The 60948-nt window shown below is 35.5% G+C and overlaps 1 protein-coding gene across 3 annotated transcripts; it reads right to left on the bottom strand.

Annotated features, from left to right (window-relative positions):
* Window positions 1–19488: 19488 nt before the first annotated feature.
* On the bottom strand, window positions 19489–49289 carry LOC150106805 (sialin-like). 3 transcript variants are annotated; one of them, XM_090392717.1, is made up of 10 exons: window positions 48974–49289; window positions 42209–42405; window positions 37596–37826; window positions 37247–37430; window positions 32655–32788; window positions 27825–27974; window positions 27590–27722; window positions 27242–27397; window positions 25662–25747; window positions 19489–20312 (listed from the first exon to the last, which is right to left on the bottom strand). In XM_090392717.1, exons 1-10 carry the CDS (start codon window positions 49032–49034, stop codon window positions 20124–20126), a joined length of 1521 nt encoding a protein of 506 aa, XP_090248843.1. In that variant the 5' UTR covers window positions 49035–49289; the 3' UTR covers window positions 19489–20123. The 3 variants fall into 3 exon arrangements, with proteins under 3 accessions (XP_090248843.1, XP_090248842.1, XP_090248844.1); XM_090392716.1 differs by lacking the exon at window positions 48974–49289 and adding an exon at window positions 47652–47725; XM_090392718.1 differs by lacking the exon at window positions 48974–49289 and adding an exon at window positions 44536–44645.
* Between the last annotated feature and the right edge of the window lie 11659 nt (window positions 49290–60948).

Here is a 60948-nt window from a genome sequence, read left to right as displayed (position 1 = left end):
TTGAACAGGATAAAATTGAATTTCATATCGAGAAGAATAACATGTAAGAAAGTTTTAAAGCTAATAAAAGTTGAGTAGCTCTCAGATGTGAACTATGGACTGAAATACAAAGATTATTGAAGAAAAAATGAAAGAGGTTGAGAACAGCAACCAAACCTTGGAGATTCAGTGGCAAACTTTGAAGAAAACCCCCCTGATTGATTTAGCCAGAGAGGAATGTGGTGAGATTGTCTGCAAGGATAGAAAAATTAGAACTCCATGGTGGATACAGGAAGTTAAAGAGACAGTGAAGAAAAATAAGAAAGCATATCAAAAGTTCCTGTCAAATAAGTCAGCTTGTGCTCTTAGAGAATACAGAGACAAACGTAAGAAAGCTAAACACTGTAAAATTAGCTAAACAAAAGTCATAGGAGGACTTTGGCAAGAACATAGAAACTAAATATCAAGAAGGTGGCAACATATTCTGGAGGTTGTTGAAGAAGCTCAGCAATGGAAGAAAGAGTGCTGTAAAAGGAATTAGAGATGATAAAGGTGACATGAAAACAGGAGAAAAATAAATATATCCTTGAAGTATGGAGTAATTACTTCGAAAAATTACTAAATGAAACAAGCAGTGATAGCACATTGGTAAAAAACACTCAACAGGCAAACAGTCAGGAATACATATCCATACTTGAAGTAGAAAAAGCCATCAAAGGCTTGAAATGTGGAAAGGCAGCAGGAATAGATGATATTCGACCAGAAATGCTGAAGTACGTGGTATAAAAGTCTTACAGTGGCTGCACTATATAGTTCAGAATGCGTGGACAGAGGGACGAATTTCCGATGATTGGAGTAGAGCTCTAATAGTACCATATATAAAAATGGTAATAAAACTTAATGCAAGAATTACAGAGGTATTTCTCTACTGAGTGTTCCTGATAAGATTTATCTAGTATACTTGGGAAACGGTTGAGAAGAATTGTGGAAGAAAAGCTTGGTGAAGAACAAGCTGGATTCAGGTCAAATAGAGGCTGTCAGGATCATATCTTCACTTTACGACAAATAGTGGAGAAATCATGGGAATATAACAAAGATCTGCATTTAAGTTTTATCGATCTGGAAAAGACATATGACAAGGTTCCAAGAGAGAAGCTATTCAATACGCTGCAGTTATATGGTGTCAATGGGGGATTATATCAAGCAATATTTAGTCTTTATTTGAGTTGAAAGTCGGCAGTTAGAATTGAAGGAAGTACAGGAAGATGGTTTAATGTTAAATCTAGTGTCAGACAAGGATGTACATTATCCCCTCTGTTATTCATTATCTATATGGATCACATTATGAAAGAATGTGGTATTAAACCTGATATCAAAATTGGAGATGTTAATGTCAGCTCTTTGCTTTATGCAGATGATGTTATCCTTCTAAATAAATCTGCTACAAGTCTGCAAGATTCCCTGACTAAATTGAATAACTGTTATAATAAATATGGTATGAAGGTCAGCAATAACAAGACAAAAACAATGAAAATAGGCAGAATCGTTGAAAATGTCAACTGCGTTGTGAATGGAGAACCTGTGGAATAAGTAAACAATTTCAGCTACTTGGGCAAGATTTTTAGTGAAGATGGTAAATTAAATATGGAAATAGACAATAGAATGAACAAAGCTGGTATGGTAGGAAGTCAGTTGAATAAATTCGTATGGAATAAGAGAGAAATTAGTCAGAACACTAAATTAGCTGTATACAAGACAGTGTTCAAACCAGTTTTAACGTATAGATGTGAGAGCTGGTAAGAAGTAAAACACTTGACTAAAGACTAGAGACTGCAGATATGAGAGTCCTGAGAAAGATTATAGGCATGAACAGATGGCATCAATGGCAATATCATATTAAAAACGATGATATTAGGAAAGAAACTTGACATTGTCAGCATCCAGGAATGCGTTAGCAGAGCTAATCTCAGGTGGTATGGTCACTTAAACAGAATGGGCGAGGAAAGATTAGCAAAACAAGTGTTCTCTTCCAGGTTGGCAGGAAAACGACCGAGAGGAAGACCAAGACATAAATGGATTGATACAGTACAAAGTGCCTTAGACGATAGAAATATAAGATCTGATAATGTTGGAGTCTTGACAAGTTACAGACTAATTTTGAGCAAAATTATAGATAGGAAGTTAATAATGAGGTAAATTTTTCATGTAGTACTGTCATATCCTGTACACCCCCTTTAGGCTACATGGCAGGAATTTGATGATGGTGATGATGATAATAATATAGACTCCCGAAGGTCTAGCCGGTCTCGAGATGCACATGATCGTTTGAAGTTTCCAGATATTTAATAAGAGCTATAACTATATGATCCTCCTTCCATCTTTTCAAAAGATGTGCGCTTTTGTCAATAATAATTTAAAGAGAGAAATACATGTAAACGGATCATTTCTTTTCAGATTTTTTCCACATGTGTCAGAGTACCCAAGGCGTTGTGCTTTTGTCCAAGATCTTTCTCTTACACTTAAATGCTCTTCTCTTGCTAACTGAAATCCTATTCATAGTGCCATTCTTTTCTCTTTCATTTGATAAATTGTAGAATTCAAATGCTCCAGATTTCAAGACAAGTTTTTTTCATAACCTAATTTAAATCTGCTTAATCCGATCTCTTTGCCACTATGAAATGGAATGACAAACTATTTAACTTCACTTCTTCACAAACACTTCCGTCTTATTTGTAGTGAGAAAGATCTCACTTCACATCTACTTACCTCTGATAATACTCAGGTCTCCAAGCAAAATCACATTTCTCTCTTTTTGCTAACTTACACAAACCTCTGTCCTTTCCCTGGCACAAACGCATCAAGAAACTATTTCTCGAGAAACGAATAAATCGTAATGCTGCATAAATTCAAATTCTCCAAATCATAGAATACTGTTCCCGCATCTAGAACGGAGTGTACCAAAAATTTCCTTAAAAACTGCCTCTCTCTCTCTCTCTCTCTCTCTCTCTCTCTGTCTCTCTCATGGAATCCCTCCATCCTGTCTCACATTGTAAGTGTTCTGCTCTATGCCCTACTTCAGTTACACACTTACCGAACCAATTTCTCATTCTTCTTTTTTATTCCTGTGTGTACACCGCAGCAACTTACGATTGCATCTAGGTTCAACACATTTCGCAGTTACATATTAATAATAACATATCTTGTGAAAAAGGATTCTCATACTTCAATTATTTAAATTAATAGCTAAATATATGATCCCTATGTAACCTTGTGGAAAATAATTTTTATTTAAATTTTTTATTATCTTCATGCCACAGATTTTATGAAATTTATTTATTTTTCATATATATCTTTGTCTTTTAGGTATGTTGTTGTGCAACCTAAATAATTAAACTGTGTCGCCTGATTATTTTATATTCTATGACTATATTTGATTTATTATGATCTCTTCCTTTAAATGCATGATATTTTGTTTTCTTTTGTGAAATCTTCAGATTGTATTGTGGGTTTATTTTATTTAATTCATGAACTGATTTTTTAAATCACCTTTATTAGTATTAGTATGGCATTGTAATAGCAACTAGTTCTGGATACCTTGTTTTATTGTTATTTCTATAATTTTTAATCTAATCACTACGTGTGTGAGTGCGTGCGTGCGTGCGTGTGTGTGTGTGTGTGTAACTTTAACGTGAGGAATCTTTATTTGGTCTCTTTCGATTAAACGTGAGTTAGCCGGCCTCAGAATATATATATATATATATATATATATATATATATATATATATATATACTTAATCCCTCATCAGGAGAGCTCAGCCCGCTACCCTCAAAGGGATGCTGGGGAAAAAAAAGGGGAGGAACCCTATACGAATATTATTATTATGTTTAGAATGCCGGCTATCTCTATCTCTAATCTTGGTTTAAAATCTAGGGTTTGTGAAAGGGAAAAACTCTGTGTCAAAGATGGATGAACTCCAAAGAAGTTAGTCGGCTGGAGAAACTCTCTCCACAGGCTTAAAGTTCCTCCAGTTGATACGAATTAATCTGATTCGAATTAAACCAATAATGATATTTTATTTATAAATGAATAAAACGAATGAATAAAACTGAATAAATGAATGAAAATAATTGAAAGCAAAACGTTATTTCATCTAGTCATGAAGTTATTACTGACACTTTTCAGGCACCTTAATTTTGAACTGTTCAATTCAACCGTAAAATCTAAAATTGCAATAACTTAAACCTCGTTGCTAAAACCCATCTTGTTGATACTTAACACTTGCTAACTTAATAATAATAATACTCTCTGTTCGCAGTGTCAAGATTTAATTCCCTTAATTTTTTTAAATGACGAATAGCTTTGCCATACATTGACAAAACCATATAACAAAAGTGCTATGTTTGTTTCATCTATTGTATGATTTTTGCTGCAAAGGTTTGCCTATTATTTAAATCATAGGTGGCCAAAAGCAGGCCCGCTGGCCGCATGCGGCCCATAACGTGATTTTGTGCGGCCCGCTACAGGATAAAAACGTCACAAAGAAGACGACTGACTGATAGCCACCTTCAAGATTTGTTACGAATGTCGTCAATGTTTCAAAGTTGAAAATCAACTTTGATGACCTTGTTGCCGTACATGAACGCTCACAGTGTTCTCATTAAGTTGTTACATGTATAAAAAAACCAGAAATATGTAATTAAGTTTAATTTAACAACTTATATTTAAATCAATCAAGTATTTTATATTGTTCTCCCAGTAGTAAAATGATTTAATAAATATAGTAATTCAATATTCATTTTATAAATTATGGATTTTACAACCGTGTTATAAATAACTTTATTATCTCGAAGTTTCGATCTTCATATCAAGATCATCATCTGGAGCATACACAATTATAGCTGCGTTGCATTACAAACTGTGAGCTCGAGAAACAAAGATTTGATCACATGTTATTCTACTAAAAGAAAGGATAGTAATTCAATACATATAACTATTGCCTTGAAAAACTGCAGAGTTTATTTTTATTTAAGTTCTGTCTAAAAGTGTGCGGCCCGTGACGCTACCACTCATAATGTATTTGCCCTCGTATAGAATGAAGTTGGCCACGCCTGATTTAAATTACTGCTTCTTTGTCAATGTACACCAAGTGATATTCAATCCCAACAGCAGCTGGCGAAAAACAAAATATAATAAAATTTAATATGCTCAATCGAATCAATGAACAGAAAAGATATATAGCGAAATATTTTGGTCACATGATCAACTGCTATTGCATTATTCGTTTATTAATCCCCCCCCACCCTTTCAAGTGGGGTCTTAGGATACACGTTCCTTATGCCATATTTGTTTGGTGTAATAAATCCGTTAGCTCCCAGTCTTTTATGTTTGGGTTCATTGCGTTTATTTATAAACGCCTTGTCATCTTTATTGCCTCCCTATAACGTTTCTTCATTATGGGATACTGAAGCAGTTGATGCGAAATCAAACGGGAAATCCACAGCTTCTGTGTACAATTGTGTCGACTCATCGTGAAGATACTTCAGGCTTGAACTTTGTTTGCTTTCGCTCAGGTAAAAGATTAGAAGACGAATATAATTTCTTGTTTAAAATTTATATCAGGATTAAAATAAAGCAAAAGATCTTACGATAGGTCCAGAATTTTGCCCATTGCAAAATAATAAATGAAAGCCAAAAAAATTTAATTGCATTGTTTAGTCTACGATAATACTCTCCAATCCAACAAGTTCCGTAATGCAGATTTCAATCCGGGATTCGAATCATATTTATGTTTTTCAACTGAAGATTCATTAGCCTATCAATCGCTATGAGGGACGTAGTAAATCATAGTTCGCTGACGATTTAAAAAAAAAGCAGGGTTTTAGACCAGCTTAAAACTGGTAGTTTTATTCTCTACCCTTTGATCTCCTCAAATCTGCAACTTGTTACTCTCTTCCATCACTTTCAGGATTTTCCTTCTTCCTTTTCCTTATTTTTTCTTCCCCCCCCCCACCCTCCTTTTGACGCTGAAAACGACAAACTTTCCGGAGAACACACAGAATTAACAGACACAATATATATTGACTTCATGCTATATATATATTGTGACCAATAAAAGACCAATAAAAGATCGACTGAAGTTATGCTTATTACGAACAAGAAATAACATAACAGTCGATCGCTAGAACATTCTGCGCACTTTTGAATAGGAACACTTGACGCATAGTAAACAAATTTTCGAGATATATTTCTGTTATGCTTATCCAAATACTAGCTATGGCTGTGGAAAACACATTTAGTGAATTCAAATCATTGCGTTTTGCGTTAATTTATATACCTTCTGTCTTTCTTTCTTAATTCTCCTCTTTTACCTTTTAAGTGTCGAGATTTGTTTTATGCTTGCAACCGTCTCGAGGATAAGGTGGGTGGCCCTATGCATCCTGGTGCATCCTATGTCTCTAGATACGTGTGTTCATGGGGTCGATTTGCCTGTTCTGGGAACGAAAAACCTGAGTTTCCGGGTGAAAAAAAACAACCCTACCTTCGTAGGAGACCGACTGACTTATCTTTCGTCGAAAGAAACCATATAAAGGTTCCTCAAGTCACTGACGGGAATTGAACCTAAGTTCTTTCCGACCAAAGGGCTTCGTCTATAACGACTGAGCTATGAACCGAAGGCCCCTTAATTGCTATTTAAAACAAAAATCGTAGGTCTTGTGACAAGTAAAATAGTCCCTTTTAACAGCTTTTTATTATATCGTTCGGCTTTGGGGAATGCCCTTACATTATCTTGACTTGTAAGCGAAAAGATTAAGATATTTAACCAGTTCCTGCAAGATAAACGTAGCTATTAACCTTAATTGTTTGTTAAACTGTCATAGAACTCCAAGAACAGTTTCGTACTAACATCCTCCTGTCTCTAAGTATATATATATTTCTATGTCAATGTCATAAGGAACAATGACAAACTTTGTTTAGCGCTATAAAATGACTTACAGTTAATACGAGGCGTGACACTTAAGATGCTGGATTTAAGTAATGCAATTTATCGCCATGATACACTTCGAAATTTGAATCTAATGACGTCATTAAGAGCACGTGAACAACAAATGCGAATTCGTTTTTAACTCAACCATGAGCTCTAAATTAACGACACGTGATCAAAGACCGGATTATGAAACCAATTTATAGTTTAGGGTGACTGTTCTGGACGGCGTTGTGGTATCTGATTTAAGCTTTTGGCAAACATTAGCAGCATTTTTTTCTCCAGAAACTACTAATCTCGGAGAGTTGCTAGGCGAAGTTTTTATTTTTACAGAATATTCTTCCACGGTAGCATTTGTGCTTGGACATCACCAGTTTTCTCATGAGAAAATTAGCAATCTGCAAATTAAATATTTAAATAAATGGGTGGAGGTTAATGTTTTGTTTTGATTTTCATGAGAAGCAATAATAATTAGCAATAATGCCCAACAGTAATCAGCGTTAAGTGGGTTATTAAGAAAATACTACAATGAAATATGAAGTTATTATTTGAAGGATGCCAAACTATTTTCCCTTGCCTTTGTATTTAGAAATTTGCAAGTAAGTTTTTGCTTGCAAATGTCTAAATTCTGCAAGCAAAAACATTAAAATATTCTGCAAGCAGGAGAAAGGTTCTCCTGCTTGCAGAATATTATGTAACATTTTTTTAAAAACTGTAACATTAAGTTATCTATATATATATACAGGGTGTTCGGGATAAATTTGACAGTTTCGTAAGGAAAAAGAAAATCTTCTTTGTATCTATTAAATTTAATGAATTGACAAAAAAACATTACAGGCAGAGTTAATTACAATACTATCAACAAGATTTACTCAAAAATAACCACCATTAGCATCGATCACAGCTTCAATTCTGCTTCGGAACCTCGAACAAGCTGATGCTACAGTCTCCCTGGGAAGGGCCGCAAAAACTGTTTTAATTTTATCCATTAACTGGGCTTTTGTATTACTGGAAGTGCGATTGGTGTCTTTTTCAACTGCGCCCCATACAAAATAATCCATGGGGTTAAGGTCTGGGGAGTTTGGAGGCCAAACATTTGGACTGGTGAAGTCGTAGAAATTTTCAGACAACCATTTTTGACTTTTCCCAGAGGTGTGGCAAGGGGGCGAATCCTGCTGCCATACATACGGCCTACCATTGCCTACCCTTGTTATCCAGGGCTTGACTACAGTTAGCAACTCCACGAACAAAGCCCGAATTCCAATGCCAGGGTTCTTCAACACCTGTTCCTGCAGATTTGCGAGGAATTCTACTGTACGAACGCAATCAGATCGTCTGCTAGGGATCTTTCTTCTTGCTACATCCTCGTAGTCACCATTGCAAGTCTCTAGTTCATGCCTGATTGTTTTTACTGTATTCAGGGAGCATTGGGCAGCAGTCGTAATATCCTTATTTTGATGGCGGGCACGAATCATCATGATACAAGTTATTCTCTTCCATGATTCAGGTGGGTTCCAGCTATCCATCCTTTCTGACATCTTGTATGTGAATGAAGAAGGGTCCAAACTTTTAAATGAAGAGAAGTGTGTGTTAATACATGTAACTTACGGAAAAATATAATTAATTATAAATATGTCAAATTTATCCCGAACACCCTGTATATACACGGTGTCCCAAAATTCACGCAAGATTTAAATTTAGCGCCATTTGTGCAATAAAGTGTTGCCAACGAGAAAAAAAAAGACAGCGTGACGGCTGACAGTTCAGGGCTATTAAAAATGGAGCGCTACACGAAAGAACAACGCATTTTCATTGTTGAGCAATATTTTAAAAATAATGAAGGTTTGGCAGCTACAGTTCGCAATTTTCGTACAAAATATGGTCGGAATAGTGATTTAACTTCATCAACTGTGAAAAGATTAATTAAAAAATTCAAGGAAACTGGATCAATTAGTGATCTTATACACTCTGGCCGTCCTTCAACAAGTCGTTCAACAGAAAACATCGAAGCAGTTCGTGAGAGTGTTGCTGAGAGTCCAGGAACATCAATTCGGCACCGTGGTCTTCGATTGGGCATTTCGAGAAGCTCTTTACAGCGTATTCTCACGAAAGATTTGCATCTTTATGCTTACAAAGTTCAATTGACTCAAGAACTGAAGCCTACTGACCACACACAGCGAAGAGAGTTCGTTGAATGGATTATGGAACAACAACAAATGGATGCTTATTTTTCGAACAAAATCATCTTCAGCGATGAGGCTCATTTTCATCTTGATGGCTTCGTTAATCGACAAAATTGTCGTATTTGGGGTTCAGAAAATCCACGAGTGATTGTTGAGAAACAAATGCATCCACAACAATGTGTCACTGTTTTGGTGCGGATTTTGGGCTGGAGGCATCATCGATCCATTCTTCTTCGAAAATGCGGCTGGTAAGGCAATAATAGTTAATGGTGCTCGCTATCGCGACATGATAATCCAGTTTTTTGTGCCTAAATTGCAAGATATGGATGTGGACGACATGTGGTGTCAACAAGACGGTGCCACATCCCATACAGCCCGAGAAACAATTCAATTACTGCATGAGTCATTTCCTGGTAGTGTAATTTCCCGTTTTGGTGATCAGAATTGGCCGCCCAGATCATGTGACTTAACACCATTGGACTTTTTTCGTTGGGTTTTTTTGAAGTTTAAGGTTCATGCCAACAAGCCCACGACCACCCACGCCTTGAAGGAGGAAATTGAGCGCTGTATCAACGAAATTCAGCCACATTTATGCAAAACGGTAATGGAAAATTTCGACAAAAGAGTGCGTATGTGACAGCAAAGCTGTGGAGGCCATTTACCCGACATGCTCTTCCATGCATAACCCTATAGTGTATACTTTATGAATCAATAAGAAATTACAATTTTTAATTAAAAACGTGTTTTCTATCCAAATTACTTCTTGCGTGAATTTTGGGACACCCTGTATATATATATATAAATAAATTTAAAAAAATATATATATATTTCCTGGAGAAAAAACCCGCTTGCACGGGCAAGATGGTTTTTTCTCCCGGAAACTCGGGTTTTTCGTCCCATAAACTCAAGAAAATCGACCGTAGAACCCACATTATTTCAGAAATTAAATACGAGTGTTAGGGTTAGGGACCACGAGATGGCGGCACTTGTTGAGCCGTCTCTCTTCACTGCGTGCCGCTCAATTAGTGATAGCCTTCGACCAGCTATCTCTGATTGGGTACCAGTGGAGATTGACCTGCCCACTCAGTCTCCAAAAGTTAGATAGGGCTTAAAACGGCCTCGCATACTCCCTATATACGGGAATAAAAAGGCGTTAGCTGATTTATATATATATATATATATATTATTGTAATAATAATAATACTACCATATTTTGAAATCATGGATAAATCAATAACTTGGTTCTCTTTAAAAAAACTGATCAGTTAATTGTGATATTGATTTTTTATTTTTATTTTTCTTGCACTATGCGTGAAATATTCTGACTGGTTGCACGGACGACAACAAACTACACGCTTATATATATAATGACATCCAGTTCTTAGTTCTCATAAACAATCCTCCTCCTCCTCCACCAACCCCTCTTCCTTTCCACTGCAGATTAGCAACTTCATAGAATATTATTTGTAGACGACTTCATCCCAAATTTCTTATTTTGAAGATAATTATTATTTTTGAAATGAAATATAAGTAAATTTATCAATGGCTAAAATATCAGAAATATATAAAGGAATAGTGGCTGAGACATCTAATTTCTGTAGGCAGAAACAGTGTTTGAAAAAATCGCGATGAGCAGTCTAGATGAAACTAAAATTCGTCTGAATTCCATGTACACGGAAATGCTACTTTGTGTAACATTTGGTAGGGTTATTCGCTAGCACCTTTTATTTTCTACAGGAAGTAGGCGAGGCGGTTTTAGCACTATCTAACTTTTGGAGACAGAGAGAGATCATTCGCCATGTGTAAGCAATGAGAAATAGCTGGCCCAAACCGTCAATGAAATTAAGCTGCATCCGGTGTCGAAAAGTACTGCAGTTAATTATCGTCATCTGTTGGTCACTAACCCTAACGATGTATACTATTATTTGAAATAATGTGTCCTACGGTCGATTTTCTTGAGTTCACGGGTTGTAAAAATAGGAATTTCAGGATAAAAACCTTCTGACCATACAAAGGATCGACTAAATCGGGAAAATGATTCAGTTCAGATGGAAATCGGGAATACATCTGTGATCTCAGGAATGACGTCATTATTGACGAAAGGGTAGAAAAAAGATACTGCCAGATGAATTTTATTTTTTATACATTGGATTGGAGAGCGGTGTAGAGACAAACACGTGAAGTTTTCATGTCGGGTGTCACGGAAGAGATTTTTCAGGATCTCAATAATCCTGCTTAGAAATGAGTCTGGAAATTAAGGATTAAATTTCCGAATACGGAGGGTCCGTATTCGGAAATATAATTCCCTCAGTCAGTATAGACCAAACGCTTTGGTAGGAAAGACCTGGGTTCGATTCCCATCAGTGAGGAACATTTATCTGATCTCTTTCGACTAAAGGTGAGTTAACGGGTCTCATACGAGGGTGGAAGATTTTCTATCCCGGTAAGTGGAGGGATGTTACCGGTAACATTTCTCAAAACAGGCCCGTGAACACACACGGCTACAGTCATAAAATATATTACGGCAAGAAAGACAACGGGAAACCACCTTGTTCATAGTCATCTGCCTAGTATGGTAGCATACTAGGCAGATGACTATCCTATCCTAGTATGCTAGGATAGGATAGGATTTCCGAATATGTAAACATATAGTGTTTTGTATCTGATCTGATCTGATCCTGTGTCTTCCTCTCTATGAGAGGATTGCAGCTGATTACTAGGGAGATAATGAGGCAATGTGGTTTCCCGTTGCCTTCCTTGCCGTATTTCTATGAGTGTAGCCTGTGTGTGTGTTCACGGGTCCGGTTTGCCTGCTTGCGGGATGAAAAACCCCAGATTAAAATTTAACTAGAACCCGAGAAAGTATAACAAAACCCTTTAATAAATCACGACTAGTTTCATCGGTATTCCGACTTCTTCAGGTGAGTAAGAAATAACATAAGACTTATAAAAATAACAAGGTAAAAAACATGGCCTTTCTAGCTTAATAAAAAGAAACAGAATAGTAACAGTCATATTTGAATAGGTGACCGCGTGCTACTGTTGGCATGAATAGAATGTGTGTGACAGTTAATTTTAGAGCGCCAATATTGGATTATTGCGCTATGGGAATCCGGCAAATTGTAGCTTAGATTGTTGTTCAAATGTGAAGGGTCCAGAACTGTTTCTTGCGATTCTATAATACGTCTTTCAAATTCATCCTTACATATATATAAATTAGTTGTGTGGTCCCAATCAACTTAGTGTTGCCGTTCTTCGAGGTTAGAGTTTGCGGAGAAGAGCACATGACTGGAAAGGGTGCTCGTTCGTGTTCTACTGTAGGAGATGTCACGTCTATGTTCCTGAAGACGAAGTGAAACAGATTTATCTGTCTGGCCAAAATAAGACTTTAAAATTGCAATAGTAGGTACAATTGCAAAATAAATACCGTGCAAGTGCTCCATCGAAGTAATACATCTATCAGCAGTTTAAGAAATGTGAAAGTAAAATCTATTATCTTTCCTGCGTACTGTCCGACCACAGATGAGACCCACGGCTGGCAATGTGCCAAGAAGAGTTAATTCATGTTGAAGAGGAGAAAGGAATAAGGCGATGTACGAATTCGTTACTAACACGCCAAATCACGTGTTTATACATAAATTTTCCAACATTGTACAAGCAAAATAGTTACCACTTTAAAAACTAGAATTTTCATAAAATAAAAGCTAATTTTCTGACGTATAAGAATAAACACTCATCCCACGAACTGCACTGATTACCCTATTATCCAAATAGATTTGCCTTCTGACATGTGCAGAAGTGTCGAAGAGTCTCGCATCTGTGGGCGCACAGTACATTCTTTCTTCCAGATTTTAACTCAACTGAAAAAAAAAAAATGAAAAAAAAAGTGAGATGTATTACCTACAAGTTCATCAAGTCCTGTCAACTCACTGCACTTTTTTTTTTTTAGACTTGTCTGCCGAGTTATGTTCAATTGTTATTACGAAATACGAAAGAACTATGCACATAACAGATTACTGCGAAGAAGAATTAAAAACTAGTAAAAGTAACACGGATTCCGATTTCTTCGTGTAGATAGGTTCACTTATTCACGTGTTACTTGTATAATTAGTGGTTGTTAATATTATGAAATAAGTGGGTAAAGAACATTTTATCTTTTGTAAGATAAAAAAGAAGATATTAATCTTTCATCTGGTGCTCAGTTGTTTTTTTTTTTTTTTTTCATTATTCGAAGAATCGAACAAGGACGGAAGTTTGTAACTAACTTGAATCTGGTGGATCTTTGAAAAACTTACTTCTAAGACATTAATCTAAACTACTGATGCTACAGTTCATCTCTTAATTCATTTTGCATAACAGAGATGTTGAACCGAATTAGAAACCACTGAATTAGAAATTTTTATTTCATACTGTGTTGGACCTCCTTTAGCGATTTCCAATACCGATCGTCTTCAATTCCTTGCACATAGCTCGGTGAGATATGGGCCAGCAACAGCCTTCAATAAATCCTTCGATCAACTGCTGCACACAGAAAGTTCTATTTGCTCGTGCAACTTGAAGACTTGTATGGTACAAGTCTTCTCAGCTGATGGCGATCTCGTTCCTGGCAGACTGTCTTCGGATAACAGTTATGCCTCTTAGACAATGTGGATTATTTTTCCACTGATTAAACACCCAGAATATCTTACCTTTTGAGAAACAAGTCGGCTCTACTGTTTTCAAAATCATGGTTCCAGCTAGACGGGCACCCCACTGTGATCAACACTATTGACGATTACTGACCATCAGCATTCTTAAATACTTGCCTAAAACACGCGGTGATGCAACTTGATCAAGTATTTTGTATATGTGCTGGTCAGTATCAGTAAATATCAACATCAGTAAACGTAAGTAACGTTTAGGTACTTCTGCATCAAGGTTTCTAATTCAGTAGCCGGTATGTGTACAAACGCACTGTATTATTTAGGACACCATTATGATGAACATTTCGAATTCCCAAGGAATTAGTGCAAACAGAGGTACTTCGTGATAATTATTTTACAGCAAGCTGCATGATTTTTATCCTCTGAATATTTCACGAATATGTTTATGCGCGTGTGTATGTGTACGTACACCAACTCACGAAATCATAATACACTCACAGAAGTTTCTTAGGTGTTTGAATAAGTCTGATACGAATGTTTGCATTAAACACTTTTTTTCCCCCTATTTTTTTTATTGTAAGCTTCATATTCCGGTAGAAAATGTTGACAATCATATATGAACCTAAGAGCAACAGCTCATCCAGGTTACGATATGCATAAAGTTACAAAAAGTTATGTAATGCATTATCATTATATAAACGTATGTACATCCATATAGTACACATATTATACATATTTTTATAATACAATAACATAATAAAATCACAAGAGACATGCTAATATGTACAGAAAAAGTTGTATACAATTAATTAAGAACAAAATAAAACAAAGTAGTTAAATAGTATTTAATTTTTTTACATTTCACACCTGAAACTGGATCTTTTTAATATCAATTATGTAAAAACCAATCATTTATATTATTATTTTGAACGGAGCTTCCTCATTTCTGTGTGAAAATAAATATATTCTTTTATTCTAAGCGACTTTCCAAGGCCACGAGCCGATGTCTTCGAAAATTTTCAGGATTGTCCGAGATGGCAAATTAGCGAGATCCCACACGGCGCATTAACATGAAATCGCTTAAAATCTCATTTCAAGTATTTCCATTAATTCTCTTATCACTCTAACCACCGACTGAAGCAAAAAAAAAGTAATCTCCCTATTTTCCTGTTAGTTGCACAGTATACTTTTCACTCTTTTAGAATGCATTTTATAGTCTTCGTACAATTCGCCACTTTAATTCTTGTACTTTCTTATATATCGTGTCTTTCTTTGCAATTCTTAATTTCCCTGTTCATTCATTTGATTTTACTTTTAGAACAAGATATATACAGTTCGTTGTTGCCATCAGATATTTAACTCTCTTCAATTCACTATTAATCTTTCCCTCCAATAACCTCTTTTCAAACCATTCGAAACCATTTTTCAAAATCTTTCATGTACCGCAGTTAAGCGCTTATATCCTCTTATCCCTGAACATCTGCATCCTGTGTCACTCAGGTCTGGATTATCATTCTCACTAACCAGTAAGAAAGTTGGTATATCCTCTTTTCTGTTGGAGAGCTATTTAAATACCTGTTTACCTATTTTTTTTTCTTCTTTTAAGTATGGTGGTAAATTATCGTCAACCAAAATGCCAATATGAAATTATAAGTCTTACCAAGAACTATCTCTTGTTATAACATAACATACATTATCTGTCTGATTTAATGGATGCATTGGTTCTCGAATTAAGTGTTTTCTCTTACTTTCATCCACTAAGACACCAGTTGTAAATAAGGGACATGAACCTCTAGATTCATGTCCCTTATTTACAATTATGTCCCTAATGAAATATAAGAGCCACTAAATATCGATTTTTTTTTTTTTCACGTCTTTAACACTTTCATTGCCAAGCTGAAAATTGGAATTTCGTGTGGTGGCCAAAATTTTTTTTATTTAGCTAGCGACGCCCACGCGATAACGCGTGATCGGCCGTTTGGTGAAAATAGATTTTATTCTATTCTCACTCGCATCGCGCGATAGCGCGTGATTGGTAATGAACGTGTTAATCTTTTTTTTTTTTTTTTTTTTTTTTTTTTTTGTATATATGAGCCTCTTAAGAATATCGGAAATTCTTTCTTTACTTACCTAATTCCATTTTTTCCTTGCGACTTATATTTTCATTGTTATGATGACAGTCTTTGTAATGGCATGTGTAAACATTACCCTCAATTCCGAAGACTGAAATAATTCAAATAAATCTTTATCTAATAATCCACTTCACGCTAGACTTTCAAAATTGCTCATGGTCATCCCCTCAGGTTCTTTTTTCCCATCCGATTTATATTCTCCCTTTTACTATGTGACACTCTAATGCTCAGTATTCCTCCGCCCATTGATGTATTCTGGAGAGGGGGGGGGGAGAGGAAACTGTGATGACCATGCTGTTTGAGGAAGGGTGAGAGAAGCATCCTTTTCCCCCAAGAAACCATAGTGAAATGTGAATTTTCAATTAAATAATAAGAAGCATGGTATCCTAGATACTCATCGTTGAAGGCTATTCCATTTTTCGACAAGACAATAAGTCCGATTTGTTAATTAGTTTCCAACAAAAATAAAAAAAAATTCCATCTCCATATGAGATCCTTCTAACTCTTTTTTCAGTTTGAAAAAAGCCCGTATGGAGATTCTTTCTTTCAAAAGGGTGGCGACGGAGCTACAGGGGCCAAAAATAATAATAAAATCTATTTTAAAAAATGAGTAAAAGTTTTATTGAAATTACACTGATAAAACAAAGTATGTATAATGAATGACCTGATAAACGTTTTTCAATCTTGTTTCGGAACTAAAGTCTGGACTCAGTTTATATGAAACAAATTCGTGGTATTTTACCAACATTGTAACGCTGAATGTTCCAATTTTCTTTTCAAAATGAAACATTTATAGTGCGAGGAATCGGAATGATGGACTATCTACCTTATAAGTATTTCTTCTCTATACATCCCGTTATATATATACATACATACACACATCCCGTTATTATTATTATTTGACACCTACAGGGAGTCCTAAGACTCATCGAGGGAGGCACCTACTCTACAACTCTCCGTCTCCACCACTCAACCTCATCCACAAACCGTCTCATCTACACCAACGCAGTAAACAACTATACCGCCATCCTCAAAACAACACAGAACAATCCCAAGGGTTATATCTCTTTACCGTACATCAGCTCACTCTCCCAGAAACTAAGAAGAATTTTGAAAAAATTTAATATAAAAATGTGCTTTTCCACTCTTCCTAAACTCAGATCATTTCTAAGTCAATCAAAACAGGCTCACAACCATCTTCAGTTTCCAGATGTATACAAAATCATATATGACTGTGGGAAGCCATATTATGGCCAAACTGAGAAGTCCATCCTCCAGCGTCTCGAAGAACATCAGAGAGGCATCGCTTATAATAGAGCCAGAGCAAGTGCCCTCTCAAGCCATGTCCTGTTCTCAGTGAACACAAAGAATGAAGGCAGCCAACACGAAATAGACTGGAATACAACATCAAACATTCATATATGCCACGATGAAGTAGAACGCCGCATAGTTGAATCCAAAGAAATTATCCTAGACTCTTCTCACATAGCCATGCTATCAGATGCTGGCGCACTCGTGAAGTGTCACACGCTCACATATTCCTAACAATAGAACTTTAGCCCAGACTGTAGCTTCAGTTCAAACCATTCCAGTTCATAGTCTGTTACTGTAGTGGTACAAATGTTTCTTTACGGTGTTTTTTATGTTTGCTTTTAATGTTCTCATGCCTGAAGAAGTCGGCATTCCGACGAAACATGCTGTGTGTTAAATGAAATTAATTTGTTTTTTCTAATTCTTGGAATTCAGTCAGTAAATAATATGAACACACACACACACACACACACACACACACACACACACACACACACACACACACACACAATATATATATATATAATTTGTTTAAAAAATTGTTAGGACCAAAAAATACTTGAGACCGTTCCTCTGTCATTTATATATGGCTTACACGTTCTCAATTATTGGGTCTGCGTTTCGTAACTTATGCCTGTTTAAATTTTATACTATTGATACTCTTGACACCCGTGAGAAAATTCCTTAACAACAAAACCTCTGGTGAAAGTCTGCCGTTATTATTGTATTCAAACGTTTATGGTTCTGATATCCGTCTAATGAACTGATCATTATACTGACTGCATGCTCAATTTGAGAATATAATGCAATGAGTAGTATATAAATACAAATAATGAGTGCACTTTAAGATCTATCACCTAGGTGTACTATCTCCTTGCTATCAGAGGAGGCGCTCTCCAAAACGAATGATAACGAATTTAATTTATACAAATATATTTGATTTCTTATATCTGAATAGCTAAGTGAATATTTCTTAACATTATCGAAGTTTTTATATCTAATTCTTGATTGCAAGAAATAAATGTTTGTCGATTTACGTTAATTTTATTGTAAAATGGCATTCCTTCTACGAATATATGTATAGAAACTGCATTCTTACATGGAAACACGTAGTGATATGTTTCCTACAAATCCCACTTTCATTCAAGATAACAAGTCAAAATTTCACTTAATTTCCGTTCTGATGCTTGAATCAAAATAAAGTCAGAGTGTGTTTGTAATGATGTAATACTGGTACGGAGTTTAGTAAACTAGCTTGTTTTCCTATAACAAATATAGAACGCTTACCTTAACATAAGTTTATATGATTTTTTCGGAACCTCTGGGTTCCGAAAAAATCATATTTTTCGGAACCCAGAGTGTTCCGAAAAATATGATTGTTATTGTTATTAAGCTTTAAGTTAGGAAGCTGAGGCAAACAGAAAAGCAAGTCAATTGCGTATGTTTCTCTAGGTTTGCTTGCTTGGAGAAGGAAACATTTTCTGGGAGGAGTTTCGAGCACAAAACCATGAAACCTCGATTCTCTATCTCACTTTTTTTACCTCTGTGCATAGTGAAAGTTGATAACCCTTGGCATAATCAAGAGGAAACAATAGCATTAAATTTTTAGCTAATTCAAAAGAATTGCATTTAGGATTGTTCAGTTTTCTTTCTTTGTTCGAAAGAAAGTATTGATTTGATTAAAATATCAAAACATTAGGTACCTGATCCTGGATTTTTCCTTTCCGTCATTTTCGACCATAGGTGACTTTATAGGCATTATCCACAAAGTATTCCTGGTGAGATTTTTTACAGGGTAGTTCACCATTGCTTTCCCCAACCCTCCCGGTTTTATCCGTGCTCGGAACTGGGATATGACTGAGACGCATTCATGACTGCGTTCATCACAGGGCCGGTTTGATTATTCTGAGGGAGACGTAAAACCGGAGTTTCCGGGTGAAAAAACTCCCTACCGCCATATGAGACCGGTTAACTCACCTTTAGTCGAAAGAGACCAGATAAAGGTTTCTCACGTCAATGACGGGAATCGAACCCAGGTCTTTCCAATCAAAGGGCTTCGTCTATACTAACTGAGCTACTGAGGCTCCCATTAGGTACCAATATTCATATATTTGGAACTATCTACAAAAGGCATCTTGCACTTAATCAAATCCTATTTCAATAATCATCAGGCATTCAGCGGAAAATAAACGCAGATGTGTTCTAATTAAAAGAAATAGAAATGAAAACAAAAATAACGAGCAATGAATTCGTTTTTTTATTATTTACACAATGAAAAGCTTTAAAAAATGAAAAGATGTATTATTTACAACATCAAAGCAAGCTAAATTCTATAAAACAGATGATTAAAGGTCATTAACCTAATGTTAACTTAATAAGGAAGCAGAACAGAAATGGCACTTCCATTTTTCAGTTAAAAATATGAACTTTAAGAATTAACATTAGTAGACATCATCAATATTAGTAGAATAGCGCAATCAAATAATTAAAACTGTTTCTTCCATTTCCAGATAAATAATAAATGCATGAAACCGAAGGCTGAGAAGCATATTTGAAAAAAGTACTCGCGCTTGCCAGTATGGTGTTGCGAATCAACTAGAAAAATAAATAAAAATTAAACTGGATTTTGGCATCAGCACTTCAAGATAAACAGTTCTAAAGAACAGACCTCTCGGCGATTGTGTCCTTTAGAATTGATTTGTTTTTAAATCACACGATGGAAGATAATGCCACTGAACTCTCCCTAATGTTGGAATGTTCTGTACCGCAAAATGTTCCGCTTCACTGATGAAAATGAATAAGAGACTTGTCCATTGCAACCACAGTAGTTCAGTTCTCCCACATTTTACAGAGATGAAAATCGACAACTGACGTGTTATATATTTCATTTCACTATGGTTGAAGCTTTGAAGAAGACCTCTTTTTAGGGTCATAGTCATCTGATGGCTCCCAGGCGTTCCTTTCTACAATAGCCCATGGTTGAGGTTCTGCTGATCCGAAAATAAGGAAAACAATGGCACCAAATACGTAAACTCCTACAGATGTGTAGAAAACATAACTCCACTGGCGAATACTGCTTTGCTGTTAAATAACATAAAAGGGGAAAACGTCAGATGAGAGTGAAAGACATTCTATAATGGCCATTCGGATGGATTAATCCAATTAGCCATTAATTCGAAATATGTTAACTTAATATAAGAATTAAATCAATAACAATGTGGCAATTATGAAATTGTAATTTAAAAGAAAAATTGCTTATTTTATGAATTTTAATCTATTTCTCCTTTTAGTTCACATATACTAGACATATACTAGAATTAAAATTGTATACCCCCGTAATGTAATGGGCAGATTCCTATCAGGTGTACCAATATGACAAGTCTATTTTGCATAATATTCTTTATATGATTTTCTCTATTCTGACTCCATCTATATAGGCAATTTATTTTAATAGTTCTTCAATGTAAAACTAATTTCTCCCTTTATTTGAAATAAAACACAAAGAATTGCTTTTAAACAAACTTATTTTCTGTGTTAAAGCACAGGTCATTATAAATGTTTACAAAATAATATTGATGCCGTGTACGAAAGCTCTTTACTGAGGGGGCGCGCTGTTAGTGCGAATTTTTTTTAAAAGACTTTTGCTTATAGAGTATCATTCCCGTAACTGTTTGCAAAGAAAACACTAAAGAATTCAGTTTGTTGAATTTATAATAAATGGCTTTTATAATAAAGTTAAATCAAGTGAAAGCTGTAAGTAGTTTTTATGTTGTTTTCACTAATTATCTTTCTAAGCTATGACAAAAGTTAAACACAGCTGAATATAGCAATGAAATTAGGCTTACTTTAGACTTGCTAATTATATTAAAATGCAAAGAAATCGAAGCATTTCGGCGCTTGCAATGTATTATTACAATTTGAAGTGCATAATCACTGATGAGCCATACTGTTAGGATGGAATTACCTCCGTAGTGCAGTTGGGAAGAAAGACGCAACATGCGCCCTTCCGTCGTAAGAAAAGACTGGCATCGAAATTGTACCGTCAGGAAGCTTTATGCAGGTTTTTTTTTTTTCATTTTAAATGTGAATTAAGTCTCAATACGGAAGTAGCAAGGTTTTCTTTTCAATGCTCGAAATCCAGAAGTTTCCCAAAACCGGCAAACCCGCTAGAATGGAATGTGGCCCGCTCCCGATGAAACGTTTCTTCCAGAAGAATGCTAAATCAGAAAATATATAACCTGGTCATAAATCTCTGTTTGCGAAAACTACTCAGTATAATGCGTTAATATCTTCTTTCAAAGCATGCTAATTTAACAGACAAAATTTTCGTTTTTTAAATGATAGTTTCTCGTGGCAAAAGGTTCGCCATCGTTGTTTTAGAACATATATTGAGTACAAGTAGGTCATAATATCGGCTTGGTTGGCCGAGTGGTTAGCGTATTCGCTCCTTCAGCCAGCTGGCTGTGAATTCAAATCCCGCCGTAAATAGGAATGTTTGCGATTGTTTTGAAGTGGGGTAGAGGAATTTCATCGCTGGGGTGCATTCTCTTGATTTTTAGAGGCTAAAGTGGCTTGAAAAAGTTTTGTTTGGTTTCTATAGCAGTGTTTCCGGATCAAGTAAAAATGAATGAAAATTAATAGAAAAAATTCTCAGCCGCCTTCAGTATTAATATACTATAGAAATTTATAACCTTTCGTGGGTGAGAGTCACAAAATATTCAGGTTAAATAAACAGATAAAACACTAAAGTTTTGCATGGCATAAACTTGGATTTTAGGGTGACGTGAAGACGCTGAACAGTGTTTACCATTCTCATTATGTTATTATGCCTGTAGCAAAGAATGCACATTTAGGCAATTCTTGACTGTATAATGGTTAACGACAATTATTTAATAAATGTTACCAATAATGAAGATTTGTTTTTGAAGCTGGTAGTTTCAAAATTTGCGGAATTTTTCTTGCTCGTTTGGAAATTTGATATTACTATTGGTGTTTGTTCCGTAGATGATACTTTCTTGCTATTGGCTACTTCCCTATCGCTCGTGACCACTTTTGATGATAGGCACTATGCTTTATCTCACTAACACACACACTGTATATACGAGGATGTGCTGATAATCACCATGAAGAAATTGAGACAAACCATGTAACGAACAAATTATTATAATTTCATGAAACATGGGGTTAAAGGGTTTTAAGATATGTTCTTTCTTGTGGTTATATCAGTTGCTTTTACTTTAACATGTAAAGCCCCCAAACTACCTATAGATTCATTCTATCTCTATGCATACAGAAATTCCCACCACCTCCTCCTCCTGGTTGCATGAATTGCATTTTACCTTTAACATTTGGAATCCTTATAAAAAGCTTGCAGAGCTCAAGTTTTGGTTTACTTGAACTGTTTGCTGAGACATTTCGAAACGATGAATAATTTCATTGTGGCCAAACAAAATTTGTTGAAAATTAATACTTATTATCATAATTTATATGGGCACTGCACGGAAAACCCACTCTATCCATTAACACAATATCTATCATGCATCTCCTCTAACCTGTTCACTATTGGGGGCGCTCACGACCGTCTCTGGCGATCCATTTCACGGATTCACAACTCTCCGAGAAAAGAATCTAGTCCGCACCAGATTCTTTTCTTACTGACACCCTTACTGACCACACTCTTAGACAGCTTCCAAATGCGACCTCTTAGGGAACATTCCATAGATCTGTCATCAGATTGGTCGCTCGTCTCTGAATCTTCTCCATGACATCTCGATTCCCAAGAAACGAACGAACCAAATCTGTGCACAATAGTCAACATGTGGCCGAATCATAACCTTGTGAAGAGGGATAATAACCGCCTTATCTTTAGTTTTTAATTGTTCTTTAGCATCCAAGTAATCCTCTGAGCTATTTTGACAACATTTGCAATATGTTCTCTGAATTTCGAATCTCTATTCACCATCATCCCAGATCCCTAGCCTCATCAGTTTCTTTAAATTACCTTACATTTTACAACATTCTGTTAACATCCATTGTCCTTTGCCCACACTGCCAGTTTATTTAAATCATCATCTTGTAAGATATCTTTATCAACTTATTACTTAGAATTTTTACTAACTTTTTTCGCTGCAATCCTATTTGGGATTAAATCAGACCATTGGCAAGTGCAAAAAGATTTTGAAGTGACGCAGAAAATTAAAACACCGCTCCGCTTAGATGCAGAGTTAAATTAAATTCGGAATTTAGAATAAATACGAAATGTCAATAATAGAACAAATCTGCTAAACCCCCCCCCCCCCCCCACACACACACCTCTACAGGATAATTCAAAAAGATGGACTCAATTTTGTAAGTCTATATATCAAACATAGAACTAGTGACAAATATGGTGCAAAGTATATTTGATTATACTCACAATAAAGTTTATAGATGTTCAATGTGACCCCCCCCCCTCCGGCAGCACGGATAACATCAAGATGGTAGCTGAATTCATCCCATACACGAAGGGTGCCCGAGCTTTTTCCCTTATACAGACAACCTGTTTGCTCAAATTGATAATTCCAACGACAAATGCTCTTCCTCGGTGGAGGTTTAATATTGAAACGATGACGAAACGCATGCCGCACCACAGTCGCCGACTCGGTTTTAATGAGCTCACGAACGCAAAAACTTTTGTGCTGCATAGTGGCATTTGCACACCACGGCGCTTAACCGCACGAAGGAAGACTTCTTGGTTTCTAATCTAGTCGGCGACTAGAATAAATTTTTCTTAGAAAAATTTAGAGTTAGTCGATCTCTGGCACGGGGAAGCGGGTTTTTTCCCCCGGAAACTCTGGTTTTTCGTCCCGTAAACTAAGAAAATCGACATTAAGAACCCACATTATTTCAGACATTAAATATGTTAAGGACCACGAGATGGCGGCACTTGTTGAGCCCTCTCTCTTCACTGCGTGCCGCTCAATTAGTGATAGCCTTGGACCAGCTATCTCTGATTGGGTACCAGTGGAGATTGAACTGCTCACTCAGTCTCCAAAAGTTAGATAGGGCTAAAGGGCCTCGCCTATTCCCTATGTACGGGAATAAAAAGGCGTTAGCTGCTGCTACTCATTAGTAGCCATTTTGCTCAGAACTGAAGTTGCTGCACGGCTGTGTGCTAGGCAAGCGCTCTAGCTGTAGTATTTCAAACTTTAGGACCTCCTCTTTCAAATATTATGTAGCTCATTCACATACGATGTATAGTTCAGGAAATATAGCCGTACGAAATTGAGTCAATCTTTTTAATCACCCTGTACATTGGGAATAGGCAAAACAGCTTTAACTAGAAATCAGTTAGCAACTGGTATTCACTAGTCATCACCAATTAAATTAAGAGATACCGACGATTTCAACACTTCGAAGACAAGAGCACAGTAGTGATACCTTAAATGGTATCACTTTATGAAATAGTGCTAGTTCCATATATTTTTCTGATTTGTGATTTGAAACACCGAGTTTACTAGAGAGGAAGGGAGGGAAACTTTTTGCCTATTCCAGAAAAACGAACTCGGGCTGGAAAAACAAGAAAATTCCTCTAAGCGCTGACTAGAAGAACCTATAACGGTCTTTCTTCGGGTATTCGAGCTTTTTGGAAGTAGAAACATTATCTCAAAGTAAATATGCACCGTGTTTAGAATCCCTACTAAAATTCCTACTAAAGTTGTCATATTCATGAAGTTTCGTCTCTTTCTTCTCGGAAGCAATTCCTTCATTGTAAGCCTCCACCATAAGCTGATTTGCTGGCCAAATCAGTTTATGGCAAAATAAATATACGCCTGCAAGAGCGAAGCATTAGGACGAACGATAACGATCCCCTCTTTTTGAGTTTAGGATATAAGATTATACCAAAAAGATAAGCTATACCAAAGCCATGGACGAAAACGACGATGCAAACAGATTGATGTTTTTCCCTTAATGAATCAATTTGCTTGCACATCTTTTTTCTGTTCTTCGTTTGTTCTGATTATCAAATTGTTCTGATGTCACAGTAATTTGAGGTAGACGGAGCTTTGGAGAAGAGTATTATACATCGAGCCATGTTGACAGAAGCACGGCCACGATGTCTTTAAGTTATGATAAAGCTCAAGCAGTCTGCGACAGTGCCGGTATCAAAATTGTTAACACTTAAATGCGGTTGAGATTATGTTTGAAAGCATTATTTTAAACTCGAGATTATGCCGAAATATTTGGTCGCAAGATTAATTTTATTTAGTTTTAGAATTTGTTTTAACAAGCATAAAAGGTTTCAGGTTAATCGAAGTATAATATGCGGATCAGTGACTTTTAGTGAGGCAATGAACTCTCGACTTCCTCTGCAATCCCCAATTTACTGTTTATGCCTTTTATTATTATTATTATTACGTGTCAGCAATACAGTTAAAAAGGAAAACTTACCTGCGACTCTAGGAATACGCCTGCCACATATGGAGATATGAATCCAGGAATACTCGCAAACGCATTCGAAACTCCGAATAGTTTTCCTAAAATAAAAAGGAATATTATTTCAGTATATCATTCATACACAGAATGTTCGACTTTCAGTTCTAGTTTTCAAATTATTTATTCATCATCACGAACCATGGCCTCACTGCCCGTTGATGTCTGATGCCTGTTTCACTATCTTCTTCCACCTTTCTTTGTCCAGCGCACAGTGTCGCAGTTTTTGTACACCAATTCCGCACCAGTCTTTTATATCGTCTATCTATTCTCTGTATGGTCTACCTCTTCTGTTTAAACCATCCGAAATACCAAACATGAATGTTTTTATCTTCCGGTCCTCACTCATTCTACAGATGTGTCCAAATAATTGCAGCTTCCGTTTTATAATCTTCTGCATTAGATTCTGTTTTGGTTGTATCTTCTGATAGAACTCTTCATTGGTGATTTTCTGTACCCATCCTATTCTTAGAATCTTCCTGTAACAAGTTCTTTCAAATGCCAAAAAATTCTTTTTCTTGATTCCTTATTCATTACCCATACAGTACACCGTACAGTTTCAGATCCGTACAGTACACCGCTGAAGATGCATGTTTCCAATACTCTTAGTTTTGTTTGCAGACTGATCACTTAACTTTTCCAGATGTTATCCATGGCCTTCAGATTTGTTCTTCCCTTTGTAATCCTGATCTTGATTTCTTTTTTTTACAGTCCATGTCATATGTCAGTTTACTTCCCAAATATGTGAATTGTTCTACATTTTCTATATCAGTTCCATATACTTGTATCTTTTGTTTCATGTTCTTCTCACCAAATACCATTGTCTTTGTTTTTTCAAAGTTCAAAACAAGTCCAAATCTCTTCCCTTCCTCATTTAAGTTTCAGTGTTTTTTGTAGTTCTCTTTCGTCTTCTTCAATAATAATAATAATGTCATCTGCAAATCTCAGATTGTTAATTCTCATTCCTTGTACAGATATTCCTTTGGCGTCTTCTTTCATTTTATCCATTGCTCTTTCTAAATGTGCGATGAAAATGCTTGGTGATATTGGGTCTCCCTTTCTAGTACCTCTGCGTGTTTTAAACCATTTCCCCAAATCATCACCTATTCTAACTGCATTCTGATAAACATCTTTTAATATAGCTATTAGTTTTTTTTTTTTTTTTTTAATCAATTCCATAGGATTCCAGAACTGCTAATGTCACTTTCTGGTCAATACTGTCAAATGCTTTCTGAAAATCAACAAAGCAAGTATATATGTTGATTACCGTGCAATAATTAAAGTTCGGAAATACAACGCGTTTTAACGGGAACCATGTTAGATCGATGCTTTCTACATTCTGGTTCCTTCTATTCCATTATGTTACTGTTTATTCAAATATGAATATTTACGTGAAATTTTATTTCTTAAGTGGTTAACGTTCATGGGATAAAAAAGAGAAAAGGTTTGAAGAAATGCGAATAAGTTTCTCTCTGTCCATCTCATTATCTGAAACTGAAATTTGGGAGTTTATTTATTTATAATGCAAAAAGTCCTACCTGCAAAATCTGGTGCCATGTCCACCGTAATGGATACCTCTCCACCTCCATAAAAACCATACAATGCCATGGATAAAGTGAGTAAAACCACCACCAAGATTCCGTTACAACCGACTTCAGGAACAGCGACCATGCATGCTGCTGGACCAAGTAGAGCTACAACACAAAAATGTTGTTACAACATAATTATGATAAAAATTGTAATTTAAATGTGCATCTATTAACACTAAATTATCATAACGTTAAAATGCAGTCCTAACAGTTTTAGTTACTCATCGAAATTATCTTTAAAAACACCAAGAGATGGGTGAAATATTTTGCTAACATGTGAGATCATGCCATACAAACCTATTGTTTCAAATAATTTGTGAATCGTTGTGGAACTAACACATCCTCGACTAATCATGAAGTCGGACAAATAACCGGAAAAAACAATGGATATACACAAAGCAATAGACGGAAGCGCATTGAAGAGTCCATTCTGCAAATAAAAGATCGGACATAAAAATCATTCCTTCTATTACCAATTATTCCATAAACACTTCCAAACTAAATGGTTCAAACATATTCGTATTAGTCTTACCTGCTGCATAGGAAAGTGCAGGACGTCTTCCAAATAAGCTGGTAATTTCGTTTGTAGGCAAATGAAACTCCAATTTCCCGTAAAACTGGCTATGGATAGCGCCCAGAATGGAACAGAAGTAAACACCTTAGTCCATGGTGTTGGATACGTCTGTAATATTAAGAAAATTAATTAGGAATTAAAATTTAACTATTTTACATGAATTTCAATGTTTGATGCAACTAAATTAAAGTTCGAGTTATCGAACATCATTTTATGTGTACGAGAAGAGAAGTTTTTTGATAGAACATCATACGGAGGGGTGTATCAAAATTATTAGTTGTTTCGTTTTATCTTAAGAGTTAAAATACTGAAATTCATAATGGCTTTTTAGAGAATCTGAAAAATTATTTCTTTAGTAGAGCTGTAAAAGAGATTTTCTAAAATTTATTCACATAAAAATATTACTGATATTTAAGATGTATTCGGATGGACAAAACTTATTGAAGCAATCATCCTCAAGATCTTACTTAATGTGCTACACAAATGCTAAAGTGAAAATAATCATAAGTCCTTTGGATGGGCCGGAAAGAACCCGGATTTCAATGTTGTCGAGGACTTGAGTCTTTCCGACCAAAGGGCAAATGATGCTTCAACCACCAGACTGCTCCTCAGTGGCACTTATTAAGAAAGTCAACGACTGCTAGTTAACAACTGTTCACCGTTCATCTACAAACTTTCTTCTAAACCTATGGCCCACACAATTCTAATGTGCTGTCGATTGAGATTCCATCCTCGGATTTGTGGAATTCCTCCTCAATTTTCTTTTCTTCTAATCATTGCCACTCTATTTCAGTGACGCCGCCATCTTAGATTAGCTCGGTTTCTATTCTAGTACATTAATATCAGGCTGTTTTCTGATATCTTCATTGATATATGGCTCTGCCATTCGTGCTATTTATTCATTCCATTAATTTTTCTGTCGAAAGAATTTCCATCTGTAATTTCCACAGTCCGATCAAATTTTTTCTAACCTAGGTTACATAGGTGAAAATTAGTTTGAACACCGTCTCTTATACCGATTTTGGTCTTTTGGTAGATCTCTTATAAATTTATCCAGCTTGTTTTCCTCCTCGCGACCGTACTAGTTTTATTTCGTTATTTCCATATTTAATTTAAATTGGGCTAAAATATTTAAGATACGTAACCTGCTCTACAAGCTTGCTACTAAGAATGTAGTTAATGTTTTTTGTTTTACTACCTCATCTCAAACTTCATCATGCAATTATTCAACTTGTCATCATCATCATGCGTATCAAGGATTTAGGCCTAGCATGGCCTGTTCCGGCCTTAGAAGTCATCGTTGAATCGTTTAAGAGGACGTCCTGGTTTTCTTTTTCCTAATGGCTTGTACTTTAAGGCTTGTTTTGGTAATCTTTCTGTTTTCATTCTTTGAATGTGTCTCGGGGGACCCTGTAACCCCTAGAGAGCGCTTCCCCTGGGTGGCGGATGGAGGAGCCCATCCATGTGTGTGTGTGTGTGTGTGTGGTGGGGTTGTCCGAATATACTGAATAAGGACTGGTGGACCAACAGTGCCATAAGGGGAAATCGTGTTGATTGTAAGGGATGCGGCACTCCCAAGGATCCCTAGCTGGATCTATCCTCTCCTTTTTCTACTTTGAGGAAGATCCACTTACTTTAATTTTTCGTATAAGGCCTTATCAGCCAACTCTTCTTATTTTATGACCCTTATGCTATTAGAGTACTCGAGGGCCATGGGGTCTTTTCATTTCTGACCTTACAACTATGCCCTCTCTATAAACCTTACTATAATTCTTCCATAATCTACTCTTTCCCCCTTCAGTATACCCTATTCCTCCTATTCAAACTTGTTTAAAGACTAAAACAGATTTAAGAAAAATCCTGTCTTCATAGAATTAAACTTAATATTTCCTATATGAATATATGCTTAATGTTATTTCTTTAATAATTGTCCGTAGCATGGATATTTTAGAATTCCGTATAACTCAGCTTTTACATATGTTGCAACTTATGCAAAAGCTGTATATTAGGATCCATTCACACCGTACAAATATTAGCGTCTTGAGCAGTGTTTTTGAGGCCAATAAAACAAACTCAAAATATACACTGTGACATTTTGAACAGACCATTTTTATAGAGAGAGAGTATGGGGGGGGGGATGCTTGCTATATGAACGACAAATTGCAATTTGGGTAGTTTAAAAACAGATGGACAAATTTCAACGATGACGAAAACTTCAAACTATGGCAAACATTACTATCTTATGTACCGACAATCAAGGACATTGCTGATTATCTGCACGGAACAGTTGATGATATCATCTCCGATTGCATCATTACAAGAAAGCGACTGCATGGTGTGAAAAACATCAATTAGGATCAAATGACTTTCTTCCTTTCTAATGATATGCATAACTCTACATTATGTAGAAAAAAAAAAGTTAGCAAGACTATATATTCGATATTATTTTTAAATTTTCCATCGGATGCATGCGGTGTGTTAGTAAAAGGCTGTATTTCTCTCCCCCACCCCTTCTCCCCAATCAATCTAAAAGATTATGCACCCACTACATTAGTTCATTTTTACTGAACTAAAATTACTAAAAGTAATTTTACTGAACATTCACCAGTAAGGAGTAATACATTATTTTCGTAGTTTTCATTGTAGGTACAAAATAATTCATTACCTAAATCCTTTATATTTTTGCAACATTCTAATCTTTACTCGTTAAGCTTGGCTAACCAGTAAAGATTTTAGCGTAAAATTTAATAATAAATTTTTAACGTTTTAGCTTAAAATGAAGCAGAGATTGAACTACTTACCAGTTTATTGGCCGAGTGGACGTCTCTGCTTTTAGAGATAGTTTCCCTTCTAATCAGTTATAGTATAAGTAGATACTATAACTGATTTTTATTATTATTATTTTTTTTTTAATAATCGAAACCGTGCTATAATCGAATTTTAGCACGGTTGTATGTGAAAAGTTTTTAGGTGGGAGGTGATTCACGTATCTCACTATGGGACATCACTATTTATGTTTAGAAAAAGCGGGTCGAAGAGCAACGTTGATTGGTCCTCCAAAACCTTCATACTGTCATTGGTACTAATATGCTTTAGGTTTTATGGAAGCTTGATTAATAAAAACATTACAGGACCTCTATATCTTTTCCGTGCTTAGTACTACCAAACTGAAGAGAAATATTCGAAACAAACGGAAAAGCGAATCAGACCACAAAGCACAGACTGATTTTCAACTTGTCTTTATTCTTATTAAATGAAGTCTTGATCATTTCGCTTTTATTCTTCCCTGATTCACTTACACGCAAACTCACACTTCACTGTGCAGCTATTCGAAACGAAATTTAGCAAAATAGGCTGGTTAATCCTTATTCCCAAAGTGTTTCTATGTCTGTATATTGAGTATGTTCTTCCGGCCTAAATTTGACTGTTTTTGAGGGACGAAAAACCTTAGAAAGAACAACCCCTCCACCACCGTATAAGATCGGCTAACTCATCATTTGATTTGAAACATCAGATGCTTTCAATCAAATCCTATCCTGCCAGCTCACGAATGGCTTACAGGGTAGGAATTTGTTGTTTTAAGGATACTTGCGACATAAGACTGAATGATATAATCACGTAATCACAAGAAAGATATTTATTTAACCAAATATTTCGGTCTGGAAATAGCAGACCATCGTCGGTGGTATTACAAGAACAGTTTAAAAAATATACAAGCTAGAATACTAACAATAGATCGTTGAAATTAGAACATGCCGCGTGATGTTATATCACTAAGTATGAAACGAAATATTTTGAAGTAGAAACATGATTGAATTTGCTATTAAAAAAAAAAAAAAAAAAAAAAAAATTAATGGGTAATCTTGATTAGGCTTTCCCAGATTTTTGATATAGATATGCAGTCATTACGATTCAGGTTGGGATGATGGAGCAAGGCCTCCACGCTTTCCTTGAACAAACGTTCGAACCTATAACGGGATCTATGTAAGAGGCGCGTTTTGGACCAAAGGATGCTGTGGTCAGTTTCAATCCCGTGTTGAGCCAAACCAGACTTTTCAGGTTTATTGTGAAGAATGGATGATTGATGTTCTTGGATTCTTTTTTCAAGAGAACGTCCAGTCTGTCCAAAGTAAGAGAGATCACAGTTGCAAGGAATTTGATAAACTCCAGGAAGAGATAAAGTTGAGCGTTTGTCTTTAGGAGAAGGAAATTGAGAAGACAATTTGTTAATAGGAGAATACGTAGCTGTTAAATCTATTGTTAGTATTCTAGCTTGTATATTTTTTAAACTGTTCTTGTAATACCACCGACGATGGTCTGCTATTTCCAGACCGAAATATTTGGTTAAATAAATATCTTTCTTGTGATTACGTGATTATATCATTCATCTTACAGGGTAGGGTTTTACTCTCCTCACCCTTTTGCTTGGACAAAAGGGTGAGGGGGGGATTAAGGAGTAATAACAAAAAAGGAAAAAATCTTTTCATAAATAAGCAATAAAAGATATTATAAACTATCACACTTTCTCAATAAAAAAATGTATTATTTTAATCAGAACTTTCACATGACATGACATGACATATACACGTGTGAAATACTTCACGAGAAATTCAAGTACAGTACTGTATTCGGAAATATTTGTTTTGTTTACATTTGCTCGTAGTGACAGATCAGAGCCATCTGGTAGAGTTACAGAATATCCTTTCACTTAGTTACTGAAAATATGCATGAAACATAATATTAATTGGTTTATAAAATTGTAATGGGATATTTAAAAGTTTTGCTAACCTTTTCTTCCGTTGACTTGTTGGGCAAATTTTTTTGAATGTAATTGAATTCCACTGCTGATATTCTAGGATGGTGGGAAGGAGAGCTATATACTAAAACCGACCAAAGAAAGAACCAAACACAACCGGCAGATCCTAAAAAAGGGGAAAAAACAAAACAAACAAAAATAAAATAAATAAATAAGATAAGTTATTCGTGTTATCGCAACAACTGATCATTTGTGCTATTAATAAACGTCCTTGAAACAGGTTTGTTTTTAAGTTTATATAATGATAACGCGGGGACAAGTTATGAAGCAATGTTCAGTGGAATCGAATACACATGCCGCAGCTGAGATTAGAACAAAACAGTGGTACTCAAAGTTTCTCGTCAGAGGCATATTAGTAGTAAGTACCACGAACCATCAAAATATCAGACATGTAGACGACAAAAAAACTTTTATACTAGAATTATTGCGCCAATACGTGCTAAATACTACATCCGTGTAAGTATAGAAATATTTATGTGTAAATATTTTGCTAATTGCAAATAAAGCAAAACATTTGATGACATCTCCCGAAATATGAAAACTTACACTTCATTGCTCCTACAGAACCTGTTATTGCACAGAAATAACGCATATCAGTGCAGTAACGAGGGCGTGACGGAAGAGGCGCCCGCCACGGGTGCAACTAGGTTTGGGGCGCAAAAACGTAAAAAAATAGATATAAAAGTCTACTATTTTATATTGTATTTTTAAATCTCGGCAATACGCCGCTTTAGACACACAAATTCTGCAACACACTGCAACTGTTTTTGATGGAGTTTAATAGTAAGTGTTTGACATATTGCATTTAGTAAAATTTAACTTGTTACATTTAAATTTTTCAAAATTTTGTCATTTTTGGGTTGGGGGGCGCAAGTTAGACATTTGCCACAGGCGCTTCATACCCTCGTTACTGTACTGACGCATGCCTTCATCGACAAACAAAAGAAAATATTTTCATAGTAGTCTAATATTTATATTAGATTTGATTGCCATCGCCCGGACTACCATCCTCTTTGTAAAGGTCTAAGCCACGTCTGATTTCTAAATCGGGATTCTTGGATTACTTAAATTACCAACCTGTAATAGTTTTGTTTCATAATATTATTATTATGTAACACCTCCAGGGAGTGCAAAGACTCATCGAGGGAGAGTGTGCCAACAGCATCGAGCGATTGATCTCCTTCCAACTACTAACCGCACTCAAACTTGCTTAACTTTTTGCGTGAGCCATTAGTAGCAGAGGTTCTACCAATCGACCAACCTAGTACGTAAGGCACTTTTCGTTAAACAGAATGCACTCTCATAACGTCCAATTCATGGTTATCTTGTTTTAAAAGGAGATTTGATATTCGAGGATTTTCACTGAAATGTGTTAAATCATTTGAAACTTCTTTTAACTGAATACTTTTTGACCACTCTCGCTATATACGTTATCTATAGTTATACGAAATTAACTGCAATATTTGACCAAGTCACTGACATGTTTAACGTGTGCAACTTAAATCTCATGAAATTAGTGCCACCATTCTCTTATTTTTACTCTTTATTAATAATATTACAATGAGTTTCATTTACACTATTTGGTGGTTTTAGGACTTTAGGATTTAGTTTAGGGTTCTCGAATTATTATTAAGAGACTCATCAAGAGAAGTCCCATACTACCCGCAACAGCTGTTATATATGTTTTCTTGAATTCATTTACACTGCTTACACATACAGTGCAATCTTCACATCAAATGCAATCCATTTCAGTTACGCACTACCCTACAAGAGAAAAATCTAGCCCTCACTGACAGCATTCAATCTCAACTATCAAGGATGCGCTTTCGTCCTTTCTCCAACCTTCAATAAAATAACAAATTTCTTCTACTAATATCGTGTATGAACCTTTCAGAGGTCTCAATCATATCACCCATCTTTTTCCTGTTTGCAGGCCACAAATTCTCAGTCTGTCTTCATAATCAGTATTAAACAATCCTGATATCATTTTGAACGCTCTCTTTTGCACTCTCTCTCTAATATATCAAAATCACAATGGAAATCAGGAGACCAGACCTGCGCTCCTATACACTACAATAAGAATGAGACACAAAAATAAAGTAACACTCATTGTTTTCGAATTATTTCCATACTTGTTTAACTTCACTGTTTAAAAAGATTGGGGGGGGGTGTTAATTTGTCTCCAGCTGAACACGTTTCCAGATAAGAATTTGTATATGTATCTTCCCCTGAAAAGCGTTTATGGCATATCTCACATGCATCACACTGAAATTCAAACGACTGTATTCAACACATTTTAGCAAATATCTCAGTAGTACCATATACTATCAGTTCTACGATTTCGTTCCTGTTAATTAAATCTGTCGAATTAATTCGATAATTAACAGGAAAAATCAAAAACTCAAACTCAATGACCGATTCGTCATTCGCTAAGGAATTTTTTGAATCCTCACATTTTTAAAAATTTTACTTTTCTACCAAAAGCTCGCTCATCTCTTCCATATGATACTTTGTAGGAGGTTCTGTAATATGATAAGATAATATAAAACATTCATGAAATCAAAATATCCCACTGTAGTAGTTTCATGCGTGATACCGATTAGGAGAGATATTATTAGAATTCATTGTTATAATTTCGTCAACAAAATGACTTATCTAAATGCATGATATTAGTGTTTTGAAATAATTCTTAATGTAACGGAATTAGGCGAGTACCCACCCACATCTCTTGGCAAGAGATGTGGGTGGGTACTCGCCTAATTCCGTATTACTTTCAGAAAAGTAATACTTAAAAAGTAATAAAAGTAATACCACATGTATTACTTTCAGAAAAATTTACTACATGAAACCTCGCTTAACGCGAATTCGATATGCGCGATAATCAGTTAGCGCGATTGAATGAAATTATACTATTTCCCGCTTTAATCAGTTAACGCGATCTTTTACGTTATGCGAAACTTTTATCGCCAATCTGCAGCAAGCGAAAAAGCTGGAAGTCATTAAGAGACATGAAAGTGGCGCTAGTAGCACAATGATTGTGCGAGACCTGAGATACAGCGAGTCTACAGTTTGGACTATATTAAATAAGATCAAAGAATACAAAGAACAAGGAAAAGTTGCTACTGCTTCTTTAAGCATGCAGATCACCCGAAATAGAAGCCATTTAATGATAGACATGGAGTGTCTTCTATCACTCTGGATTGGGGATTATAACCAAAAAAGAATACCTCTTAGTACAGGGAATATTCAGGCAAAAGCTCTCAATGTTTTTACCTAATTGAAAGAGACCAAAATTTCAAGAGGAATGTGAAAGCTTTACTTCGAGTTTAGGATGGTTCGACCGTTTTAAAAATCGAATTGGACCGTATAACGTAAGAATAACTGGAGAATCTGCTAGTGCTGATAAAGATTCTGCGGCCAAGTTTCCTGAGGAATTGCAAAGGATAATTCAGGAGAGTGATTATGACGATCGGCAAATATTCAACATCGACGAAATTGGTCTCTTTTGGAAGCGTATGCCAAAAAAAAATTTCCTAGCTAAAACTGAAGCATTTCAACCATAATACAAATTATCTGAAGATCGTCTTACACTTTTATTAGGAGGCAATGCAGAAGGAGACTTTAAACTCGAGCTTATGTTAGTTTATCGTCAGCAAAATTCAAGATCTAACATTATTGAAGAAATCAGTACAATTGGAAAAGAACTTGGATTTAATAAACTGGATAAGAAGAAGTGAGAAACTTGCTCGATTCCCATTCAGAACAGTTAAGCAAGAATGATCTCCTTCAACTAGAAGAACAGGGTGCAAATGAAGAAGATAAGGAGTGCGAACAAGAGAATGTTACGACTAAGAAGCTAGTTGCAAAAGAACTTGAGCTAGTTTTCTATCACATTAAGCATGCTAAGGAAATTTTGTTTGATGCTGATCCTGATATGGAACGAAGCTTCGCAGTCCGCCGAAATCTTGATAAAGCGATCACCAGCTATCGTTAATTGCATGACAAGATGAGAGTCGAGCACGATTCAAACATCTTTACAATTCAAACATTCAAACATTTTTTTTTTTTTTTGTAAAAAAGTAGCTGAAGCGAATGTTTTAGACATTAAATAAAAATTTAAGTAATTGATTTTTATCCTCTAATATAGCTTATAATGAATTTTTTTTCCAAATTTACGCTGACCTAACTGATGGATGAATTATTATTCCTATTGTTTATTATATTCGCTTAACGCGATTTCGCTTAGCGCGCATTAATTGATGGATTAATTAATCACATTAAGCGAAGTTTTCGTGTAATGCAATTCTCTATAAAATACAAACATAGGCGTATTGGAAACTTCGAAAAAAAGTCTACTTCGAAGAATTAAATCATAAAAAAAAAGTTAAATGTGTTAAATAGAACAATGACTTAATGATTTCTTTATCCTGTCGAAACGCAAACTTTTAAACATTGAGCAAGGAATGCACAAAAGTTTGCACACTTAGAAAAGCCCATTTCCACCTTGAAAATACGTCATAATAAATTAAACGGACAATAAGTGAAGTTGCTACTGGATGCCTACCTAATACGTAAAATGCAGAAGGCCAGCCACCTGCAAACCCGTAAGCACAGAGATAGCCTGTAAGGGGCATAGAAAACACATTCCCGAAGTGGGTTCCAACGACACAGATCGAGAGCAGTGTGTTTCGTTCTTCTACTGGAGCCCAGCTTGAAAAGAGCGTGTACACTGTTGGGAAGATCACTCCCTGCAAAAGACATTTCCATTGAGATAATTTTAATATATATGGGAAAAAACTCTCGCAAGCGCCATCTGATTATTGTTGCTACACATTGTTTGCAAATTATAATTATCACATTTTCTTAATGAGATATTTCTTAATGAGTAGTATTAGATAACTATTGCAACTTACGTGGGCTAAACCTATCACCAGTCGGGTAGCGACCACCACAATGACATGGACACTTACAATGGTGGGAGTGAGCATTGTGAGCATGGTAGAGAGTAACATTCCTCCTCCAAAGAGCCATTTTGGTCCAGTGAAGTCGATCAGTTTGCAACCGAAAAGCATGGCGAGCACATAGCCGTAGAAATATGCCCCAAGCATTATGCCCTGCATCGAAGGACTCCAATCGTAACTTCCCTACAGGAAAACAAAGGCAGAAATTTAATTATTTTATTCGACATAGGGGCTAAGCTGTATTTATTAACAGTAGTGAAATATCAAATTTATTGATATTAACTTTGAGAAACGCAAAAAAAATTAATTTATACACATCATTCTTAATTGGGTATTAGGAGTGCTTCGCAAAATTCATAAACACTTATAAGAGTACATGTTATTCCTCGATTTTGGCTGGATGGCTTGTAAAATTCGGTATTTGGAATAGCTGTATAAAATTTTGTCGAGCTATTTCCAATTTTTTAATTTAAAGTTCCATTTGCAAAAAGGAGTGAAACGTGTTCGAAATTTTATACTGCAGTAACTCCACAATGGCTGAATGGAATTATAGAAATATAATTGGAATTAGGATGCATGTTAAATGCCCATGTGGTTAAGCTTTGATTTCATTTGGTTCATTTTGATTGACAAAATAATTCGAAACGATGCTAATAACATCCTAATATCGTACTAGTGGTTTTGATTCAGGTTTAATAGTAGCGAGGATAGCTAAGGTTATACTGCGCCAAAACATGGCAATGTACTATCAGAAATTCAGTTTGGTGTTTAAGATCGCTTAAAATTTGTCGAATTCCAAATTTTAGTTATCCTACACACACACACACACACACACACACACACACACACACACACACACTTATTTTTCACACCCCATTTTTTTTTCCCTCGCACGCCAAAGTTCATTGGATAGCTTAACTGTCACCACAGACATTATAATAGTTCTTGCGATGAATAACGAACATACCAATAACTGAAAACAAAATTCAACTGATCAGGATAACTGCGCTCTATACAAAAGTATAGAGCGCAGTTATCCTGATCAGTTAATTTTATTGTTAAACCAATCCTTATTTTCAAAATTGCTTGAAAGGTTTTGTCCTCTGCATTTTTCTTCCTTATAGTCTTACTTCTATTGACAGACAAATAAAATTTCTGTTTGTTATAATCTGGCTATTTTAAAATCTGGATTTTGTTGAATTGTTTTGAATTAAAGCTATAGAGGACAGTGTATTATCCATTAACTTCGTGTGTTTTTTGACCGCTTTGGTTGTTTTTCTGGATGAAAAACCGAAGGGTGGAGATAACCCTGTTGGACTGCAAACTCATCTTAAGTTGAAAAGCCCTTAAAAGATTCTTCGCGTACTAGATGGGATTCGAATACAGATTTTTTTCAGCCAGTGGGCATCGTCAATACCGACTGTGCTAAGGCAGAATTAGTTTTAAGGCAAAAACGTTTTACCAAATTTTGTTTAAGGCAAATTTTGCTAAAACAATGTCTACTATGCATATTTCAAGAAAACGGCTGTAGGTTCAATTTTTGTGATAATGAATGATACTACTGTATAGGAATGCGATTAGAAAATCTCTTTGATTACGATATTTGTTATATCAGGTATGATAAAGTATTTTAAGAGTGGCAATTATGAGTGGCTCGTAATTTGGAACTAAGCAGCAGATGGAAACTAAGAGGGTTTAATCTAAATTCATTCTATTACCATTTTTAATGTGTGTGTGTGTGTGTGTGTGTGTGTGTATATATATCGTTGTGCGCGCGCAGCACTTTTCAATTATTTCCTTACCACTATCTACGACTACGTTGTCATTTTAATATTGCTCACTCGGTAGAATAGTTTATTGTGAAACCATCGAGACATTTGACAGTTATATACGTGTTCTGATATGCTGTCATAGGCTTTGCTTTCTTGCATTGGATTTAATACTAATATGAATTCATGTTTTTCTACCATTAATTGGGTAGGAAATGGATAACTTTTTTTCCAAGCCAAAACTAAAACATTCCTCTTCTATTTTTGAAAGTCCAACAGAACCAGATTTTGTATGTATGTAAATTAATTTTAATTAGTCTTACAGTTCCATTCCCCACTCATCTTTTATCTTTTCACTAACTTTTACTATTGACTTCATAAATCTGTTTTCATCTGCAATACATTCATACAATTTGATGTGCAACAAGGACACACCAGAATATGTTTAGCAATGAAAACAATTAATACCAAGTATTTTGCTTCTTTAAGATATACTAGGCTAACCACCTTTTCTACAAGCAATCGCTAATGGAGGACAAAAAATGACATTTGGTTTATTTGGATTTACAGCTAATTAACTCAGGCTGAGGCCAGTGTATCATGTCTCTTAATTGCACGTGTTCTAATGGCCGGCTTGTCTCTTTTCCTGAGATTCCAGGAGAAGAAACCCTTTCTCCTGCGTAGGAGATCGGCTAACTTACCATCACTTGAAAAGTCCTGATAAAAAAAGGTTCTTGGCGTCCTATACTGGATTCGAACCCATGTCTTTCCAACAAAACGGCACGTCAAAATCGACTGAGCTACCAAGGCTCACAGGAAATTACATATGAAGACTCATTGGTAATGGCTTCGTAGGACATTTAAAACATCCTGTTGAAATATCATTCTTTTAAACCAGTCTAAGCCTGATCTAGAGAAGTGTAGATCGCGGCTTTGAAAACAAGATTACTGACGACACAGTTGCTAATACGTGCAGTTACATTTTTGTACTGTATCCAGCACTAAATGAAAAATTAACGTAGTTGAATATAGCGCAAGAGGTCTATTTGAAAAGCATCGAAATATTTTGCCTAAACGATTTCTTTTTACATATATTATAAACTCTCATTAGAACTATCACACGTTTAGTTTGCCATTAATATCAAAAGGTTTGAGTTTCAGAATGTTCATCACTGGGAAATTCAATTTTTTATTACAATTTTATTAAGTTTCTGTGAAGGAATATCTTCAAATTTTTTATTTAATCACAAGTCATTCTAGTAATGACTGCATTCCGTGTTAAAAAAAATCAAGGAAATAGTCTAAGAGGTTTTTTTTTTTTGTTGTTGTTTTCTAAGAACGTATTAAAAGCCTTGCGGCCTTCATTAGCATTTAAAATACTCTTTAGTTTCTTTAGAATTTTATTGTATGCCACAGACAAAGCAAAATAACAAAAATGCGAAGTATTCAAAAACGTTTTGACTACGCTGGTTTCCACCTTTAATTTATATGCCTTCATGTAAATAAATATTATATTAGTCTGTTATAGATCAATTTCTTTGAGAAGTGCTGCTTAAAATGTCAAAATTATCCCCTGATCTCGAATTTGTCACACTAAATATGTATTTTTTTTTCCTTAAGGCGCTTAATTACAGTAAAGGGGGATAGTTCTAGAATTACAGTGAGAACAGTGGCTTGAAATAAGAAATTTTCGGTTTTGACATTTCCTGGTGTAAAAATCCGCGATGGATGCCTTACTAATGATTAAGTATTTCAATTAATGCAACTGATTTTCCATGATGGGATTGACAGTGTTTATTCTAAACGAATAACCTTCCCGATGGACAGAATTCATCGGCCTATTTCTTGACGTTCTAACATTTTACTTGATTCCTAAAAATTTACTTCCCTGTTTACTTTCTTCTCCCTCACATTCACATTAGGAAAATCCCACGAAACAAGCATTCTTGTCAATATTCTCGGTGCCATCAAATGCAAAGAAATATTTTTCATTGGAATATTACACAAAGCAGGCAGCCAGTTAGTCGCTTTAATGATCTGTTAATGCAGCACATTGGCGTCAGTGAGGCAGGGATAACATACGGACATTTTAGAGAGCGTGCGAGTCATTTGTTTTACTTTTTTTTTGTGGGGGGGGGGTTCCGGTTATGTATATTATCTCGAAAGCTAAGCATCGCAATTATGCTTAATAAATTTTCTTACAATACATTGTCGAATTACTAAAGGTAAGTTTGTTTTCTATTAAATTAACAACTGCTTAAAAACAAAAAAATCTCTTAGCTATTGAGTAATCGCCACGTGAGGTCCCCCCCCTCCACACATACACCAAGAGGTTTCTTATTCTGAAATTGGATCCCCAGTAGTAGTGAACATTGAAATAAAGCTGAATCTTTCAAAATACATATTACGATGACTTTTATACTTAAAACTAGTTTTATTTAATAGTGATTTATTACTGGGATATTAAACAGAATGTCAGTTTAAAAATACCAATTTTTATTACGATTTTCAGTTCTTGAAAAATCGTTATATTTTAGTAACATTACAGTACTTTTTTTGGGGGGGGGGGAAGGAAATCGTATTTTCAATATCTGCGTGTATTTCTCAACATCATTAAAATAATCCTTTACGGTTTATCAAAATATAATTTCATTCAAATTCTTAATCCTAGTCTTAGTTCTCTCAAGCAAATATTGTTGAAGTTTTAGGACCACTTAAAGAACATTTCATTAAAAAAAAAAGTAGCGTTCCATTAGTTAGAATATGTTCCACATATTTTATCATCTCGTTACTTACTCCTTCATAACTTAAAGTTATATTTTCTTTTTGTTCTACTTTTGGACATTCCCCGGTGTGATTGTTTACTCCTTGACTTGTGAATGATCCATTGACCATTGCAACGAGAGCAAAGTTGAAACAAACTCTGTGGGCAAACATCAGACTCAGACCCCAAAAGGTGAGAAACGTTAGGATGTAACGTGCTGGACAACATTCTGAAAAAGAAAGAAAGAAAAAAAAAACCATTACATCAACCCCAGCGTTATAAAAATGACAAATAGCGAACTTCAGTATTAAACATAGTAAATTATCATAACAGTTAAATGGTTAGGAATGTTTTGGAAGAGGAAAAAAATTGACATGGTAAAGAAACACAAGAAATTTACTTTCTTCCCTATTCTTTCCTTTTTGGTACAAATCCAGTTGTCCTCCAAAAAGATCTTTGGACTTTCAGATCTTTTGTGGAATGTAAAACTAAAGCTAGGTTTGCCTGTCTCAGAAGAATGCATTTCCTTCTCCCCCCCCCTCAATTTTTTTTCTTCTTCTTCTCCATCCTCAAAGTAGACAAGTCAGTCACAACACGCACTTGGAAGTCACTACATCCTCCGTAGCTGTCTTTGCTGACGTTACGTCTCATTAACGTTCGTTGACTTTTGAGATTAGTTTAGTTATATTGACATGACGATACACACACGCATCCGTTGGAATTGTGCTCTTGCATAATAAAAAAATAGTATGCTTTGATTACATTTCTTTTCAAAATATAACAGAGGAAAGGTCGACAACCTATAGCACATTAATACCATGGATGAGTCAGATGTTAGATCTGACTCATCCATGGTATTACTGTGCTATAGATTTCCAAGGCAGAGTTTCCAGTTAAACATCACTTTTTCTCACGTCACTTCAGACTTCCATTAAGCAAGTTAGTGCTTCACACAGAACAGTAGAAATCGGTTGCCACCTAACGGCATTTATGCTGTTGGATTCCACTAATGCCCGAACGAGTTCCATATATCGGAAGACTTACATGCGATTGATTTTGAAATACATTTACAACCTGATAATGTGCGACTGCAAAGCAAGATGTCTTTTATCTCTTTACAATAAAGTAACTCTCTCTACTACAAAAAAGACAATACGCTATCTATGGACTAAGGAGAACTGTCATGTTTCTCACTTTATCTCTATATTTTCTCTTGGTTTTTCGGTGAAAATCATGGATGGGGACCAAAAGTGTTGCTTTGGATTTAGTAGGTGCGCACCTACGCAAAAGCTTTCACACGTAGTCACTGCAAAAAAAAAAAAAAAAAAAGAAGAAAGAAATGTCTGTAAATATATTCCTCAGACAAACTATAAGTTCATGCAGGCAAAAAGATAGTAGGGAATACTGTGTAATATATGGGACAAGTGTGTTCTTTAACTTAATATTCGTTTTCTATTATTTCCCTTCTTTATTGTTCTACCTTAAGTAAAATTTTCCTTGCCTGCGATCTCCAGATATTTATTTGATTGAAGACTGCGCCTCTGAAATTCCCCTATAGGCAAAAGAAAGTTTTTATACCCTAGTAGATCAATTAATCACTTATATCCTATTTTAGCAAAGTTTTGCAGTCATGGCAAAATTTACTCATAAATCACAACTAATCATTGGGGTTCTGCCATCAGGTCCGAAAGTGTTTTTTGGATCAGTGCATTGCAAAACGATTGAATCGCACAACTATTTTTATCAACAATAAACACAAGCTTAATTTCTGATCAAATAATCATACATATCACATAAAATCACAAGATTCATTTATGGAAGGTAATTCTTAGTCTTTCTCAATCACTCAACTTGGTTTCTATTGAATTCTCTCGCACTTACTTACTTAGACCTTCACCAAGCATACTTTATATTACAAAAATCAGGAAGTTGTACATGTAGCATGAAATCGTTAGTTGCACTTGACATTCCTATTTTAGCATCAATCAAAATACAACATACATGTTTACAAATATATCTCTCAGAATCTCATTCCTTTCAAACACTTAATCATAATCTAGGCAAATATATTTATACAGTCCACCTCATTGAGCTTCAAACATTCCAATGGTATGATATCAGGAACATACTCTATCATAAAATTCAATCATAAGTACACATTATAATTAATCAAAGAAATTTCAGTAGCTCAATTTCTCCCAGGGAAATTAACTGCACTCATGTTTCACTCATTAGCTATTTCACACTTTCATGAGAAATGTTAACACTCTAAATACTATCTCCTTAAACTAGACAATTTAGCAGTTCGATAGGGAATTCTTTCTTAATTCACCAACAATAAATGAATGTATATACTCACATGGGTCTCTTCCTATTGTATATATCTTCTGTCCTTCTTTCCTTATTCCGGCGGTTTCTCTCCTCCGTTTCGTGTTTTGGAATTCTCCTCGAAGCGACACCCGGCACCGATGAATAGTCGCAGCAGCAGGCGGGATATAGGGTATAGGGTAGGTAGGCGTTCCGGCGTCTTGAACTGCCCGGCGAAGGATTTTTGCATAGGCCTGGTCGCACTTACTTGACTACAGGACCTTTACGGCAAGATTTCTCCTTAACTATTGCCTCTAGATATCTTCGGCTGTGACTGGAACGATATCGGTGGACGGGTCTCTCCACCCTCCCCTTCGGAACTTACACCTCGGGTCCTCGATCTCTCGTGGATGGTTCACTCAGGATGAAGAAAAGGAAGCCCTTCACATCTCCGAACCAACCCTTTTAAACACCAGAGACCCTGCACCTTTGATTAAGTTTTGGGACCCCTAGCGTCCCCTTGCGAGTCCTGCTAGTAGTTTGGAGAACCCTGTATAATGTTTCTCAAAAATTCGCTTACAATCTTACTTCCTCCCTTTACTGCCTTAATCTTGCCTAAAGGCCTTTTTTTTTTTTTTATTCGCGCCGCGCTCTTTCAATATTGACCTTGAAGGTCACCTGCGACGGGTCTTGCAAACAATCTTCAAAAGACATGCTTGGTTTCAATACTTCTACATCCCTTCTTAAACAATGAGCGAGTTAATTCCCTTTGGGCTTATTTTGCTCTTTATACAGATAGCTTTACATAGCGAAATAAAATATACATTTGTACAAGAAAATTCAGGTGAACTCCTTCTGTAAAAAGTAGATGTTTTAGATAATTTATTTTGGCAACATCGAATTTTTACAACTGGACGCTATTGCTGATAGAGAGGCCCAAGGAAAAAGGAGTAATCATTATTATTATTATCTGATACCTCCAGGGAGTTAAGGATTCATCGAGAGGCTACAAATCATGGAAACCAGCCATCATACCTTCTCTTAAATTCATTCACACTAGATGCACTCACTACCACTAAAGGCAAACTATTCTATTCACTCGCTGCTCTGCGAGAGAAAACAGACCTAGCTCTTATCCCGTTCTTGACTGCGAACAAATTTAACTTCCATGGATGCTCCCATGTTATCTCCCCACTTTCCATATAACGAAAAATTTCATTATACGACATCCTATAACATCCATTTAGAAGTTTATAAACCTATATCATATCACCCCTCTTTCTGCTGTTAACCAGAGTCTGTCCTCTTAATCTAAATCCGGATATGATCTTTGTAACTCTTCTTTATCCACTTGGAACCCAAGTGATCAAATCTGCACACAATAATCCAGGTGCAGTCTTATCAAGGCTTTATAAAGAAGAAAAATTACTTCCTTATTCTTACATGTCAAGGATCGCTTCAACATCGTAATTATCTTTTCAGTTGTATTTGCAACTTTAGTTATGTGACCTTTGAACTTCAAATTCCTATATACCATTGCACCAAGAACTGTAGCCTCATGGAGTTATTCTTATAGAATAACTCCAATAGTATAATATGCCGCTAGAAATCTCATCACGCCTAAGTGCATAACTTTACACTTGTTAACATTAAACGGACAGTCATTTTTGTTTGCCCAAATTTCCAGCCTATTCAAATCATTTTGTAAGCGCTGGTTATCAGTAGCATTCCTGATTGTCCTGCCTATCTTCACATTATCGGCAAACATTTGCACATCTCTAACAGGAGATGTGCAAATGACACTACACTTTCTGGACAATACAATTAATGACACTACACTTTCTAATGTCATTAATGTATAGATTGAACAACAATGTCCCAAAGGACTGAACCCTGAGGAACACCACTGGTCACCTTAAATTTAGCAGATCAACACCTACCAATACCATTTTTTGATATCTCTGTTAACTATCTACTGATCCAAGTCAAGAGTTTATATTTCAATCCTACATTCTCCAGTTTATGCAATACCCTTTCGTGTGCTTTCCTATTAAATGCCCTAGTAAAATTCAACATTATCATAATGTATCCATTCCCTTTATCCAACTCGACCGTAACATTGTTACAAAATATGAGCAAATTGCTAAAACATGACCTTCCTTTAGTAAACCCATGCTGCTTCTTGCAAAGTATAGTTTGTTTGTCTACCCGTTTCTGTATGCGAATTCTTACCAACTTCTCTAAAATCTTCACTACCACAACTAGAGATACTGATAAGTCGGTAGTTAAGCATCAGTTTTTGCACAATGGAACTATATTACATTCCTTACATTCTTGTGGTATCGTTCCTGAGCTGAGACTCAAGTTATACAGACATGCGAAAGGCCCAGCTAATTCGATTGAACATTTCTTTAGCAAACCTGCTGATATTCCATCTATCTATATTGACAAATTCTTATCCAGGTTATGCAACAGCTCTTCAACCTCATCTTCATGCACCTCTAACAGTATCACTATGCGCCATGTTACACACACCCGGTTGATATATCTTAGCAAAGTGAGCACTCATTAATTGAACAATCTTATTAGCTTACAACACTCGAGTACCAACTGTAAAGTTATTCTTCCACATTCATTCTTTTGCTTGTGGCATTATTCTCAAAGAAAACCCATGAACCCAAGTTTGATACACTGCTCGCTTCACTGTCGTTTACATCAGTCGTTCTTCATTGCGTTTTTTCAATTTTTTTTAAATGTTCCATTGACTAAGTGAGTAGCACTTGGTCAATGGAATGACCTCAAAAATCTGCCTGATAACAAAAGTATGAGCCATGTGTTGCGTTTATATAACAATAATGAAATGATTGGGGGGGGGGGGAAGCATACACTACACTTAGTAAAAAGTTGAAATCACTAAAATTTTGAATATTAATTTGAACTGTTAGTCGTTTATTAAAAATAAAATTCTCTAGTTTTTTTTACCCAACAGTATGTCAACAAAAGCCTGAAAATAATCATTATATCGTTCTGTACCTGGAACTATAAAAGCTTCTCGAATACCGTTTCCTATATTATCTTGCTATAGGAGTTAAACGAACGCTAGAGGACAGTACAAAGAAAACGTTACTTTATGGAAGCTGAGCTTTAGCAGTTTACAGCAGAACATACCTTGCACAGTCCAAAAGATGCTATTCGCATAGGCTATTACGGAATAGAAAACAACCCAAGACATATTTGCCCAAACGCATCACAGACGTTCACGTTTACAAATGAACCAATAAGACAAAAACCAGCAAGAGAGAGAGAAAAGCATGTTTACTCGAGTGCATTAAGTGGGCGAAAAATGATTACACACGCAATACCAAAATAACCTACAGGTGTGCTACGACACTAGACTAGACATTACGTAAGCCTTTGGCAGTATTTGTTCCATGTCGCTTTGTCACGTGTATTTTCGCTAAACGGAAAGGTGAAAAAACTCAACTGAACACGAAAATATGTAACTGTTTGTGAAAGTGGATATTTTCAAAACGTATAGCGTACGATTTGTTTTCATTGTTCAAGTGAAATTTTATTATTATTCTACGATTCTAATAAACCACTGGTGTATACGATCGAAATCAAATAACAAATTATAAAAACAAAACATGAAAACTATAATAAATAATAAACGATAATAAATTATAGCATAGCTATTGCTATGCTATAATTTATTATCGTTTTACATAAATTTTTGCTTTAGCTGTTAAATTGTAATTATAAATAGTTGGATTAAAAAATTGCACGAATTAAAATAATGCTTGCGTAATAAACACGAATGTCTTCAAATAAATCTTTTTTTTTTTTTGTAATTGCGATATTTAAATCTAATATTAAATAGATGGAAATTTCAATGGAATCTCATTAATATATCTCTTTTTTTTTTTTTTTTTTCATCTGCCACACTTTAATACCTACCTCTCCTATCGCTGTATTATCTCAAATTCGATGTACCTGTTCGGGTACACTCATATTTATCGGATTCTAGAAGTGCTAGCGACAATCCGGTGTTCTAAATTGAATGGTACGCATAATTCAATTTAGTACATTCATATTAAACTTTTTATAAAAACTGTACACACACGAACCTTCAGTCTAACTAGTTGTATACAAGGACATTAAAAATTAATCTAATTGCGACTGTAAAATCAATTACAAACAATAATTACTTACAGAATTGCTTCAAGATCCTTCAAATACACTGGTTATTTTGAGATACACCTACAATTTATGCTGATAGATTTCTAATACATAGAGAACAGGTGGGCGAGTTACTGAATCCGTGTTTCCTCAAGTCCTAACAAATACTTTAAGCTTAAAAATATTTTTAGAACTTTTTTTGTAAAATAGTCGCTTGACAATCAACTTTTCACTGTATCTACTTATAACTCAACTGCTTTAAATACAAAGCACGGAGCAGTTAAGGAAAATCGAGTTAAGTAGGCACTTACCTGCTAATGAACATGTGACTTGGCTTCTTATCGTCTTTCTTTGCGCTTCTTTTGCCTCCATTTCAAGTGCAAATTATGAATAGATTAGTCCGAAAAATAAGGCGCCTCTATGTCTCTTATAGTGTTCCGTCTGGCTCGACCATCGTATGATATAAACGTCATCGCATTACTTAAGAAGTCTCGCGTTTTTCTATTGTTAGCGCAGAATAATCCTCCTTCAGCACCTCTTGACACGAGGGAGATAAATTAAGCCGGAACTAATGTGCAACAACGAATCAAATGAGATTTTAATTTTTACTACTTGAAAAAACAACTCGTGTGTATTAAATTTGGTGATGAACCCTGAAGCATCGCGAGGCATTACGTTCAGTCACTTGTTAAAAAATAAATGGAAACACAATACGGGGAAAGCAAAACGAACGAAGAAAAAAGCGGCATGCGATGATCACGTGGAGTTTTCAGATACCGTGGAAGGGCGATAAACGTCAGTCAGCGCGAAGTGTGGTTAATGAATGAAAAAAAATAATAATAAAATCCTAACGAAATGTTAATTGAATAGATATTATACATAACTCAGTAGCCGAAATATTAGAAGCGCTCCGATGCCGAAAGAAATCTACCAGTAACGCGTAATTAACGACCCCTAGCAGGCTCCTGTAAGTAGGTGGTAAGTGCCTCCGGAAAGCCAGTATCTGCATACAAGTACGTGGAATCGGTTCTTAGTAATAGAACGCTTTCGTCGAAACTTAAGTTCATGCAGTTTTCATCCCGGTTGCGTAGGTTTTGTATGTATATTAGAAAGGCATACGATAGCGATGAAGCTGGTCGACTTTTATTACCTATCAGAATGCAGTCTAATTTACAAGGGCTCAGAAGCATAACATATGTTTACGACTTGCACGCTATTGGGAAACTTCAGTATTTCAAGAGGATTTAAAAAGGATTTTCAGTTTGGGTGAAGGCTATACGGATAATTTTCTCTAAATCTTTTGAAGTGGATTTTAAAATCGAGTTAGGAAGGAATGAAGTGCTAAAGATTTGTCCTTATTAATTGGGATAGTTTCGAATGAATTAGAATAGTTCCGTTTATTAAGAATTAACCTGTACCTAGCCGAAGATACACAAATTGGACCAAGAATGAGCTTTAATCTTTTTGGGGAAGTTGTAATAGTTGAGAAGCCTGTTTCGCAAGATTACTCCAGTTTTTTTACACCTGATTAAAATGTGAATACTGGTTCGAAATATTATGAGGTTACTGGATGCACACTCGTTACAATTACCTTGGCGTTATAGATAGCTTGTGTGAGGAACAAGAAGTTGGTACTTATTAGTCATGGGCGTACCGTGAGTAGAGATAGAAACTGCGACACTCTGGGCATAACTACCTTGATATGAGCTATCATACAGACCAAAAAAAAAAAAAACTGTCAGACGGTACCATTTTTCCCTTGGAGAGAGAGAGAAAGGAAGGGGTAGAGTAGTTCCCACTCTGACGGAGAATTGCCAAGAATTTGAAAAAAATAAACACGAACAAACTGCTAGAGACGTAAGACTCCTCTCTAGATGTCGAAACTAAAAACAATATAGTCTAACTAATGCTCAGTCCGGCTACAAGGATTCTATACCGAAACATAAAACTGACGAGCACAAACAACAATTTACAGAAGAAAAATAAAGTATACAAAAATGAAATATGTGACAGTGGTTGTTGCGACACCAATGGCAATGACACATCCTAAAAACAGGCTACTAGAGATCTGAACTGCAGAAAGAACGAAGCACGTGGGCTAAATGCCAACTGAGTGACTGGTCACGTGAAAATCAAACTAAACCTTAAGAACGAAGCTAACGAACTAGTTAGCTTCGTTCTCCTTTTTTGCAAAGAAAACTGGATGTAAGAGGCAGAAGCTTCGTTAAGAATGATCCGATTGAAGTCTTCACTCTTAAGGGAGGAACCCCTTCCCTCCCTGTTAGAAATTAGAGAATATTCTTGTCATGTATGGTTTAATAAACAGAAGTTTAAGAATATTTCTGAAGTCTGAAATTTATAGGAGTTCTGTAAAGTATATGTTACTTTTTTTTTTTTTTTTGAATTTTCAAAACATTCGAAAGTCGGAAATAAAAGGAATTTTTGCATATGTTTGTTTTATGCTGTTAATTTTGCAACTTTTTTTTTTTTTTGTGAGGAGGGGACAATGAAAAGAGTTTTTATTCATTTTAAGGATAGATGGGCTGGTAAGTACCGGCAAACTATCTTTAATAAGATTTCCACGAATAGATCGATAGAACTGCCACGTCCAGTACGCTTTACACAATTGGTCAGATGGCCGCGCAGTAGGAATGGGGGGGGGGGAGGTAGATTGATTGAACCTGTTATTTTAAGAATGGCGACAACGAGACGAAGTCATGGAGCCATTGTACTTGTTGATAACAAACAAAGTAATGGTGGAGATGGAGTGATAGTCTGGAGCGTATTTTACTGATTTTCTTAGGTTTCCTGATACTAGTAGAGCAGTGTTTCTCAACGTGGGAAGTACGCCCCACAAGGGGGCAATCTGAATATTTTGGGGGCAATTAGAAAATGTACATGCACATATTTATATTATACTTTTTCAGAACTTGGCTGACTATTATGCTAGGGGAGGTGCATTAAAATCTTTGAGACGTTGAGGTGGGGCATGATCCAAAAGAGGTTGAGAAACACTGTAGTAGAGTAACGGCTAAATGGTATGGCGTACCTGAACATTAGGGACAATTCATCTTTGACGGATTCACTTTAGTCACTGTCTCATACGTCCTATTACTGCTTTGTTTTGTTTTTTTTTCACCTCTGTCACTCTATCTTCCTCCAAATTTACAAGTTTCTGCTGTTCATGAAAAACTCAACGGATTCCTACTGTTCCTCTTAATCTCATATTTCCCTTCACAGAACACGTTTAGTTTCCTTTTGATTCTGGGGTTGATTTCTATATAATTGAAATTCACCATTTACTTTTCATATGATGCACACATCCAACAGGATAAAGTGCCGTTTCACAATATCTTTTCATCCAGAAATGGTCACCGGAATATGATAGTGACTATCTTAATTATTGTCTCTTTTGGTCCCTGAATTTCGATCCCAATGAGCATTTAGGATGCGGTGAAACGAAACTCTTGCGATAGGAAATTGATGCCAGTAAATTTGAAGTAATTGCAGGATTCTTCAGTAATGCCCCAAATAGTTTGGGGCTCTTCGAGAGTCGTCATGATCCAAACACATTATTCTTTTATTTCTAATAGATTATGGGCTCGTCGTACACTAGAATTTCTAGTTTCGTTTGACTAAAATTGAAAAAGCGTTTGCACGTGAATCATAGGTCGCTGCAAAACAGTATTGCTTGATTATTGAACAGACAGTATTTGCGAACTGTAATGCTAAAACAGATAAGTGCCACACATGAAAAGTTAGTAAAGATTTTCATGAAACCAACATTTGAGTGTTTGGATTACTGCAAATACCAGTGTATAGGCGTCCTATCAAAGACACCTGTGCTATAATCTGTCGAGTTAGCATTTTATAATCACTACTGTAATATGAAGTACACTTCTCCCTTTATCTGTGATATTTCTCCACATCAACAACTTATTATACTTGGTATATATATCCCTGTTAGTATTTGTGGATGCGCCTACTTGTAGTTGGGTTAAAATTTTATTTTATAATAGATCACTGTCGATTGATGTCTCTCCTTTATTATAGATTTATTTAAGCTATATTTATTTTCTGTTGAATCTTAGTGTTTAATTTCCTCATGATTTTCAAGTTTTACTTAAAATGTAAGATATTTCTCTTCACAAGTACGGGAAACTTCTGTTTCAGTACTGGACTGCATATAAATTCGTCAGAATTTTTTTAAGACATCATTCCATCACTTGCTTTATTTTCGCAGATGGATTGGTTCTTCATAAATAAGGGCTTTTAGGTACGTTCAGCTAAAAGTAGTGAATATAAATACAGTCATCCCTCGACTTACGTCGGGGTTCCTTTCCATCCGGCAGGACGTAAGTCGGTCGGGCAAAAGTAACTGGGTCTTTATGTCTGACCGACTTACGTCCTGCCGGATGGAAAGGAACCCCGACGTAAGTCGGTCGGACATAAGTCGATACATTAAATCAACAGAGTTATAGGAGTTATGGACATAACCATAATAAGTATATTCTCATTTTAATTTTTAAACCTTATAAAACTATACTGTGCGTTACTGTCACTATAAAACAGGAGAATAATGACCCAAATCTTCCTCCACAATCATATCTTCACTATGTGAAGGATTAGGCTGGGGCTCTTTTGGTGTAACCTTTTTTTTTTTTTTTTTTTTGATGAAAATGTCTAATATGCTTTACTTATTCCTCTTCTTCTTTTCATCGTAAATTTGTTCACATCAAGCAAACGCATCATGTACTTTCCTTTCTACTAATAAGTAGCGTTCAACATTGGGTTCATGTCTTTAGCCATTTTGAGAACATCGTTAACTGCAGAGAACATTTCTGCAAGATTTCCCCTTTTCCTCTTGTGCAACACATTGTTCCCCCAGTTCGACCAATTCTTCGTTGGTCAACTCTTCAGGGGCACTTTCTATGAGTTGAATCATATCTTCATCATTCACTTCGATATTCAGATTGTTTGTTAGGGTATTTCTTCTCTCAATTTAAACAGGTCTTCCTTTTTTTCAAAACTTCCAAAATCGTTCACAAACCTTTTTAATGTCTTTATCCATATGCCACTCATACATTGAGAAATCACTTCGTCCAAAGCCACATCAGTATTTTCATGTTGTACCATCATTTGAAATTTTGGTTTAAGCCAATAAGAATACAATTTGGTCGGCTAAATCCCAAATTGTCCATCCTCAATATTTTCAATATATTTTTAATAGCATGATAAATATTGAATGCTTTCCAGAATTTCATGAGAGTCTGGCCATTTCCTTCAGTCGCAGAATGGCTTGTGAAAAAGTTCTTCGTTGATAATAAACCTTAAACACTGCAAGAACTCCCTGATCCATTGGTTGGATCAATGAAGTAGTGTTTGGAGGGAAAAACATGACCTTGAACTTGGTGAAGATCACCAATATAAGACGGATGACTTAGAGCATTATCTAGAATTAATAAAATTTTAAATTCTACATTTTATATTATACAATATCTTTCCATTTTACTCGCATAACAGTTGATTAAGGCATCCGCAAACCATTTTTGAGTCATCCATGACTTCTTATATCTCCGCTAATGAACTGGAAGAGTATGCTTCCTAATGTTTTTGAAGGCTCGTGGATTCTCACTGTGTCATATCACAAATGGTTTCTGTTTATTGCTTTCTTTTAATGCTTTCTCCTTCAACATGCTGAAGAGACTTAGTGCCGTAGCGGTTATGGTCATTGTGCTAAAGGGTACGAGCTTTTCGTTCAGGTCCTCTATCCATGATGCAAGTAGATTTTCCATATCACCCATAGGACCTTTTCGTTGCTTCGTCACTATCGTTGATTTAATGGAAGCAAATCCTTTCACAGCCTCTACGATTGTATCCTTATTTTTCAAAATGGTCGTCACTGTAGATTGAGACCATCCGAAGTCATGTGTGATCACAATGACCAGCTTACCGGCTTAATGTTGCTTTATAACTTGCAACTTTTTTTTATTGATTCTTCACTAGATTTTTTGATTGGGCGTGTAGGGGCCATGTTGCATATCGCGAAATATTTAACGATAAATACACAAATAACCTATTTCTCAAACACAAAAATCAACAGAGCAACTGTTGAAGACACGTACCGACTATCGAGGCAGGTTGCCGCTAAATGCACTGTTGTCACTACGCATGATGCATTGTTGCTAAACAGAAACGTTTTTGTTTAACGCTCGCTTGCGTCTTGTTCGAAAGTATAGTCGAAAATGTTATTTATTCTTTTATGGGATTACGGACGTATCTTTAAACTGATAACTAACTCGAACGGACGTAAATCGAGGGATGATTGTATTTATTTACGGTGAGGGACTCCAGGACTTTTAATCGAGTTAATTAGCTCGTTGCAGGCAAAGACGAGAGGATTTTGCCTCACTAAACAGACTTAAGACACACAGTTAAGATATAACATGACATTGATGAATCGGTTCAAAGGATTTATGATAAAAATATTTATTTTATGTATTTTGTGATCCACACATATTTTATTACAATAATTTTACGCGCAAACAAACAGCAATTCTCATACGTTTATTTTACAGGCAGGTTGCAAAGAATCGATCATGATAAATGTTTCGTGATCATGATAAATAATGAATGATCTTCTTCTTTGGTGCATCAATCCAAATATTGGTAAATATAGCAGCACATCACAACATCCTGTCTTGTGACTTCCTTTTTATCTTTTCATAACTCTTAGCGCCAGTTAGCATCATTATGTTATTTATATATGAAATTCTTGGTCTGCCTCGTGTCCTCTTTCCTTCTACAGTCCCCTCCATTATTTCTGTAATCCGTCCCCCATGCCTCAAATGGTGTCCAATTAGGCTTTTTCTTCTCTTATTGATGATTTCATTAATGACCGCTCTTCATGAACTATATTCAGAACTTCATTACTTTTCTTTTCTGTCCAACTAATTTTCATAATCTTTCTCCAGCATCAAATTTCAAATGCCTCCAACTTTTTCATGTCTTGTTTTGTTAGAGTCGAGGCCTCACAACCATATAATGCAATGCTCCATATGTATGTTTTCACTAGCCTTTTTTTTGAGTTGGATGCTAAGTCCTTTACTGGTAAAAATGTTTCTTCTGTTATAGAATGCTTTTTTGGCTAGGATTATTCGTGCTTTAATATCTGATTGATTTCTTCCATCTTCTGTGATAAGACTTCCAAGATATTTAAAAGAGGATACCTGTTCTAGTAGGTTATTATTTATTTCCAGATTTATTTTCATTGGATTTGCTTTACTTGTAATTAATAATTTTATTTTCTTATAATTAATTTTTAGGCTGTACTGTGTGAAGATTTATTCCATCTTTGTTAGGGTGACAGTTTGTTTTCGTTATCAGCTAAAACTGCTATATCATCCGCAAACCGCAGCCAGTTAATATCAATTCCATTTATCTTAATTCCGGTTTCTATTAGTTCTTTCAGTTTATTTATTGCATCTTCAATGTACAGATTAAACAGTATGGGTGAAAGAGAGCACCCCTGTCTTACACCTCTACGTATTTTTGCTATTGCGGTTTTTGTTGTATTGCTGGCTGCTTCTATTAGGGCTTCTTGATGCTTGTAAAGATTAAATATGAGCCTTCTATCTCTCCAATCTACCTTTATTGTTTTTAGGAGGTGAAACATTTGATTCCAGTCAATACTATCGAAAGCTTTCTCCAAGTCAAGAAAGACTATCAGAGTATTTTGATTCTTCTCCAATCTTCTTTCAATAGCTGTTCTTAGTGCTAGGATTGCTTCTCTTGTCCCCCGCTGTTTCCTGAATCCAAACTGGTCATTGCCAACATATTCTTCAACCTTCTTTGTTAGTCTTTTTTGTATAATTTTGAGTAGTATTTTCGAAGCATGTGATATTAAGCTTATTGTTCGATGATTTTCACACTTGTTTGCATTATTTACTTTAAGAATGGTATGATAGAGCATTGTGTAAAATCTCTGGGGATGATCCCTGTTTCATAAATATCCTTTATGATCTTGAAAAGGTATGCCTTAGTTATGTTTCCCTGAGTATTTTATTAATTCTGAGGGGATGTTATCAGTGCCTAGTGCCTTGTTGGCTGACAATTCATTCAGTGCCCATTCAAATTCATCTTTTAATATAGTTGGACCAATTTCTTCCATATCAAGTCTTGTTTCATCTTCTGTAGCCTTGGCATCTAGATCTTTTTCACTATATAGATCTTCTAAGTACTCCTTCCATCTTTCAGAAATTTCTTCCTTATCTATAAGTATATTCCCCTGTTTATTTTTGATAATTGTACTTCTTGTCTTGTTTTGCTGGCTTATTTCTTTTATAATGTTATAAGCTTTATCGTTCTTCTAGTCTTTGTTAGATCTTGTATTTCTTTACATTTCTCTGTATACCATTGTTCTTTTGCTTCTTTACACTTTCTATTTATCATATTTTTTATATGTTTATATTTGTCTTTGCTTTCTTCCTTTAGGGAGGTTTTGTATTTTCTTCTTTCATCTATCAGATCTAGAATGTCCTGGGTGATTCATGGTTTTTTTATTTGCTTCTTCCTTAATCCTTTGCAGTCATTGGCGGCCTTGATGATTGTATCCTAAAAATGAGTCCATTTTTCCTCTATGTTTTTCTCTTCCCTCTCCCCAGTTTTAATGCTTTCATCAGTTTGCTATTTATAGTTTCTATGGTTTTCCTCTGTTTTCAGGTTACGTATGTTCCATTTGGGGTTGTGACAACTTTTTAAATTTCAGATTACATTTCAATAAAACCAAATTGTCATCACTATCAACATCCGCTCCCGGGTAACTTTTGCATGATTTTACTTGATTTTTAAATCTATTCCTTGTCATAATATAATATATTTGGTACCTTCCTATATTCCCTGGCATTTTCCAAGCATTCCTTCTTCTTTTTGGTACCTCATACCAGGTATTAGTAATGATCACATTGAATTGGTGGCAGAACTCCAAAAGTCTATCTCCTCTTTCATTTCGGCATCTAAGTCCATACTTTCCCACCTCACTACCATCTTTGCCTTCACCAATGACTGCATTCCAATCCCCCATGACAATAAGATTATCTTCCTTCTTGGTCAGTTTAATTAGATTCTCAATATCTACATATACTCTCTCAACTTCATCATCACTGTGGTCGCTAGTAGTCATGTAAGCTTGTATTATTATAATATTTGTTGATTTTGCTTCTAATGAATGATATTGAACCTAAATGTAAATTACATTATAAATACAAAGAATTGTCCCAAAATGCTAGTTTTCACAAAATAAATGGGCAAAAGTACCAAATCATAATGATAGGTAGTCAACCTGGGTATTAACAAAGGTAAGAGAAGTAAATGAGACTTTTAGAGAAATATAAAAAGGAACAGTCAATGTAACACGCAGTGATTGACCAGGGAAAAATTGCTGAATAATTCTCGATGTTAGATGCTTTGAAAATGACAAGCGCAATGGCACGATTATCTTAACTCTTCCATGTCACATCCAGAAGTAGATGATATAAGCTAGGAGATACTTGCTGTAATAGTAGCTATACTTCTTCTTCAGCCTCTGCCCATCCATTTCTCAATATAGGACTCTCTCCCTTAACTTTCCAGTTCTATCTGTATTTAGTCAATGCTCACCATCTCGTGTCACCTTTGTAGATCATTCCTCCATCCTGTTCTTTAGCGACCTTTTCTTCTCTTGGTATCCACCCAATGCTTATTTTTTTCCACTTTTCGCCTGGCAGTCTACTAATATGGCCAGCTCATCTCTATTGACATGCTTTACAACACGTCACAATATCTTCTACTCCAGTCATCTCTCTAATTCTAGTATTTAGAGAATTTTTGGCCTAAGGCTCTTTGGGCACACGCAACTTTTTTAATTGTTGCCCATGTTTCACTTCCATAGGTAAACACTGGAATAATGCACATATCAAAGAGTTTTCTTTTTAGTCATATAAGGTAAATCTCTTAACAGATAATATCTTTATACAGTCAAAATGCTTTGTTTCCTTGTGTAATTCTTCTAATTATTTCTTTAGCTTGTTTTTCCTTAAAACTAAATAATTGACCAAGACATATACAGTCCCCCATAATTTTAATACGATTATCTGTTAATTTTGGTTCGGTTTGATCTGAATTTTTCATCAGTTCGGTTTTAGTTAGATTAATCTGTAAACATTTTTCCTGCTTTCTCTATCAAGGTCATTTAGCATTTTCCGAGCTTCGCTTCTGCAGATGATATTGCAGAACAGGTTACAGGCAAATTCATCGAAAAACAGTTAATCGAAAGACAATTCATCGAATGCAATTCATCGAACAGCAATTCATCGAAAAAGCAATTCGCCGAATAAACAATTCGCCGAACGACAATTTAACGAATGGCAATTCGTCGAAAAGGCAATTCATCGAATGACCAATTCCTCGAACGACAATTCGTCGAAAATGCAATTCATCGAAAAAACAATTCATCGAAACTTTTTCGATGAATTGTTTCATAACTCATCGAAAAGTCATTTTTCTTGCAAAGTATTGTTTAAAAATTTTCAGTAACAATGCGAAACGTTACTCATGATACAGACAACATATTTAAGTCGTCATTGAAACATAATAATTATTTTCTTGCATTTTAGAGCATTTAATGTAAGTGTACATCCTGCTTTATTGTACAGTTAGCGATTTATCTGTAGAGAAAACAGGAGTACCACATGCACTTATCTCCCGAATAACCTCGAAAACATGTAATTGCAGTTAATAAGGGGAGGAATAGGCTAAGAAATTCGTTCTACCAAATTTTGTCACAATAAATCTAGTCGATTGAAATTAAAAATTTCATTAAATTTCATCCAGCCAGAGCGAAATTGTTAATATCATTTAGGAACTTCTTGATGGAAATGTCATGATACAAGTGATCCATTACGAACTAAAACTGAACCGTACATTCAGCTTCTTGTTCTGAAAACTTCTGCGAATTCTGATAAGTCTGCGAGTTATTGTATACATAATTTCGACACTATTCTTTGTAGCCTCGAATATAGCTGAACTGAAAACTGGAAGGGTTCGACATTTTTTTATAAACGTTTCAAATACGGAATCCAAATAAAATTTTTTCATTAATAAATGTAATAAATAAATAAATTTACTGAACGTAAGTTAGTAGGCCCAATACTGAGATGACTAGGCTTTTCCTCCTGGAAATAGGCAAATCGGACAAGAAAAACAATAAGAATCGATATTGTTCTGTAATTATTCCTTAGTAAAGCAGCATTGCTATACCAACAATCATTATATTGAGGAGGATGAGGGAAAATAGTATTAATCATTAATATTACAACTACTACTACTAATAATAGTAAATTGATTCTTTGATGTAAATATTTTTCACAATATAATAATAAAATATACAGGAATTCAGAGTAAAAATATTGGAAAACTTGAAAAAAATTCATTCCTGAAGATTTTTCAATCACGTTTCACTTATTTACTCCTGTTTCTGTTATTCCTCGAGGACAGGAGTGCCACATGCACTTATCTCCCGAATAACCTCGAAAGCAAGTAATTGCAGTTAATAAAGGGAAAATTAGGCTAAGAATACTGATGAGTATATGCGTGGGTATATTTCTGGGTTTTGAGGAGGTAATCGGTACAGTTTGTTAAAAAATAAATAAAAGGTTAAAATATTCTCTAGGAAAGGAAAATAACAAAATAAGAAATGATGAATAAAGAGTCTTAAAAAACAAACCTGTAAACCTTTTAGAAGCATACTTCGACTTTTGAAGGATGCCAGTGGTCGGCAGATCACAGTTAGAAAACACAGTGCTAAAGGAAATTGGAATTGGGTTGAGTTGTTTTGAATTATGGAAGAAGCAACTGGCCTTAAATCCCTGCGTGTTTTTCCAACCTGTTTTTCGGCAAGGAAAAAACCAAGTTTCAGAGAGGAAAAACCTTCCATCCTCGTATGAGACAGGCTAACTCACCTTCAGGTTAAACGCTCTGACAAAGGCGCTTGACATCCTTGAAAAACGTAGGATGCTGAAGTCCTTTCCAGCAGTTTCATTAAATGAGCAGTAGAATTTTTCTCTTCTCGGTTTCTGCAGTTTTGTAGAAAATAAGTTTAGGATGGAGGACTTTTTTATATACATTCACGCCAAGTTTTTTTTTAGTCTTCCATTTTCCAGAGATGAGATGTTTCTTAAAGTTGATTCTTCTGTTTTGGAATTTTCGAGTTGGTTCGAAAATATGGCTCAACAATGCGATCATGCATGAT

This window comes from Typopeltis vanoorti, chromosome 5 (assembly GCF_054136105.1).
Source record: "Typopeltis vanoorti isolate ZY-2024b chromosome 5, IOZ_Tvanoo_1.0, whole genome shotgun sequence".
NCBI lineage: Eukaryota > Metazoa > Arthropoda > Arachnida > Uropygi > Thelyphonidae > Typopeltis > Typopeltis vanoorti.
The sequence above is the reverse complement of the archived record's forward strand: the minus strand, read 5'-3'. Positions and strand labels throughout refer to the sequence as shown.

Coding starts and splice junctions, on each gene's coding strand:
- LOC150106805 (XM_090392716.1), bottom strand. CDS start 47,715: ATGTCTTGGGTTGTTTTCTATTCCGTAATAGCCTATGCGAATAGCATC. Junction 27,975..32,654: donor ACAAGTCAACGGAAGAAAAG/GTTAGCAAAACT, acceptor TTAATATTACAG/ACGTATCCAACACCATGGAC. Junction 25,748..27,241: donor CATGGCACCAGATTTTGCAG/GTAGGACTTTTT, acceptor TTTTTATTTTAG/GAAAACTATTCGGAGTTTCG.